Source organism: Ranitomeya imitator, chromosome 10, assembly GCF_032444005.1.
Source record: "Ranitomeya imitator isolate aRanImi1 chromosome 10, aRanImi1.pri, whole genome shotgun sequence".
Classification (NCBI taxonomy): domain Eukaryota; kingdom Metazoa; phylum Chordata; class Amphibia; order Anura; family Dendrobatidae; genus Ranitomeya; species Ranitomeya imitator.
This window is the reverse complement of record NC_091291.1, coordinates 73,325,042-73,397,130: the sequence shown is the minus strand read 5'-3', so window position 1 is coordinate 73,397,130 and position 72,089 is coordinate 73,325,042. Positions and strand designations below refer to the sequence as shown.

The window sequence follows — 72,089 nt, the reverse complement described above, 5'->3', positions numbered from 1 at the left end:
AGGAAGGTAATTTAGACAAGGGTACCAAATGGACCATCTTAGAGAAGCGATCACAGACCACCCAAATGACTGACATCTTTTGAGAGACGGGAAGATCTGAAATAAAATCCATAGAGATATGTGTCCAAGGCCTCTTCGGGACCGGCAAGGGCAAAAGCAACCCACTGGCACGAGAACAGCAGGGCTTAGCCCGAGCACAAATCCCACAGGACTGCACAAAAGAACGCACATCTCGCGACAGAGATGGCCACCAGAAGGATCTAGCCACCAACTCTCTGGTACCAAAGATTCCAGGATGACCAGCCAACACCGAACAATGAACCTCAGAGATAACTTTATTCGTCCACCTATCAGGGACAAACAGTTTCTCCGCTGGGCAACAATCAGGTTTATTAGCCTGAAATTTTTAAAGCACCCGCCGCAAATCAGGGGAGATGGCAGACACAATTACTCCCTCTTTGAGGATACCCGCCGGCTCAGATAAACCCGGAGAGTCGGGCACAAAACTCCTAGACAGAGCATCCGCCTTCACATTTTTAGAGCCCGGAAGGTACGAAATCACAAAGTCAAAACGGGCATAAAACAGCGACCAACGAGCCTGTCTGGGATTCAACCGCTTGGCAGACTCGAGATACAGTTAGGTCCATATATATTTGGACAGAGACAACATTTTTCTAATTTTGGTTATAGACATTACCACAATGAATTTTAAACAAAACAATTCAGATGCAGTTGAAGTTCAGACTTTCAGCTTTCATTTGAGGGTATCCACATTAAAATTGGATGAAGGGTTTAGGAGTTTCAGCTCCTTAACATGTGCCACCCTGTTTATAAAGGGACCAAAAGTAATTGGACAGATTCAATAATTTTAAATAAAATGTTCATTTTTAGTACTTGGGTTGAAAACCCTTTGTTGGCAATGACTGCCTGAAGTGTTGAACTCATGGACATCACCAGATGCTATGTTTCCTCCTTTTTGATGCTCTGCCAGGCCTTCACTGTGGTGGTTTTCAGTTGCTGTTTGTTTGTGGGTCTTTCTGTCTGAAGTTTAGTCTTTAACAAGTGAAATGCATGCTCAATTGGGTTGAGATCAGGTGATTGACTTGGCCATTCAAGAATATTCCACTTCTTTGCTTTAATAAACTCCTGAGATGGTTTGGCTTTATGTTTTGGGTCATTGTCCATCTGTAGTATGAAACGACGACCAATCAGTTTGGCTGCATTTGGCTGGATCTGAGCACACAGTATGGCTCTGAATACCTCAGAATTCATTCGGCTGCTTCTGACCTGTGTCACATCATCAATAAACACTAGTGACCCAGTGCCACTGGCAGCCATGCATGCCCAAGCCATCACACTGCCTCCGCCGTGTGTTACAGATGATGTGGTATGTTTTGGATCATGAGCTGTACCACACCTTCACCATACTTTTCTCTTTCCATCATTCTGGTAGAGGTTGATCTTGGTTTCATCTCTCCATAGAATGTTCTTCCAGAACTGTGCTGGCTTTTTTAGATGTTTTTTAGCAAAGTCCAGTCTAGCCTTTTTATTCTTGATGCTTATGAGTGGCTTGCACCGTGCAGTGAACCCTCTGTATTTACTTTCATGGAGTCTTCTCTTTATGGTAGATTCGGATATTGATATGTCGACCTCCTAGAGAGTGTTGATCACTTGGTTGGCTGTTGTGAAGGGGTTTCTCTTCACCATGGAGATTATTCTGCGATCATCCACCACTGTTATCTTCCGTGGGCGCCCAGGTCTTTTTGCATTGATGAGTTCACCAGTGCTTTCTTTCTTTCTTTCTCAGGATGTACCAAACTGTAGATTTTGCCACTCCTAATATTGCTGCAATTTCTCGGATGGGTTTTTTTCTGTTTTCGCAGCTTAAGGATGGCTTGTTTCAGTGCATGGAGAGCTCCTCTGGCCACATGTTTACTTCACAGCAAAACCTTCCAAATGCAAGCACCACACCTGAAATCAACCACCAGGCCTTTTATCTGCTTAATTGAGAATGACCTAACGAAGGGATTGCCCACACCTGTCCATGAAATAGCCTTGGAGTCAATTGTCCAATAACTTTTGGCCCCTTTAAACACAGGGTGGCACATGTTAAGGAGCTGGAACTCCTAAACCCTTCATCCAATTTTAATGTGGATACCCTCAAATGAAAGCTGAAAGTCTGAACTTCAACTGCATCTGAATTGTTTTGTTGAAAATTCATTGTGGTAATGTCTATAATCAAAATTAGAAAAATGTTGTCTCTGTCCAAATATATATGGACCTAACTGTAAGTCAAGTTCTTATGATCAGTCAAGACCACCACGCGATGCTTAGCTCCTTCAAGCCAATGACGCCACTCCTCGAATGCCCACTTCATGGCCAGCAACTCTCGATTGCCCACATCATAATTTCGCTCAGCAGGCGAAAACTTCCTGGAAAAGAAGGCGCATGGTTTCATCACCGAGCAATCAGAACTTCTCTGCGACAAAACAGCCCCTGCTCCAATCTCAGAAGCATCAACCTCGACCTGGAATGGAAGCGAAACATCTGGTTGACACAACACAGGGGCAGAAGAAAAACGACGCTTCAACTCTTGAAAAGCTTCCACAGCAGCAGAAGACCAATTGACCACATCAGCACCCTTCTTGGTCAAATCGGTCAATGGTTTAGCAATACTAGAAAAATTGCAGATGAAGCGACGATAAAAATTAGCAAAGCCCAGGGACTTTTGCAGACTTTTCAGAGATGTCGGCTGAGTCCAATCATGGATGGCTTGGACCTTAACAGGGTCGTCCATCTCGATAGTAGAAGGGGAAAAGATGAACCCCAAAAATGAAACCTTCTGAACACCAAAGAGACACTTTGATCCCTTCACAAACAAAGAATTAGCACGCAGGACCTGAAACACCGTTCTGACCTGCTTCACATGAGATTCCCAATCATCCGAGAAGATCAAAATGTCATCCAAGTACACAATCAGGAATTTATCCAGGTACTCTCGGAAGATGTCATGCATAAAGGACTGAAACACTGATGGAGCATTGGCAAGTCCGAATGGCATTACTAGATACTCAAAATGGCCCTCGGGCGTATTAAATGCAGTTTTCCATTCATCGCCTCGCTTAATACGCACAAGATTATACGCACCACGATGATCTATCTTGGTGAACCAACTAGCCCCCTTAATCCGAGCAAACAAATCAGATAACAACGGCAAGGGGTACTGAAATTTAACCGTGATCTTATTTAGAAGGCGGTAATCTATACAAGGTCTCAGCGAACCATCCTTCTTGGCTACAAAAAAGAACCCTGCTCCTAATGGCGACGATGATGGGCGAATATGCCCCTTCTCCAAGGAATCCTTCACATAACTCCGCATAGCGGCGTGCTCAGGCACAGACAAATTAAACAGTCGACCTTTTGGGAATTTACTACCAGGAATCAAATCGATAGCACAATCACAATCCCTATGCGGAGGTAGGGTATCGCACTTGGGCTCATCAAATACATCCCGGTAATCAGACAAAAACTCTGGAACCTCAGAAGGGGTGGATGACGAAATAGTCAGAAATGGGACATCACCATGTACCCCCTTACAACCCCAGCTGGACACAGACATGGATTTCCAATCTAATACTGGATTATGGACTTGTAGCCATGGCAACCCCAACACGACCACATCATGCAGATTATGCAACACCAGAAAGCGAATAACCTCCTGATGCGCAGGAGCCATGCACATGGTCAGCTAGGTCCAGTACTGAGGCTTATTCTTGGCCAAAGGCGTAGCATCAATTCCTCTCAATGGAATAGGACACTGCAAAGGCTCCAAGAAAAACCCACAACGCCTAGCATACTCCAAGTCCATCAAATTCAGGGCAGCGCCTGAATCCACAAATGCCATGACAGAATACGATGACAAAGAACAGATCAAGGTAACGGACAAAAGAAATTTTGACTGTACCGTACCAATGGTGGCAGACCTAGTGAACCGCTTAGTGCGCTTAGGACAATCAGAGATAGCATGAGTGGAATCACCACAGTAGAAACACAGCCCATTCAGACGTCTGTGTTCTTGCCGTTCAACTCTGGTCAAAGTCCTATCGCACTGCATAGGCTCAGGTTTATGCTCAGATAATACCGCCAAATGGTGCACAGATTTACGCTCACGCAAGCGTCGACCGATCTGAATAGCCAAAGACATAGACTCATTCAAACCAGCAGGCATAGGAAATCCCACCATGACATCCTTAAGGGCTTCAGAGAGACCCTTTCTGAAAATAGCTGCGAGCGCACCTTCATTCCATTGAGTGAGTACGGACCACTTTCTAAATTTCTGACAATATACCTCTATATCATCCTGAGCCTGACACAGAGCCAGCAAATTCTTCTCTGCCTGATCCACTGAATTAGGTTCATCGTACAGCAATCCGAGCGCCAGGAAAAACGCATCGATATTACTTAATGCAGGATCTCCTGGCGCAAGAGAAAATGCCCAGTCCTGAGGGTCGCCACGTAAAAAAGAAATAATGATCAAAACTTGTTGAACTGGGTCACCAGAGGAGCGAGGTTTCAAGGCCAGAAATAGTTTACAATTATTTTTGAAACTCAGAAATTTAGCTCTATCTCCAAAAAACAAATCAGGAATAGGAATTCTTGGTTCTAACATAGATTTCTGATCAATAGTGTCTTGAATCTTTTGTACTCTTGCCGTGAGTTGATCCACACATGAAGACAGACCTTTAATGTCCATCGCTACACCTGTGTCCTGAACCACCCAAATGTCTAGGGGAAAAAAAAGTCAAAACACAGTGCAGAGAAAAAAAAATGGTCTCAGAACTTCTTTTTTCCCTCTATTGAGAATCATTAGTACTTTGGGCCTCCAGTACTGTTATGCTCAGGTAATTCAGTACCACAATGGACATAGAAGTCAGAGCACATACAGTGATCTGACAATAACCCAAAAACATAGAACGAGCTCTGAGACGTGGGAACTCTGCTGACCGCAATCCCTAATCCTCTCCAACCACACTAAAGGCAGCCGTGGATTGCGCCTAACGCTCCCTATGCAACTCGGCACAGCCTGAGAAACTAGCTAGCCTGAAGATAGAAAATAAGCCTACCTTGCCTCAGAGAAATACCCCAAAGGAAAAGGCAGCCCCCACATATAATGACTGTGAGTTAAGATGAAAAGACAAACGTAGAGATGAAATAGATTTAGCAAAGTGAGGCCCGACTTACTAAACAGAGCGAGGATAGGAAAGGTAACTTTGCGGTCAACACAAAACCCTACAAACAACCACGCAAAGGGGGCAAAAAGACCCTCCGTACCGAACTAACGGCACGGAGGTACACCCTCTGCGTCCCAGAGCTTCCAGCAAGCAAGAAAAAACAAATAGACAAGCTGGACAGAAAAAAACAGCAAACAAAATAGCAAAGTGGAACTTAGCTATGCAGAGCAGCAGGCCACAGGAACGATCCAGGAGGAAACAGGTCCAATACTAGAACATTGACTGGAGGCCAGGATCAAAGCACTAGGTGGAGTTAAATAGAGCAGCACCTAACGACTTAACCACATCACCTGAGGAAGGAAACTCAGAAGCCGCAGTACCACTCTCCTCCACTAACGGAAGCTCACAGAGAGAATCAGCCGAAGTACCACTTGTGACCACAGGAGGGAGCTCTGCCACAGAATTCACAACAAACCTGCTTGCACGTTATTACTGAAACCTTTTCCGGTGTCTACCTCAACCACATCTGAATGAGTGAAACCCCTACAATTGGTGCTATAAGTATGGGCACTAATCTCAAGGGTCAGTGTGACTGCAGCTGAGATACTGCATGTCCTGGGTGAAAGCGACTGCAGGAACACAGGTAGTGCGAAAGACAGCATGGAGTAGCTTATCAAGCACCTGGTCCAGGTACAACAGCAGCAGCACGTACAACAGCAGGAAACAAACTTTGAGTGCAGCAGCGACAGCAACAGGAGGTGCTTGCACGCCACAAGGAACTCCTCCATCTGTGGGAGGCCGGCAGACCGTTCCCAAATCCAGGTGATGACTCACACATGAGGAGGACAGTAAGAAGAGCATTTCAAAAGATGACCCTAGGTGATGATGTAGAGGCATTCCTGACAGTTTCCGAAAGGGTGGCAACAGGGAGAAATTGCCTTTGGAGCAGTGGGCAGAGATTCTGATGCCATACTTAGCAGAAGAACCACAGAAGGCCTATTACAATCTGACCTTGCAAGAGACAAAAGAGTATGCCAAATTCAAAACTGAGATCTTGGTGTGCTTAGAAGAGTCTGGCTGTCAGGGTGCAATGGGTACACCAATGGGCCTATTGCAGTGACAGACCTCCTCGGTCCCAAACATTCAACCTCCTGCACCTGGTCCAAAAGTGGTTGTAACATGAATCTTCCTCCCCAGCACAGATGGTGGAGAGTGTCGTCATGGACAGGTTCATACACTCCCTACCGATGCCAAGGCAGTCCAGGGTTGCCCAGGGAGATTCCCGTAATGCGGATGACATGGTGAATCTGGTGGAAAGGAGGTTGAGAGGGGAGATGGAGCCACATCTGGGGGCTTCCAAGAGCACAGGACGCATCTGAGTTGTTGCCAAAGGCCCTATCCAATAATGTAATTTGTTGGAGATATCGCACCCTGGGTCACATAGCCGCCCATTGCCCCATGACCATCGAGACAATGGACTACAGAATAGGACAGCGCTACTCGTATTTTGCATGTCTTGCCTACAGTGCTGTCCCTCAACCACAGGGGGTATCAAGAAGACTAATGGGAGGGCACCATCACAATAGTATTTAAAGGGATCCACCCGCAGCATGTCGTGGAGACTGACCATAATACAAACAAGGCAAGAAGACATGCATAACAGCAGGGATCACCATAGAACATTCAAAACAATGTATTGGTATATACAAAAACCTCACATAAAGATTAAAAACATTTAAAAACCAGAGACTACAAAGTTGACGCCCATTTAGGGCAGGAGCACCGGCCCATTGACACCTATGAATTGAAAACATACAGATAGTATTGCCTGGTAAAAATGGTACACCAAACCAAGTAAAGTGACAAGCAGTGAATGGCACCCAATACAAGAGGTTATCTATTAGACAGTCATCGTCACATTATCCCAATGGTTACCTCACAAGGGCCATATCGCTATTCCTGCCTGACAAAATAGACCCACAGTATTTGGTGTTTATGGTCACATATAATTAGGTGCAGGGCTTAACAAAGCCTAGAATGTCTCTCACCACAAAACGTTGGCTAACATGTTTTCATAGATCATTGGCAATGATGGATATGCTCATAAAGCCTGTGAATCAAAGCAAAAAAGACCAGACACAAAAGGGCGTGCACACCTGTTTCAATACTCAGATCAAGATAACAATAATAAAATATATAGTTTTATTTGGACATTAGGACACACAAATCCACAAACAATTAAAAACATCATGGCGGCCAAACCGCACCCCTCAATATTAACCCCTCTCTGCCATCCGACGTACTATTCCATCAATGTGACCTGGGACTTACTTCCCATGGACGGGATAGTACGTCATCGCGATCGGCTGCACACATGTGGGGGGTGCCGCGGCCGGGTGTCAGCTGATTCTCACAGCTGACACGCGACATTAGGTGCCAGGAGCGGTCACAGACCGCTACCGGCACTTTAACCCCCAAAGTTTCGCAGGTCAGTGCAGTGCTGATAGCTTATATGACATGCAGATACTGCTTCATCTGCAAACTATAGAAGCAATCAGCCTTCAAAAAAAATTATTTTCCCATAGTGGGACAAAGTGTAAAAATCAGAATAAAGTTAAAAAATGTTTTAATAATTATAAAAATATAAAAAAAAATCAATATTTACTCTATCGCTAAATACATATTTGAATGAAAAAAAATCTAAATAATAAAAGTACACATATTTGGTATTGCAGCATCCGTAATGACCCGACCTATAAAACTGTCGCACTAGTTAACCCCTTTAGTGAATACCATAAAAAAACAAGGCAAAAAAACTATGCTTTATCATCATACCGCCGAACAAAAAGTGGAGTAACACACGATCAAAATGATGGATATAAATAACCATGGTACAGCTGAAAACGTCATCTTTTCCTGCAAAAGACAAGCCCCCATACAGCTCCATCAACAAAAAATAAAAAAGTTATAGCTCTTAGAATAAAGTGATGCAAAAATAACTATTTTTTATATAAAATAGTTTTTATTGTGTATGAGCGCCAAAACATAAAAAAAAAGATATAAATGAGGTATTGCTGAAATCGTACTGACCCGAAGAATATAACTGCTTTATCAATTTTACCACACACGGAGCGGTATAAACGCCCCCCCCACCCCCTAAAAGAAATTCAGGACTTGCTAGTTTTTGTTCATTCTGCCTCCCAAAAATCGGAATAAAAAGCGATTAAAAAAATGGCATGTGCCCGAAAATGGTACCAATAAAAACGTCAACTTGTCCCGCAAAAAACAAGACCTCACATGACTGTGGGCCAAAATATGGATAAACTATAGCTCTCAAAATGTGGAGATGCAAAAACTATTTTTTGCAATAAAAAGCATCTTTTAGTATGTGACGGCTGCCAATCATAAAAATCCGCTAAAAAAATGCTATAAAGGTAAATCAAACCCCCCTTCATCACCCCCTTAGTTAGGGAAAAATAATAAAATTAAAAAAAATGTATTTATTTCCATTTTCCCATTAGGGTTAGGGCTAAAGTTAGGGTTAGGGCTAAAGTTAGGGTTGTGGGTAAAGTTAGGGTTAGAGTTGGGGCTAAAGTTATGGTTGGGGCTAAAGATAGGGTTGGATTACATTTAAGGTTGGGATTAGGGTTGGGATTAGGGTTAGGGGTGTGGTTAGGGTTAGGGTTGGGATTAGGGTTAAGGGTGTGTTTGGGTTAGGGTTTCAGTTAGAATTGGGGGGTTTCCACTGTTTAGGCACATCAGGGGCTCTCCAAACGCGACATGGCGTCCGATCTCAATTCCAGCCAATTCTGCGTTGAAAAAGTAAAATAGTGCTCCTTCCCTTCCGAGCTCTCCTGTGCGCCCAAACGGGTTTACCCCAACATATGGGGTATCAGCGTACTCAGGACAAATTGGACAACATGTTTTGTGGTCCAATTTCTCCTGTTACCCTTGGTAAAACACAAAGGCGGGGGCTAAAAAATAATTTGTGTGGAAAAAAAAAGATTTTTTATTTTCACGGCTCTGTGTTATAAACTGTAGTGAAACACTTGGGGGTTCAAAGTTCTCACAACCATCTAGATAAGTTCCTTGGAAGACGCCCCCGGAAGAAGCAGAAGGCGAAACGCGCGTCAGGGTGAGGGGACGCCACTACCGCAAGGTTACCCTTTGGTTGCTTGGTATGATATGGGAATTCACGCTGGTTCACTGTGGATGAGTGGCTCTGGTCATCTGTATTCTCATTAGCATTGCTGCCTGCTATAAAGCCATTGTGCTGGATATTATTATTTTGTTATAGGCAGTGAATACATCAGGAGGGTTGTATTGGCTGGCCACTCTCAGGTTTTTGCTGTAGTACTATCCGTGGTTGCTGTACTTATCTATTCATCGGCATGGATATCTATCTGTTTTGTCAAGCTACTATTTAGTATAGATTGTTGAGTTATAGCCTTGCATGGTGGTGTCCCCTACAGTTTATTTTGCTTTTTTATTGTATTTTAATAAGTATTAATAAACATTGGTTTTAATTTACATGGGATCTCTTCTTCTTTTCACATGTAATGATGTAGGATTAGTTAGGTACAGTTCCTTGGGGGGTCTAGTTTCCAATATGGGGTCACTTGTGGGGGGTTTCTACTGTTTAGGTACGTCAAGGGCTCTGCAAATGCAACCTGACGCCTGCAGACCATTCCATCTAAGTCTGCATTCCAAACAGCGCTCCTTCCCTTCTGAGCTCTGCCGTGCGCCCAAACAGTGGTTTCCCCCCCACATATGGGGTATCAGCGTACTCAAGACAAATTGGATAACAACTTTTGGGGTCAAATTTCTCCTGTTACCCTTGGGAAAATAAAAAATTGTGGGCTAAAAGATCATTTTGTGGAAAAAAATATATTTTTTAATTTTCACAGTTCTACATTCTAAATTTTAGTGAAACAATTGGGGGTTCAAAGTGCTCAACACACATCTAGATAAGTTGCTTAGGGGGTCTTCTTTCCAAAATGGGGTCACTTGTGGGGGTTTCCACTGTTTCGGCACATCAGGGGCTCTCCAAACGCGACATGGTGTCCGATCTCAATTCCAGCCAATTTTGCATTGAAAAGTGAAACGGCGCTCCTTCCCTTCCGAGCTCTGCCATGCGGCCAAACAGTGTTTACCCCCACACACGGGGTATCGGCGTACTCAGGACAAATTGCACAACACCTTTTGGGGTCCAATTTTCCTGTTACCCTTGTGAAAATAAAAAATTTGGGGTGAAAAGATCATTTTTACGGCTCTACATTATAAACTTCTGTGAAGCACTTGGGGGTTCAAAGTGCTCACCACACATCTAGATTAGTTCCTTAGGGGGTCTACTTTCCAAAATGGTGTCACTTGTGGGGGGTTTCAATGTTTAGGCACATCAGGGGCTCTCCAAACGCGACATGTTGTCCGATCTCAATTCCAGCAAATTTTGCATTGAAAAGTCAAACGGCGCTCCTTCCCTTCCGAGCTCTGCCATGTGCGCAAACAGTGGTTTACCCCCCACATATGGGGTATCGGCGTACTCAGGACAAATTGTACGACTTTTGTGGTCCAATTTCTCCTGTTAGCCTTGGTAAAATAAAACTAATTGGATCTGAAGTAAAAATTTTGTGAAAAAAAGTTAAATGTTCAATTTTTTTTGAACATTTCAAAAATTCCTGTGAAGCACCTGAAGGGTTAATAAATGTTTTGAATGTGATTTTGAGTACCTTGAGGGGTGCAGTTTTTAGAATGGTGTCAGTTTTTGTCATTTTCTCTCATATAGACCCCTTAAAGTGATTTCAAGTGTGAGGTGGTCCCGAAAAAAAATGTTTTTGCAAATTTTGTTGTAAAAATGAGAAATCGCTTGGTCAACTTTTAACCCTAACAAAAACTCATGTTTCCAAAATTGTGCTAATGTAAAGCAGACATGTGGATAATGTTATTTATTAACTATTTTGTATGATATGACTCTCTAATTTGAGGCCATAAAAACTAAAAGTTAAAAAATTGCTAAATTTTCACAATTTTCACCAAATTTCCGTTTATTTTACCACTATCATAAAGTACAATATGTCACATATGAAACATTCTCAGAATCACCAGGATCCGTTGAAGCGTTTCAGAGTTATGACCTCATAAAGTGACAGTGGTCAGAATTGAAAAAAATGGCCTGGTCAGGAAGTTGAAAACAGGCTTCGGAGTGAAGGGGTTAAACTCTCAAAATGGCCAGAACAAAAGAACTTTCATGTGAAACTCAACAGTCTGTTCTTGTTCTTAAAAATGAAGGCTATTCCATGCGAGAAATTGCCAAGAAACTGAAGATTTCCTACAATGGTGTGTACTACTCCCTTCAGAGGAGAGCACAAACAGGCTCTAACCAGAGTAGAAAGAGAAGTGGGAGGCCCCGCTGCACAACTGAGCAACAAGACAAGTACATTATAGTCTAGTTTGAGAAATCGACGCTTCACACGTCCTCAACTGGCAGCATCAGTAAATAGTACACGCAAAACGCCAGTGTCAACGTCTACAGTGAAGAGGCGACTCCAGGATGCTGGCCTTCAGGGAAGAGTGGCAAAGAAAAAGTCATATCTGAAACTGGCTAATAAAAGGAAAAGATGAATATGGGCAAAAGAACACAGACAATGGACAGAGGAGGATTGGAAAAAAGTGTTATGGACAGACGAATCCAAGTTTGAGGTGTTTGGATCACACAGAGATGCAGAACAACTGAAAAGATGCTGGGAGAGTGCCTGGCGCCATATGTCAAGCATGGTGGAGGTAATGTGATGGTCTGGGGTTCCTCTGGTCCTGTAAAGTGGGAGATTTGTACAAGGTAAAAGGTGATTTTCAATAAGGAAGGTATCACTCCATTTTGCAACGCCATGCCATACCCTGTGGACAGCGCTTGATTGGAGCCAATTTCATCCTGCAACAGGACAATAACCCAAAGAACACCTCCAAATTATGCATGAACTATTTAGGGAAGAAGCAGGCCGCTGGTATTCTATCTGTAATGGAGTGGCCAGCGCAGTCACCAGATCTAAACCCCATTGAGCTGTTGTGGGAGCAGCTTGACCGTATGGTGCAAAAAGTGCCCATCAAGCCAAACCAACTTGTGGGATGGGCTTCTGGAAGCATGGGGTGAAATTTCTCCAGATTACCTCAGCAAATTAACTGCTAGAATGCCAAAGGTCTGCAATGCTGTAATTGCTGCAAAGGGAGCATTCTTTGACGAAAGCAAAGGTTGAAGGAGAAAATTATTATTTCAAATAAAAAATTTTTTTCGAACCTTGTCAATGTCTGGACTGGATTTTCAGTTCATTTAGCAACTCATTTGATTAGTACAAGTATGAGTTTTCATGGAAAACACAAAATTGTCTGGGTGACCCTAAACTTTTGAACGGTAGTGTATGTAGGTGTCTTACTCTTCATTTACAAGACTGGAAAAGTCTTTTTTTGGGTAGAAGACAGGAAATAAATCTCTGCAAAGCACACACTCCTTGTGCTTAAGGCTTTGCTGTACACTTTTTTCCCTGGCAAACAAATTACAAAAAGGGGAAAGGCTACATCGTCAAGTCAACTTTCACAAACATCATTTACCAGTCCGAGGCAATCAAATGGTACAGGATTTAGACGGGGACACATCTCAACCAAGAGACCATCCAGGGAGGCTGAAGACATCCAATTTGCTGGAACTCCTCTGACTGGATCTGCCACTGCCTGCAGAACTCCGGCTCTCACCGCCACGGCAGCTACAAATACTGCTACAGGGTCAACACTGTTCCATCAGCTTCTGGGGCTTCCCATCAGGCTGCTGTTGCTGCACATGCTGCTGCTCGGTGACTTCCATTATCCTGGAGGGGATGATGAGCAAGGAAGCGCTGATCCGTGCTCCAGCCGTCACTTACAGTGGTGAAAATAAGTATTTGATACATTGCCAATTTTGCATGTTTTCACAGATAAAAAGAATGGAGAGGTCTGTAATTTTTATCAACACCAACTGTGAGAGAGAGAATCATAAAAGTAAAAAAATCCAGAAAATCACATTGTATTACTTTTACATAGTTCATGCAATAAAATGCAAATTAAGTATTTGATACAATAAAAAACATAACTTAATATTTGGTACAGAAACCTTTGTTCGCAATTACAGAGGTCAGGTGTTTCCTGTTGTTCTTGAACAAGTGACTGCAGCAGGGATTTTGGCCCACTCCTCCATACAGATCTTCAGATCGTCCAGGTTTGGGGGCTGTCACTGTTCAATATTGAGTTTCAGCTCCCTCCAAAGATTCTCTATTGGGTTCAGGTCTGGAGCCTGGCTAGGCCACTCCAGGACTTTGAAATGCTTCTTCGGAGCCACTCTTTAGTTGCCCTGGCTGTGTGTTTGGCTCATTGTTATGTTGGAATACTCAGCCACGACTCATCTTCAAAGCTCTTAGTGAGGTAAGGATGTTATTGGCCACAATCTTGTGATACATAGCCCCATCCATCCTCCCTTCAATAGACATTCTGTACCCTTTGCAGAAAAGCACCCGCAATTTATGATGTTTTCCCCACCATGCTTCACAGTTGGGATGGTGTTCTTGGGGTTGTGCTCATCCTTTTTCTTCCTCTAAACACGGCGAGTGAAGTTGCTACTAAAAAGTTCTATTTTAGTCTTATCTGACCACATGACCTTCTCCTATGCCTCCTCTGTATCATCCAGATGGTCACTGGCAAGCTTCAAACAGGCCTGGACATGTTCTGGCGTGAGCAGGGGGACCTTGTTTGCCCTGCAGGATTTTAATCCACGACGGCGTAGTGTGTTACTAACAGTAATGCTTGAGACTGGTCCCAGTTCTCTTCAGGTCATTTACCAGGTCCGATAACATCTCTATCATCATCAAATCTACAGGACGTAGTGTTATCTCTAGCCTCTGAGGAGGATAAGATGCAAACTTGATTTTTGCTCCCACTGCCACTGTAGAATTTTTTGGTGTGTGGATATTTCTTGCCATTGTTGAAGAAATTGTGCAATTCTGGCTCCTACGTGCCTGGCGTCATTGCCTCTCGTTAGTTCTGGAAGATATTCTTTCCTTTTCTGCCTTTAGGATAACTACAGCGACCAGATTTACCTTTCCCTTTGAATTGTAGGCTTTGGGCCTATGATTGACGAAAGGATTTTTTCCCAAGGATTTTTGACTCTGGTTGTGATCTTGTTTTATCTGAAGCATTTTCTAAAAGATCATCCACAGCCAATCCAAATACATATTCTCTTTTAAAGGGAAGAGAGCAAAGCTTGAACTTCAAAACATTACCTCCGTTCCAAATCTTCAACCAGACAGCTGTTCTCACGCAGACAGAGGCTCTGGCTGCTGTGCTAATTGACTCTGCTAATGCATCGACTAGAAAACCTGCAGACTTTTTAAGTAGAGGCAAGTAGGTCTTCTGTAGGGGTACCCTTAGCGATATGCTCTTCCAGCTGATGCAACCAGCGGAACAAGGACTTTGCTACGCAAGTTGAAGCAACATTAGTCTTTAAAGAAGCACAGATGTTTCAAAGGACCTGCTTAATAAGTGGTCTATCAGTCCATCAGATCTTTGAGCTGCGACGAATCCTCAAATGGTAATGTGATCTTTACTACTTTTACCAGCTGTATATCCACTTTCGGAACTTTGGACCAGTATTTTAATATATCCTCATCCAGGGGGAACCTATCCTTCATCTCTCCTGGGATATTCAGTTTTTTTCAGGAAGCTCCCATTCATCTGTTAAGCTCTAAATATTATCGTGAATGGGGAATACTAATTTCTTTTGATTTTAATCCTCCAAACACTTCATCCTGAACTGATCACGTTTTTTTCTCCTCCTCTACTTCCATAGTATTCCTTATGGCTGCCAACTCTTCCATATCCTCAGATGAAAAATATTAAATACATAAATATCCTTCCTCTATATTCTGGTATGTGCTCAATTCTTCCAACCATTCGTCTGAGATGGAAGCATCTGCTTCTGAGTCAGTAAGTGTCTTTAGGGTCATATTTTCTCGTTTAGCTGATGGACCCATGTAATCAGGTTGAGAAAAGGTTTGTGAGAAGGAGGCTAGGGAGGATTGTATCTCCTGTCGCACCATTCCCCTGCTTCCATAAGGAAAGGTTTTTCCTCTTTTTTCATCTTCCCTGTACACTTCTGGCATAGCAGATTATAGGCAGACGTGAGCCTTCTAATACAGATAGAACATTTGCGGACCATAGCATTTTTTCTCCACCTCACTCGGTGCAGGATCCTTGTCTCCCTAAAAAAAAAAAAAAAAAAAAAGGGAGTGACTACATATGGATTCTGCTCAAAGAGTGGGAATATCCCCATACCAGAATTGTTAATGAGGCCTGGGTTCACGATGGACTCTTAAGGAACGCACATCTTCCATGGTCAAAGGTCTTTTGTCCTAACAAAGTGTCTTCCCATCAGGGTCTTCTTATAGCCCTCTGTGTCTGTACTGCTACATACTTAGGCAGTTAACTGGTTCATGCAGCTTTACATGAACACCCGAGCCTTACACTATAGCCGGTCCGAATAACTATAGCAATTGTTATCATCCACCTCTCGTGTCTCCCCTTTTCCTCATAGTTTGTAAGCTTGCAAGCAGGGCCCTCATTCCTCCTGGTATCTGTTTTGAACTGTATTTCTGTTATGCTGTAATGTCTATTGTCTGTACAAGTCCCCTCTATAATTTGTAAAGCGCTGCGGAATATGTTGGCGCTATATAAATAAAAATTATTATTATTATAGGCAGAGACAGTGATCCAATAGGATGAAAGATTCATCCTGATGAAAATCCAGTCCCCAAATCCTCATTTTCAAATTTCCCGTTTCAGACGCCATGCATCCAATGCTGGAATGCACGGGAAGTAACGTCAGCAGCGCACGATGCCGGGAACTTCCCGCATGCGTGTTACATGCGTGATGAGGACAGGAAGGAGACAGTGGCTGAGGAGCTACAGAAGGCCCCCAGCCCTCGACACCAACTCCACGTTATCCAAGGGCACAGGAGAGTGGTGAGGTCCAGCTCCTAAAAGGTGCGGCAGCTGCCAAAAGAAGGCAAAGCGATCAATCGCTGCAGCCCGGCTTCTCGGGTATCATTTAGGGAGGCTGTTTGCCAGCCACAGCACCCCACAGATAAAATTCTTCATCCCTTAGGGACAGGAAATACACTGAGGATAGATGATGGGGAGGGGCTATTTAACCTTTTATTTTTGGTCCCTAATTAGGTTAAAGAGGCAACCTCATGTGGTGGTGTCATGGAGGGGATGGGAGACAGTAAGTATTTAATAATAATTGATACATTGCAGATTTTGCAAGTTTTCCCACCTACAAAGAATGGAGAGGTGTGTAATTTTGTGTTGTAGGTACACTTAGACTGTCAGACAATCTAAAAATAAAACCCAGAAAAGAAACAGGATGCCCACCCAACCCCACCCCCAACATGAGACTAAACATTTACCTCATGGGAATTTTTCCAGAACAGTAATATGTTGTGTTATAGTATGAACTTAATATAGGTCTCCCTTCAACCATAACAATGAAAATGTCTGACTAGACAATATGCAGAATTGAGACTTTCGTTGTGAAACCAAAGAAATACCAGGCCTGTCCAAGCATAGTTGATCCAGAAAATGAGTCAAAGGAAGCTGGATCTAGGTCCAGAGACACACGAACTCTCTAACCGAACTTAGAGACACAAAGTACAAGACTGATTAAAAGCACAAGACATGAAGTCATAGGCCCACAGTCGCAAGGCCAAAAGCTAGAGGCACGAGGCCCCAAGCTAGGAAGTACAAGGCACCAAGCCAGAGGCTCTAAAGCTAGAGGCACAAAGCACAGAGGTACTATGAGGCACAGAAGAGCTACGAAGTGCCATGAAGCCCCACGAGGCTGGAAGGCTACGGCCACACTTGAAGGGGCGACACACGAGACCAGACTCACGCAAGAGGGTAATCCATCTGAATTCAAGATAAACCATCACATCACAATTGTCAAGACTAGCCCCACCCGAAGAAGCCAATTAATGAGGTGCAACTGGAGGGCAGCCTTCATAGAAATATGGTCTCATGGACAACAGTGGGTTATTTGTGTTATGTTGTGTTTGTATTATTTAATCTCATTTTCTAGTTTAATATGTTCGGCTTAAGTTAATCTTTGGAGCCAAAACATAAGCACATGAGTGCTTTGGCATAAAGGCATGAGGCTAGCATCAGTCCAGAGGCCTTGCCTTCCGAGACCATATATATTTACACTGTGTACTTACCTGTGCTGCTTCCCCTTCGCCTCCATATATAATTTTTTTTTTTTATCAGATAGATTTTTATTATCCGCAAAGAATAATAGAATATTTCTCATGGCAATGTTTCATTAAACATTTACAGATAACTTTTTCCCCCCGACCCAGAGCCCACCCACCCCGCCCCACCCCAGAGACCTCAGCCAGAGCCACTTCCCATCATCATACAAACATTTGAATAAACATCCGTTATATTTCCATTGAATACTAGGTTCCCTATATTCTCATTTATCATCCTAATTCAAGTCCATCCACGGTTGCCACAGCTTGTGGAAGATGTCCAGCTTATTCCTTTTGGTGTAGATACTTTTCTCCAAAGTAAGTATATGCTCCGCTTGCTTAAGAAAGTCTCTTCTTGTTGGAGGTTCCTCTCTAATCCAAAATTTGGCGATCAATTTCCTAGCAATGAATAACAATCGTGCAATAGCTATTTTAAACATGTTGTCCGTAACAATTTCCTCCACATATCCCAATATGCAAGTCAGTGGAACCCTAGGGACAGAACATCCATACACCAGTTCAATACGATTTAAAACAACTATCCAGAAGGAGGACAGTCTAGGGCACTGCCACATCATATGCAATATCCCCGCCTGGGATTGTGAGCACCGAGGGCATTCCGAGTTCTGCCTAAGCCCAGCCTTGAACAATCTGTCAGGAGTTCTATAGGCCCTATGGATTACGAATAACTGTGATAGCCTGCCAGGTTCACTCATTGATATCTTGGGCACATATTCTAGGACCGACTCCCATCTATCATTGTCAATTATTCCCAATTCAGCTTCCCATTTCCCTTTGGCTCGGATGGGATATTTTTCCAGGAAAGAAAAAAGTAGAAACCCATATATTTCTGAAATCGCCCCCTTCGTGCAGCTATTCTTAAGGATATAGTCGATCATGAGATCAATCTGTACCACTATGGCTCCCCTTTTATTCTGTGCCTGATAAGCATGAGAGATACGATTATACTGGAACAATTCAGGCCGTGGCAACTGAAATTCTTCCTGCAACTCCTCAAATGTTTTAAGTCTGCCCTGACTTATCAGCTGCCCCAGCCGTTTAATACCTGCTGCAGACCAAAAGTGAAAACCCTCCCTCTGCCTAAATTCCAGTAGATAAATGTTGTCCCAAATAGGCGAGAATCTGGTGAACCCACTCACTTCCCTAATGAGTTTGACTTTTTCCCATACTCTGTGAATTAATTTGATAGTGCACCCCTGTGAACCCATTTTTTTGAATTGTCCTCCCTCCAAACTGTCACTCAAAACGTCTGCCTGTAGTAAGAACGCCTCCATATATAATTAGGTGAACCCGGGAAGCTGGTAATACCGCAAGCCCACCATGGATGGAAGCAGCATCACAACCAGGAACACTGCATTGTTGAATGTGCACTGGTTGGCTGTTGGTTGAGTTACCTCTACCTAGAGGTGTGTCGGCCCCAGACCACTTGATAAAGGTGGGACCGCACTCTTGTCCCAGGGATTCAGTAGGGGTGTGATAACGGCCAGCGTTTTGTTCCTCCAATGATTGTTTTGCTGCACTGGTAACTCAGGCCCATTAGTACAATAGTTTTCCTCTCACTTGTCTTCCATATGCATCATCAGGCTCCTTTTTTCAATTGCCATAAGTGCATGGACCAAAAACGGAATGGACGAAAATGAGCAGAGAGTTTCCCTGAGTAGGAAGCGTCTTGGACCAGGAGCTCCAGCTCTACTGGCAGGCTTAGGGACCTCTTGGTCAGAGAATAGTCGGCCTTCGGGCCCTGTAGGAGGAAGGAGCTAGGTGCGTCGAGCAATCAGGAAGATTTCTTCTGTTCTTCCCACGGTCCTCTCATGCATTGTTATTGATGGGGCAGGAAAAACACTGGAGTGGAGGGGCTTTTTAACCTCTGTGACCCTGTCCAGTCATAGTCCAAAGAGAAAAGATGAACAGCGCTCCAATCGGGTGTAGTAGTATCAAAACGAAATCTTTATTGATCCATGTAGAAGCTTCTACATGGATCAATAAAGATTTCGTTTTGATACTACTACACCCGATTGGAGCGCTGTTCATCTTTTCTCTTTGGACTACTCGAATATCCAGGTTGGTTCCCTGGATTAAGGAACGAGCGCCCCTTTGTGCGAGTGCTGTCAGCCTCACTTTTTCTCTACTACCTGTCCAGTCATAGGTCAAGAAGGGGTAGTGCTGTCCATAATCATGGAGGCTAAAGTACTAGATGCAGTAGTTTTTCATGTGGGGTGTACTCATTTGTGTGTCAAATAATGAGTAAAACTGAAGATTTTGTAATGAATGTTATATTATCCTTACTCTTCAAATGGGGTGTACTCATCTAAGCCAAGCTTGAGCCTCGTTTTTGCAGCCCATTTACTTTTATGCAAACCATCACTGCTTGTTTTTAAAGTTAGAAACATGTTGGGAGTGGTGGGTCCCTGCTTCCCTCTTATTCTGAAGGTGTTTTTGGTAAACACTTTTGATAGATATAGCCGAGTTTATGCCCCATGTTCTCAAGTTCCACTCATTTTGCATTAGCTTTGCATAATGCAGGCTTAGGCTACTTTCATATTAGGGTCGGTACGGGGCCGTCGCGCTGCGTCGGCCCGACGCATACTGTGCAAGCGCCGCACAACGGGGGCAGCGGATGCATTTTTCCAGCGCATCCGCTGCCCCATTGTGAGTTGCGGGGAGGTGGGGGCAGAGTTCCGGCCACGCATGCACGGTTGGAAATGGCGGACACAACGCAGCAAAAAACGTTACATGTAACGTTTTTTGCTGCCGACGGTCCACCACAACACGACGCAACCGTCGCACGACGATTGCGACGTGTGGCAAAGCGTCGCTAATGTTAGTCAATGGAGAAACAACGCATCCTGCAAGCAATTTTGCAAGATGCGTTTTTTCTCCTAAACGATGCATTGCGACGTGCAGTGCACGACGCTAGTGTGAAAGTAGCCTTAGACACTTGCTCAAAACTTTTTTTTTGGTTTCTTGTAGTTAATTACTTTAGGGCAATATTTTCATCTCCACGTGTACTCCACCTTATCAGTCCGCTTTCCTATTTCTTTGACTCACTTTGGTTTTGGGATTCTGTTTTTCCTTGTGTTTTTGGTATATTTGCCTTGCATTTTGCAATTTCATAATTATTGGATTTTTTTCCTTTAAAAGTAAAGCTGTTTAAATAAAACCTTCACGGCTATGATTACATTAAAAGAAATGTGTCACTACTCAAAGAAAAAAAAAACAAAACAGCAAACAAGAATGAAATGATCCTTCACTTTATTTCATTAATTACCAAGACACAATAACCATCATATTTCTCACCAATTCATTACAGTTCTTCATGATCCCAAGTGGACAATTTTGGTTGTATTTTTTGGACATGGAAATAAATCAGTAACGGAGTGTACCGTTCTGCACAGATGGTAATCCTGACTGATCCATGTGATGAACATTACCACCAGGACGGACACGGAGCCTTACGGTATGACCGCATCTGTTACGGTCACCGGTGACATCACAAATTACGCATTTTACATGGGAGTTCTGTACATCGATAAATATAATAAATTATCACGTGTAGAAGATAACAGTACGTCTGTCTCACTACGCGATTGTAAACAGGATAAGCGATCTGTGGAGTTTTTGCATGCACGAGGAACGGCGGCTTCCTTCACGTGAGAAAAGACTCATTCACCACCTTCTGTTGCATAAGGACTGTTTTACACTCCAGCCAAAAGATACAGAATAAATACAGCAAATAAATAGGTGGTTTTTTTCTTTACATATTAAATACACAAGAAAACTTCATATTAAAAAGTCATACACATAATATTAGGCCCTGGCCAGCAGAGCAGAAGCAGGACAATATTCAGAATTTACTGACCAAGTCTGATGCAATATTTTCTCACCAATAGCAAGAGCCATCATTTGCATTCTGAGAGCTTTACCCGTTACATACGATCTGTCCACTCTCCTGACATGCGTCTTTAGTGAAGACTCGTATTCCCCAACAAATAACATTTTCTTAGCAGCCAGTGTGTTGCCGTTCCTCAGTTGCTGCATATAGACAGACAACTGGGTGCGGCCATTCCCGTGGTGATATGGTGTGCTCTTCCAGAGTCCTGCACGGCGAGCACCGACTGGACAGAGCGAGTGTATTGACTAAGTGTTAGCATTAGCTGGTAATGTGTACATACATTTCAAGTGGAGTTCAAGTTAAAAGCATAATGTCAGGCTTAAGGGTTAATTATCTAAAGCAACCATTAATGGGCTCAAGCACCATTAGGCAGAGGGGTAAGAAGGACACGCTACCGACACAGGTAAGATGAGCTGCTGGGAACTTTGCCTGCCCACCAGGAACTGATTGCCATACTCCACAAGTGCTGCACTTTAATTCCTTCTTGCAATACTGCTCACAGGTTTACTTGAAAATAAGCTAACTAAAGGTAGCCGGTGGTGTATATAAAAAAATATCAATAGTGGAACTGGTAGAAAGTCACCAAGCATACAGTAACAGGACATCTTTGCAATTCAGTATGAAGATTACAGAAAAGTCATTGCACCTGCATTGAATGTTGCAATAAAAGTTCATCTCATTAGGGTTCCTTATTAGAAGCAGCACTTTTCAATATTGCGCCGAGACACTGCAGCGGAATCCAGCAGTCAGTAGGAAGATGCCGCAGGATGCTCTTGCCTTTTATAAAATGCTAGCATCCCGGCGTAGCTTTGCAGGCATGCAGTAACAGGACAGAGGTGAAAAGCAGCCTCTCCTAACAGATCACTTCTCTCCGGCTGGGGCTCTCCCATTAGCACTGGGCTTTGATTTGGTCTTAAGAGAAAAACGTTTTAATAGGCGCCGTGGAAAGCTGCTTTTCTTACGGGAAGAGGTAGCAGAATTTGTCAAGTCATCGTGAGATTGGCTCAGACCTGCATCTCGATTATGTCGGCGGAAGAAAAGCTTAGTGCCACTTCGAAGGAATCCAACTGCAGCGAAACAAATCAATGTGAGTGTGTGGGGAATACTGCACAAGGTTCATTACAGTTTCATCACAAATCATATTATATAGCACTGTGCACTTACAATCGCTCATTCTGCCTTTCTACCCAGCTAATTCTGATCTTTTTATGTTCTGTAGGACAGCATGCCTTTTCCCTGCACCAGTCATCACCTCCCGGCCAATTTTAAAGTGTTAGTCCGATATGCCAGAGGCACCAAACACACTTTTAAAGCTTTATGATGGCACTCAGACAACAGCAACGTTTCGGCAATCAGGTCTTTATCAAGGTTGATTCTATAAAAGCATGTGTTCCGAAACAAGATATTGCATTTCAATAATCAGAAATAATCCTATAGGAGGCAGAAATTCCAGGCCAAGAGTCGGGTGCTGAAAGCTGCCATAAACACTATTGCATTGCTGCTGCTCTCATAGCTATGGCGGTGCAGAAAGTTACCTTACTACCACAACCAAACATGAGAAGACGACAACTCAGCTGCCGCCTGTGCCACAGGCCTTTTAGCGTGACTGAATGTTCATACAACCATTGGTCACAATCACTTTACAAATGCTTTTCTGTCTCCATCTTTGGGTCAAACTTTAAAATCAGCTTGTCATCTGCCCATAGTAGCAGCAGGGATGATCTGCCAATAATGAAGCTGAACGTGACCGAAAGATTACAGTAACCAACAACGGGTCATAAAATGCCAAGACTGCCATGTGTAAAAAGCTAAATACCTGGCAATCCATCTGCTATGTTGATTATTCACCTCTCGTGTCTCCCCTTTTCCTCATAGTTTGTAAGCTTGTGAGCAGGGCCCTCACTCCTCCTGGTATCTGTTTTGAACTGTGATTTCTGTTATGCTATAATGTCTATTATCTGTACAAGTCCCCTCTATAATTTGTAAAGCGCTGCGGAATATGTTGGCGCTATATAAATAAAAATTATTATTATTATTATTGATGCTGATTCTAGGGAAAAAAAATCTGCCAGTGTAAATGTGTAGTAAGCAGTGAGATCAGTCTGATCCTGCAGGCTGCTTTGGATGACGCTTCTTGTATAAGATCTAGTAGACAAGTCACATACAAGCACGATCGTCTTGCCAAGCGTGGGACTTGAGACTAGTTACCTTTGTGGTCTTTAAGGCTGCGTGTCTCCAAGGCTCCAGTAGAGCCAGTTTCTGATTCCACATCATCCAGGGATGGTCGATCTGAAATGTCCGATCTTGTGGTGTCATCAGTGTCCTGACCTTGGGAAGCTGCCACCTCCACAGGAAATTCAGTGGAGCCCTCCATTAATGACTCTTGAAAGCATGTGTTAGTCCCATGAAATGATGCATCCATGGAAGCTGCGTATCCTAAAGAAAGGGCCATCTCATCATCAACAATTGGTGCCTGCAGAAGAGCGTATTATTGTAAGTACTTGTCAATCCATAAAATATGGAGGCAAAAAAGGGGGAAAGCTACCTCCAGGGTCCCGTGGCTAACCTTTGATACGCCTGATATGATCAGCATGCTACGCTTGGTGGGTGTCCTCTTGGATGGCTTGTTGCAAGGTTCTGTTAACTGTCTAATAGCAGTTTCTGCCACAGGACCTAGCTTGATGGACGATGGAGAGCCACCTGACAAAAAAGGGCAAGTCTTAGCATCTAGTCAGGGTGTGTTTGCAGAGAACCTGCAATACTTAATCCTCACAAATAACATCATTTACACTTCTCTAAACTTCTATTTGGAAACCATTCTTACTTTGGAGCGTTTTTCCCCATACTGGTTCAAAAGCTTTGCACATTACCCTAGAAATATTACCTCTAATAAATTGCCACAATGTTTGACATGTAAAAAACAAAAACAGCAACAAGAAAAATGTCAGAACTTTTCCCACCTGTCACCCATAATCTGTACAATTCAATTGAGAAACAGACAAATCATTTTGAGGGGGAAAACAAAACAAAAATGATGTGGGTGCATAAGCGTGAACACCCTCTTATAATTGGAGATGTGGTTAGAGTACTTCAACAAGAGGTTGAAAAAGTTCTGAAATTATTCTTTTTGATATTTATTTACATGACGAAAAAAAAAAAAAAAAAGAAAATCTATTTTAACATCCTCAGTGTTACTCCAATATTTTACAGCCATGTAGCTGCGCAGTGTCAAGTGGCTGCACCTGCACCAGGAGGACTGTACACCACAAGACAGAGCTGTGAAGCTCAGCAGGGCTAACATTCAGGTACGTGACCATCTGCAATGGATCAGCCATGATGGGACACATCACATTGTGCTTTGCATAAAAGCAAATTCTGTGCTATTCACAGAAAACAAGGAACATGGCAGTATGGCGACACACATCACCCCCCAATAAGGCTGACTTGGACAGAATTGTGTAGGAAAGCAGCACTTTATAAATCAGGGATATATGGCAGCTTTATAGAGCAGCTGCTGCATTTGCATATAAAGTAAAACAAATAAAATAAAGGTGCCGCACACTGGTAGGATGAGATTATTATGCAGGGACACAAATACACTGTGCGCAATAAACATATACACATACACGGATTAATACACATACTATACATAAGTTGATTAATGCACGCACTACATCATAGCTATAAATGTAAAAAAAACAAACAAAAATCAGGAGGTACGTAGCTAACACTTTTGGTCATCCAACCATGAACAGCGACCTCCGATCAGGGTTGCACCGGCTTTCTTGATCTGAGGAGCGCATTGTCAGATAGAAGCAACCCCAAGAGAACTTGTGATTTAGGGAGCATCGCCGCCTGAGGCCATATTGAAAGGATCACTTTCTCCCCCCACAATCTAGAAAGGAAAAGACCACACACGCAGCTTTCTCTATTCGAGTTTGGTTGTCGGGTGAACACTAGTTGGCGCCTAACTACATGATGGGAGATAACTTGATGGTGGTGTCTGACTGCTGCGCTGATCAGTGGAATAGGGAACTTGTATCCCTGTTAGTGTGCAGTGCCGCGGTCGAGGATCAGCCTGCTGCTTTCTTTTGTAACCGAGATAGAAGTGCCCCATCAGGCACGGCCTGCCCATCAGTACAAGCATCAGCGATCGGACCAATCATTAACTGATCACCTATCCTGGGGGTAACTCCTTTAACGCAAGATGCTAAAACAGTGAAAGGTTTCTCTTCTCCCCTGAGGCGCAATGAATAGAGCAGCACTCACACGGTCATTTCTCCGCAAGTCCTTTCTGGGCTGTGGGTCTCCTCCAATATGCCAAAATACCTGTCCCTAGAGTGCCAACTCACACTCCTTGACATGCAAAATCCATGTGACCAGCCACCAGACCCGGTGTAGCACATCCGTACATAGAACAGTACTGCTGGCCACATGCGGCCCGCGCACCCCTGTCATGGATGGATCCCAGATCTGGTCAATCAGGCTGGGCTAGGTCCTCTCTCCCAGCGCTCATACTTGATGCTGAATAAATGGAGATCTGAGAATTGTGTGTATTTTTCACCATTTGTGTATCATTTACATGTCTGTCCAAGCTGTGATTTTCAGAATGCTACGACTTTCCTTCTCGATGTTGTAATTTCAATGTTGAGGAACGTGTACAGACTTTAGGCAATTTTAATAAACTAAAGACAGATAAAGCATAAAAAGGTATTGTGCTAAACATTCATATCAAAAAGGCAATGTGGAGCGGCATCTTACCACTGCCACTGGGAGAAGATCCGGGAGAGCCGCTGCGGGGGAACAACACCGGCGTATTCTCAGTCACTTCTACTTTGGATGGTGATCTGGCAGGAGACTCTGGTCAAGAAAGGAAAGAAGTTGAAGCAGAAACTACATGACAAAGTGTAGCTTAACTGCAATTTCTAATGTTAACCCCTTCACGACCACCTGATTTATCATTTCTGTTTCTTGCTCCCTTTTTCTTAGAGCCACAACTTTATATTTTTCTGTCAATCTAGCCATGTGAGGAATTGCTTTTTTGTGGGATGGTGAAATTGCAATTCTACAATTGTCCTTTGTTTTTTTATTTTTTTACCGTGTATGTTCACTAAATGGTAAAACTGTCCTGCCATTATGATTCTCCAGGTCATTATGTGTTTGCAGACATCAAACATGTCTAGGTTGTTTTTTCTTTACATGTTGAAAAAAAAAAATCCAAAGTTTGTGAGGGGGAAAAAAAAAAAAAAAAAGTCGCCATTTTACCAGACGACCCATAGCGTGTCCATTTTTCGTGACCTGGAGCTAGGTGACGGCTTATTTGTTGTGTGCCGAGCTGAGCTTTTATAGATACCATTTTGGGGCGGACACAGTATTTTGATCATGTGTTACTGCATTTTATTGAAAAGTTGTGGCGACCACGAAAAACGTAATTCTTTTGTTTTGATTTTCTGTCGTTACGCTGTTTACTGATCAGATTCTTGTCAGATTTTCATAGATCGGACATTTCAGAATGCAGCAATACCAATTACCAAATGTTTGTTTTTTTATTGTTTTATTTTGAATGTTTTTTCTGAAACCTTTCAACATTTTACCTGATTCAATAGTCCCTTTAGGAGACTTAAACCTGTGATCATCTGGCCAGGACATCTGCAATGACACGCACGGATACACCTGCGGCTGTCATGTCAACCTATCGGCGCTCTGCGACCATGTGACCGGCGGTGATGATGGGTGGGGTTGGTGACGCACATCTGGTTTGCATGAGTTAAATGCCGCTGTCAGATTGACAGCGGCATTTAAAGTGTTAACAGCCGTGGGCGGATCAGCACCAAAGGCCGCATCAAAGGGAGGGACACAACCTATGAGGCATCTATAAGTCATAGGTTGTGAAGGGGTGAAAAATGGACTGAACTTGTGGTGTTAACACTTAACCCCTTAGTGACAGAGCCAATTTGGTACTTAATGACCAGGCCAATTTTTACAATTCTGACCACTGTCACTTTATGAGGTTATAACTCTGGAACGCTTCAACGGATCCCGCTGATTCTGAGATTGTTTTTTCGTGACATATTGTACTTCATGTTAGTGGTAACATTTATTTGATATTACTTGCTTTTATTTATTAAAAAAACGGAAATATGGCGAAGATTTTGAAAATTTCGCAATTTTCAAAATTTGAATTTTTATTCCCTTACATCAAAGAGATATGTCACACAAAATGGTCAATAAATAACATTTCCGATATGTCTACTTTACATCAGCACAATTTTGGAAAAAAAAAAAAAAATTATTATGGAGTTATAAGGGTTAAAATTTGACCAGCAATTTCTTATTTTTACAGCAAAATTTACAAAACCATTTTTTTTAGGGACCACCTCACATTTGAAGTCAGTTTGAGGGGTCTATGTAGCAGAAAATGCCCAAAATTGACACCATTCTAAAAACTGCACCCCTCAAGGTGCGCAAAACCACATTCAAGAAGTTTATTAACCCTTCAGTTGCTGCACAGGAACTGAAGCAACGTGGAAGGAAAAAATGAACATTTTACTTTTTTTCACAAATATTTTACTTCAGAACCAATTTTTTTTATTTTCACATGTGTAAAAAAAGAAAATGAACCACATAATTTGTTGTGCAATTTGTCCGGAGAATGCCGATACCCCATATGTGGGGAGGGACCACTGTTTGGGTGCACAGTAGAGCTCAGAAGGGAAGGAGCGCCATTTGACTTTTTCAACATAGAATTCTCTGGAATTGAGATCGGACACCATGTCGCATTTGGAGAGCCCCTGATGTGCCTAAACAGTGGAAACCCCCCACAAGTGACACCATTTTGGAAACTAGACCCCCTAAGGAACTTATCTAGGTGTGTGGTCAACACTTTGAACCCCCAAGTGCTTCACACAAGTTTATAACGTAGAGCCGAAAAAATTAAAAATCATTTTTTTTTTCACAAAAATGATCTTTTCACCCCCAATTTTTTATTTTCCTAAGGGTAGCAAGACAAAATGGACCCCAAAAGTTGTTGTGCAATTTGTCCTGAGTATGTCGATACCCCGTATGTGGGGGTAAACCTCTGTTTGAGCGCACTGCGGAGCTTGGAAGGGAAGGCGCGCCGTTTGACTTTTTAATCTCTTAATTGTGAGAGCGGACGCCATTTTGGGTTTGTAGATGTGCCTAACAGCAGAAACCCCCCACAACTGACCCTGTTTTGGAAACTACACCCCTCAAAGATTTTAATCGGGGGTATATTGAGCAATTTGAACCCACATGTATGACACAGAGTTTGATAACATTAGGTCGTCATATTGAAAAAATTCATTTTTTTCCACGAGAATCTTGTTTTAGACCTGAATGTCTCACTTTTTCAGAAATAACATCAAAAAGTGGACCCCACAATTCGTTACCCACTTTATTATGAGTGCAGCGATATCCTATATGTAGTAAAAAAGTTCTGTTTGGACAAATGGCAGGGCTTGGACAGAAAGGGCTTTATTTGAAATTGAAGATCCAGGACCCATTCAAAGCTTCTAGAGACATTGAGCAAAAAAGAAAATCCTTCCAGGAATTATTACTCACAGAGGGAGGCATGCTCCTAAAACACAATGGCTGACTATAAAATTGATCTTGCTAACAAAACAGTTGTCCCGCATTTGCGTATATTGTAGCAGGAAGAATAAACTGTACTGGAATGAAGGGCAAAATGTGTAGGAAAATGCAGCCAACTATGTGGCAAAGCGGAGTTTGTTCCAAAGATGAAAGAACACCATCAGGGCTAGAATGGCAGACACTTTCAGAGACTGGTCGTACAACGTCCTTTTAGCTCCATCAATCCCTATATGAGAGACGAATGTGCCAATAGACGTGGTACACCATAGCAAGCTCCCACCCGCCAAGGTCAGAACCGCTATATGCACAAAACAACCAGTTCTCTATAGAAAGTATTGTCTGGTACCAGAGGTTCGGCAAGAACCATAAAGTAAAGCCCATAGTGTATAAGTACGGAACTTCCTCATTTTTTAGAAATCCTACAATAAAATGATCATGCCCGTATCATCAACATAAATATAAGTAATATAAATGGAAGCCAAAGTTTTGTGTAGCAAGACAGTTATAAAAACAGTCAAAGTTAGATAAATGGTCAAAAAGGTTTGTGAGTAATCAAGTCCTAGAATTCATTTTCAGATAATCTCACTTTTCAAGATCATTTCTGGGGTCCACATTCTAACGCTTATTGACATAGGTACGTGGACGAGAATTTGTTGGGATAGTAGATTGGTATGGGATTGATCGAGTCGTAGAATTTTCAGATGACCTGACTTTGCAAGAACATTTGTGGGGTCCACACTCTAGAGCGTACAGACGTGGGTACGTGGATGAGAATTTGTTGGGATAGTAGATTGGTATGGGATTGATCGAGTCGTAGAATTTTCAGATGACCTGACTTTGCAAGAACATTTGTGGGGTCCACACTCTAGAGCGTACAGACGTGGGTACGTGGATGAGAATTTGTTGGGATAGTAGATTGGTATGGGATTGATCGAGTCGTAGAATTTTCAGATGACCTGACTTTGCAAGAACATTTGTGGGGTCCACACTCTAGAGCGTACAGACGTGGGTACGTGGATGAGAATTTGTTGGGATAGTAGTTTGGTATGGGATTGATCAAGTTCTGGAATTAATTGTGAAATGGGGTAAAATGGGATCTACTAATTAAAATATTATTTATCAATTGTTCCAAATTGTACTACTGGGGCCACTAAGCAGAAAATAAAAATTATTGAAAAAAAAACAAACTAATAATTGTAGGTGGTGTGGTAGGTCTCAAAACAGGGGGAGATACAAAGGCCTGGTTGGGATGGGCATGTGGGGCAATAGAATCGGGAATCACTCCGCCTGCCATGCTTTCTGCAAACTCGGCACCTTTTTTGAGGATACCTTTGGGTGGGAGTGACAGGGACAGGGTGAGGAAAATGGCGTTCTGACAGTCTCCGGGAATCCTCAGAGTCGAAGGCTTCCCCCGGTGCCATGGACTCAAATATGAGGCTCTCTACTACTTTTTCCTGAAAGTGCAGGAACGTAAGTGGTCCTTGAGATTTTTTATATAGGACAAAGCTGTTGTAGGTGGCAGTCTGAATTAGATAGATTCCCACCTTTTTATACCACGCCCTGGTCTTCCTCTTGACCAGTTATGGTTGCAGAACCTGGTCTGACAGGTCTACGCCACCCATATGTCTGTTATAGTCTGTGACGCAGACAGGTTTTTCTTTGTCCCTGGTGGCACCCCTCTCTCTGACCATCACAGTGGTGTCCGTATGCAGTGTGGAAAGCATATAGACGTCCTTCCTGTCTTTCCACTTCACTGCAAGTAGTTGGTCGCTTGCAAGTGAAAATGACGCCCCCCTCTCCAAACGTCTGGACACCAACTGTGACGGAAACCCCACTCTGTTTTTCCTCACTGTCCCACAGGCCCCTGTATTTGCAGCATGGAGGGATTTGTATAGGGGGATGCTCGTGTAATAGTTGTCGGTATACACGTGGTACCCTTGATTGAGAAAGGGCGTCATTAGCTCCCAGACAATTTTGCCTGGGATACCAATTGTCTGGGGGCAGTTTGGGGGGTTTATTTGGCGGTCCCTACCTTCATAAATTAGGAAGGTGGACGTGTACCCTGATGAGCTCTCGCAAGCTTTATATAATTTTACGCCATATTTGGCTCTCTTGGAGGGAATAAATTGGCGGAATGACAGACGGCCCTTGTAGCTCATCAAGGACTCGTCGACTGCCACATTTTGCTCTGGGGTATAGGAATTTAGAAAGGAAGTTTTTAGGAGGGAAATTAGGGGTCTTAATTTATTTAGCTGATCGTAGTTGGGGTCAGTTCTTGGGAGAGCTTGGGAATTGTCACTGAAGTGGAGGAATCTCATCAGGGCTTCGTAACGGGCTCGGGACATGATGGCTGCAAATACAGGGGTGCAGTGGACAGCTTTTGTTGCCCAGTAAGAGCGGAGAGTGGGTTGTTTTACTATACCCATATTCAGGGTGAGGCCTAAGAATTTTTTAATTTCGGGGACATTTGTGGGGATCCAGGAACGGGAATGAAAGGCAGTGGGTTTTTGGGAAATATATTGCCGGGCATATAGGTTAGTTTGGTGGACGATTAATTGCAGGACTTCGGGGCTAATGAAAATTTAAAAAAAATCAATGGGGGTAAAATTGGCGACATCTACTTTTATTCCAGGGACTGCAGAAAAAGGGGGAATTTGAGGGGAAAATGAGGTGTCATTATACCACAGCGGTGGGGGGACTGCGGTACTTGGTCCTGCCTCTGAAGCTTCAGCAGTGATGACCGACTCCGCTACCACCGGGCTGGGGGATCCCGTGGAGGAAGAGTCGTCATCACTGTCTGAAAACTGCTCAACTTCAGGGGCAGAATCTGTTTAGCTGCCGGAGCAAAGCAGGCTGTAAGCTTGCTCCGCGCTAACAGTTCTGCGGGCCATTTTATCTAATTCCTCCCCTAACCCTAACCCTAAAAAATAAAAAAATAAAAATTATAATTTTTTTTTCTTTTTTTTATAATCCTCTGCTGATGATGCAGGGATTACGGAGAACGGGGGTGGGTAAATTGGATGCTGGCGGAGGCAGATGATATGTTATTTGTAACTGACAGGGCAGCACTTGAACTGTAGTCTCTCTCTCTTCTCTCCTAGAACAACTACAAGGAGAGAAGAGAGAGGTACAGCCCAAGTGCTGCCATGTTTATTAAATATTAGGGGTTTTGATCACTGTAATTGGACATATTACAGTAATCAAAACCCAGCAGCCAATGAGAAAATTCTCATAGGTTGCTGGGTCTCTGCTGGCAGATCATGGCAGGCGCACTGCGCCTGCGCCCGCCATTTTCTTCCAGCAGAGAAGAAGAAGGGGGGCCAGGAGCAGTGGGCTGGGGACCGGGGACCAAGGGCTGTGGACCGGGGACAGGGGGACATCAGGAGGAGGTATGGTGGGAGGCTCGGGGGCTCTATTTCTCTCCCCTCTGATGTGCGATCACATCAGAGGGGAGAGAAATGCAAAGCATTTTTTTTTTTTTTTACAAACTATTTGCAGCGATCGCAATCCCAGGAGTCTGTAAAGACCCCCGGGATTGCGATCGCTCCAGGGGGTCTGTAAAAACAGACCCCAATACACCGGGGGAAGCTAGGCTTTGGCGGGCGCATCTGCACATGCGCCCGCCATTTTGGAGCCCGGACAGGAAGGAGGAGGGTCGGGGACCCTATTTCTCTCCCCTCTAATGTCCGATCACATTAGAGGGGAGAGAAACACAATACTAATGCGTTTTTTTTTTTTTTTTTGCGATCGCCGGTAAACTGTTAATTACCGGCGATCGCAAAAGCGGGGTCGGTGAAAACCGACCCGAATCATGTTCTCTGGGGTCTCGGCTACCCCCGGCAGCCGAGACCCCGGAGAAAATCGGCCTCTGGGGGGCGCTATGTACTTTTTCCACAGCGCCGTTAATTAACGGCGCTGTGGCTTAAGTACCCTTAGGGGCCGCCGTTAAAAGGCGTGTCGGCGGTCGCTAAGGGGTTAAACCCCTAGGGGTTGCTCAGTAACAAATGTTTTGATTGTGGTTTGTGCTGGCCACCAAAGCACAGGTTACAAAAAAAAAAAAAAAAAAACAACACTTTTTGTTCTTTTAAATCAATTCTAAGCTTCCTCAGGCTGGCCAATCCTACAAACGCTACATGACGGCTCAGTTCTTAAAGTGAACCTGTCACCAGAAGTAATGCTGTTAACCTGCAGATATGGGATTAATCTGAAGATTAACAGTGTGATGATGCTGTCCGGCGCCTGCTCGCAGCCGAATGCAGCAGGGAGAAAATGATCACTATCCCCCGCCAGCATTCAGTTATGGAGGCGGCACCGGTTCAGTCACCGCTCTGAGTACACAGATCGGCCTTGGTACCCGCACCCCCGGCCGACACTGGCTCTACATGGAGGCCGGCTGTCAATCAGAGCTGGGGGAGCGGGTACAGCGCCGCTCTGTATACTCAGTGGTGAATGAACCAGCGCCGCCTCCAGGACTGAATATGGGCAGGGAGAATAAAGATAATTTTCTCCCCGCTGCATTCGGCTGTGTGCATGCGCGAGGCAGCATAACACTATTGACCTGCAGATTAACCCCATATCTGCAGGTTAACAGCATTATTTCTGGTGACAGGCTCCCTCTAAATGTCCCCTACCAATATATTGGACAGCTAGTAGAGCTTGGAAACTGTACAATGTAAAAAAAAAAATTACCTATTTTACCGTCAAGTTTTGGCCTTGACTGAATTGTTGTCACAGTAGTTACAATAGTACCATCTGCCATCACTGTACGATCCATCTCCACTTTCTTGGTAGGAGTAATGTTAATTCTCTGAGGTGGAGCCCCCAAAGTAGCACGTGGCAAATTCCCATCTGGTATATGAAACTATGAGTGGGTGGAAAGCACAAGCCATAGGTTACTACGAGGCCAACATACATTCACATAGATGCAAAACAGTCCTCGGATTTGTGCCCGTCTCATTCTAACAAAACAACAAAAAAAGAAAATCTATTTGCATTTCCAGTACTGCACATTTGCAACTTTTTTTTCTAACCTGTTTGAGAGGGAGTGAAAGAACTATTATTCTTAATGGAATCCACTGTGCGATTTAAATTGCGTAGCATTTTAAAGGGTTATTCCCAAAAATAAAGCAAGATATCGCCTATGCATTTGGGACGGCCTCATGAACAGGACTGCAGAGCCCTGATCTTTGGATTCACAGCAGTTGGACCCCCAGTGGTCAGCCCATTTAACCGCTTAGATGCTGCAGTCGTTATTGAACACAATCTAAGGGGTAAAAAAATAAATAAAAAAGGCCAAGTATCCACGTTCTCTCTAATTCTGGCAATTATAGAAGGTCATCTGTAATGAATATCCAGCAGCCAGTGCAGATAGTAAAGCCCATGCTCTGTGAGCACACCATCCCCATGATGTACATGCACAGCTAGGCGCCAATCACGAAGCATAGTCAGTATACAGGTCTGTGTGATTGGCAAGGAGCCCGGCAGTCAGACCTGCATCGCACCTTTATTACCAATAGTTTACCGTTCATAGTACCTGAGGGGGGGACCACACTGCCACGAGCCCCAACGCGCGTTTCGGCACGGTGCCTTCTTCCAGGGGTGTGGCGTGATACTAACATGGGATATTTAAAGATGGTGCGCAAACCGTCACCCAGGCAACGGTGCAAGCGTCAGAAGAGGAGGACGCACGGTACTAACCGGGTCACACCCACCGGTAAGGCACGAGCCGGGAAGTGAAAGCCCTGCATAAACAACTCCAATTTTCCTCTAGCGCCTGCGCGTTGGCACCTCGTTGCTGGACGGTGGTGGTAGCGTCTCCTTGAGTTGTGTATGCAGGGCTTTCACTTCCCGGCTCGCGCCTTACCGGTGGGCGTGACCCTGTTAGTACCCTGCGTCCTCCTCTTCTGACGCTTGCACCGTTGCCTGGGTGACGGTTTGCGCACGTGTGGCCAGGCTACATTCTCGCTGCTGCCCGGGTGTTATCCATTGCGCACGCGCGGTTGGGCTGCTTTTCGTTTTGTTACAGGGGACCTGATTGGTCTTTTCTTGGCCGCCGCGTCATATCGCGCTACTACATGCGCATGTGTGGGTCCTTATGCAGCAATGCGTCAATATACAAGGGGCTTTTTGATTGGTTGACACCATCTTTAAATATCCCATATGTTAGTATCACGCCACACCTCCGGAAGAAGGCACCGCGCCGAAACGTGCGTTGGGGCACATGGCAGTGTGGTCTCCCCTCAGGTACTATGACCGGTTAACTATTTGTTTACTCACCTCTCCTACTTTACTATCGGTCTTGCTGTGCATGTTCAGGTGATATATTTTTGCACGTATGCTTCTTAACCATTTATATACTTATGCACCATAAGAGGCTGATATGTTATGTGCAGTATTATACAGCGCATCTTATATTTTTGTGGTAAACATGAGGCTTTGACGTACCATCTACCTGTCAGTATCCACACTGCTACTGTTTGGTGATCATTGTCTTTTCTTGTATTCTCTTTTGATACTGTTAAGATGTCTTTTTAATAGTTATTTAATAAAGAGCTATATCATTCTTACTTGGTTCTTGTAGTGCTGTCTTTTTCGGTTTCTATGTTTACTTGTTGTTGCACTGAACCTTTTATATACATCTGCGCACCCTGGGCATGGTTAGTGGTGCATGTATGGTCTGGCATATATGATTTGTACCTTTATTACCAGTATGTCAGCATCCAACATTGCAACAGAACGACTTGTGATTTTCCATTATAACCCACCTCCACGGATATTAAAGGGGCTGCCATTTTAGGTAACATTGTGCATAGAGTCAGCGGGTATAGACGCTTCCCACACAGGTCTTTTTCTGGTGACATCAGCGCCACTGAGGTGTGTCCCAGGAGAACATCTACAGGAGATAAAGGAATACTTTTAGAAGTTAGCAGCAAATGTTTCAATCTAGGTGGAGAAAAGTTGTAAAAGTCACTTACTGTCTGCATTTCTTACTATCTGCCACACTTTCAAAGACAGCTCCTTGCTCTGAGGAGCGAGTTCACTGTATGTAAAGACAGAATCAAATACTAACCTGAAACCCTCCAAAAACCGTTCCAGCAGATAATAAACAGCCCTTTATAGCAAGCCGTCCCCAGTTACCCTTTACAGTTACCCTTTACGCCTGCTCACAATATCATCTCCTCACTCCATGAGACGTTCCAGGTCTCTCCATTTTTATGTATCCGGCCACAACAAGTTTTTCTCATTTGACAATCCAGTTCAGCTTCACATATCAGCTCAACATCTGAGAAACAAGCCACAGAAAATGAAGAAATACTAAAAGAAGAAATCACTGGCGGCAATTAACAGTATAAATGTTTGCAAGCAGCACAACCATCATGCGCTACTGGACAGACATCGTTTGGTACCATATACAGCTCTGGCAAAAATTAAGAGACCACTGCAAAATGTTCAGATTGTCGGATTTTTCTCTTTAAAGGTATATTTTTGAGTAAAATGTAAATTGTTATTTTATTCTATAAACTACTGACATGTCTCCGAATTTCCAAGCAATAAATTTAGTATTTTTTTCTGACAAGGACAAATGGTTAAAAAAAAAAAAAAAAAAACACAACAGTGCTTTCAGACATCAAATAATGCAAAGAAAACAAGTTCATAATCATTTAAAAACAACAATACTAATGATTTAACTCAGGAAGAGTTCAGAAATCAATATTTTGTGGAATAACCATGATTTTTAATCACAGCTTTCATGCGTCTTGGCATGCTTTCCACCAGTCTTTCACACTGCTTCTGGCACAAACTTTTGAGCAGTTCTTCTTTGTTTGATGGCTTGTGACTATCCATCATCCTCTTGATTACATTCCAGAGGTTTTCAATGGGGTTCAGATCTGGAGATTGGGCTGCCCATGACAGGGTTTTGATGTGGTGGTCTCTTAATTTTTGCCAGAGCTGTATATGGAGACATCTTCCCCTAGAGGCAGTAGCTTCCATATTCCTGGAGACAATGGAGGTATACTAGAGGTCTGCATTAGCTCTGACCAATGTGGACTGGTAAAACAACCTTACATCTGCACATTTATGAAGGAAAAATTAAAATAACCAACCTGGATCCTGCAGAACCATATCTCGAAGATGGAGCTGTCGAACAAGAAGTTTCAAGCAGTCTGTCCTAGTGGGGGATCCCTGGATCAGTCGGTCACAAATACCCTATGCGGTACAGATCAGTGTAGAAGGTGAGAACTAAGAGACCAGACCCTATACCGTAAAGCAGCAGCAAATGACTCACCATATGGCTATCATGAGCTTTTAGGTTGAACATCATGGCTGGCTCTGCTGTGAGTAACGCGCTTTGTACAAGATCTTGAACTGTACAGAGTTCAGCACCTCCTTCTCTGCTCTGCAAATACAAGTCTCCAAAAATTATTGGGACCTACAATAGATAACTTGAAAGTATAGAAGGAACCACACTTTTCTGCACCTACCTGATGTGAATGCTTGGGAACAACATGGAGTAACATATCGGGCCGCTCCTTAAAACTCCAGGACACCAGGAGGCCTGCCTGCTGCAGCTCTTGAAGCCGGACTTCTATCTGGAAATGATTGAAAAATACACAAGTCTATGGTGGATAACAAGGAGCCTTGAAAAAAGTTTACCCATTGTTTAAATGAAAGAAGAACTGGAATAAAGGTTTGTACGTACAGTTAAGTCCATATATGTTTGGACAAAGACAACATTTTTCTAATTTTGGTTATAGACATTACCACAATGAAATTTAAACAAAACAATTCAGATGCAGTTGAAGTTCAGACTTTCAGCTTTAATTTGAGGATATCCACATTAAAATTGGATAAAGGGTTTGGGAGTTTCAGCTCCTTAACATGTGCCACGCTGTTTTTAAAGGGACCAAAAGTAATTGAACAATTGACTCCAAGGCTATTTCATGGACAGGTGTGGGCAATCCCTTCGTTATATCATTCTCAATTAAGCTGATAAAAGGCCTGGAGTTGATCTGAGGTGTGGTTCTTGCATTTGGAAGGTTTTGCTGTGAAGTAAACATGCGGTCAAAGGAGCTCTCCATGCAGGTGAACAAGCCATCCTTAAAAGGACACTGTCACCTGAATTTGGAGGGAACAATCTTCAGCCATGGAGGCGGGGTTTGGGGGTGTTTGATTCACCCTTTCCTTACCCGCTGGTTGCATGCTGGCTGCAATATTGGAATGAAGTTCATTCTCTGTCCTCCGTAGTACACGCCTGCACAAGGCAATCTTCAAAAACCCCAAAACCCCGCCTCCAGACTTCAGGCAGTCTGTGTATAACAGCAGCGCTGACGTTACATTGACAGTGCTGCAGGCAATCAGTGAGCTCAGTTTCTCTACTCATCTGACAGCAACACAGCTGAGCTCAGCGCTACAGTGGTGGAAAGCTGGTTGTCACGCACGCGCCCAGACTGGTTGGCGCGGGCATACGGGGGTGTGGCCCCACTGGACCACAGACCAAACTTCCCTGGAAGGGGCGTAACTAAGTAGCTTCCTAGGTGTTCGCTGGAGCCTCTGATGGTGAGGTCAGACTTGTGCAATAGGAAGCTACCAGGTGCCACTCCAGGGTAATGTCTGGCTGTGGCTGCTGATCCCACTAAGGAACGGAGCAGGCATGGCTGGCACTCTGGCTGACAGGCGGGCACGGCTGGGACACAGGCAGGCAGACGGGTACAACAGAGACACTGGTGGGCAGGCGGACACGGCTGGCTCTCTGGTAGGCAGGCGGGTACGGCTGGAACATAGGAAGAACCGGTAGGGACCGGTCTGCAGGCAGGTATGTGAAACAGGTAGGAACCTATTCAGACAGGAGGACTAAGTAACAAGTAGAGAAAGACCGCAAGAGCGGATGCAGAGCGAAAGCACAAGAGCTAGAACCAAGAACAGAAACGCAGGAGGCTGAGTACGAGTAGAAGGTGGAACTAAAAAGAGAAGGAGAAGGCAGAGCCAAGAGCGGAGACGCTGGAGGCGGAGCCAAGAGCGGAGACGCTGGAGGCGGAGCCAAAAGCGGAGACGCTGGAAGTAACGCCAAGAGCGGAGACGCTGGAGGCGGAGCCAAGAGCAGAGACGGAGCCAAGTGCAGAAACACAGGAGGCGGAGCCAGATAGAACCGCAAAGAGCGGAGCCACAGAGCAAAGCCAGAGAGTGCGAAGCAAGGTCTGAGTGCAGAGCCGCAAGAGTGCGGAGTGTAAGCAGACAGAAAACACAAGGAAAGAAAGCAGGGAAGGAAGCCACAGACAAGGAGACCGAGAAAAGAAAGTACAGACAAGGCAATGGAACAAGACACAGGGACAAAGACACAGGGACCAGGATATTCTGCCTCCTGGAGGGCGGACTACAAGATCAAGGCAATAGCACATAGAAAAGCCTCCAGAGAGGGAGTAACTCAGAGCAAGGCCTGGCAAACTCAGCAGCTAAACACTAACTGAGCTAACACATTGCACAGGCCAAGACCACAGGGTGGAGCTGCACTATATACAGGAGGCCTCTTGATAATTGGTCAGGAACAGATTAGACAGATGCACCTGATTCCTATAAGAACCAGAGAGTTCAGGCGCCGGCCCCCTATACACATAGCCATGAGGCATGCAGAGAGCAGAGACACAGAACATGGAGCTGGCATTAAACAGAAACCACATCATGGCCTGGAGAGGTGGGTAAGATTGTGTGAGAGATGTGAGGCCATGCTGTGATGCCAGCAGAGTTGTTACACTGGTGCTGAGCCTGGGGAGGGCGAGTATTATGCTTTGTTTTTTTTTTTTCATAGCTAATGCAGCCTACGAAAAAGTTTTCTTAGAGGAGAGAAGGTACTTATTTTGTAACCATCAGAAACATTTACTTTTGCAGATAAGGCAATCTTAAGGCTGGTCAGCTTATATTACAGGTGTGTGGGGGCTACTATACGTCACATATGGGACTACTCACTAGGAACAGCACCATGCCACAGTCTGCTATGTGGCGGCTGTGGCTCAGGGGGACAGGACATGCTGTGCTGTGGTTACAGATATACAGGGCACAGTAGGCGGGGAACTCGACACCTTTTCAAGGATGTTTGTTAGAAATGCAAATCAAGAATGAGCCCCGACTCCAAAGATTGAGCCCCGACATCGGGACAGAGTGGTGACTGCAGGGTGCGGAGCGGAACACAGCGCTGCTGAGGGACAGAGGGAGCTATAGGGTGGCTACTAGCATCAGTATGGGATGGTGCCAGGGGAGATGCTTCTGCAGAGAGGTGCTGGAAACATGCTGCACATCTCAGGATCAGCAGCTTGAACTTTCATGTAGAGCACATTACCTTCACATTCTTTCATGCAGATGGAGTAATGTGAAGGTAATGTGCTCTACATGAAAGATCAAGCAGCTGCTAAGTCACAGAGAAAACTCAGCTGCAGCTACCATAGAGGCTCCTCCATGTATTACACATACACCATGACTGTCATATAGGATACCACACAGTATACAGGATATGTGAACAGTTTTGCACACAGGGTAATAGGTGACTGGAGTAATATCATGTTCTGGAATCAGGGTAACAGATCACATAACCGGTGTCTGTAGTAGCAGCATCATATTCCAGCCACATTATTACTGTATAATGCCATTGTAATCAAATTCACCTGACCCATGGCACAGGAAAGCAGATTGGGGCAGCCATCACTGGAAAATAGCAAAGTTCTGTACTTTGCTGCCTCCAGCACTGCTGTACATAAAGCAGAGGTATACATGATCTCCGCTCTTCAGATTACTGTTCTCTGGAATGACAATGGTCACAGCAGTGGCACTGCCAGAGATACAAGGGTAGGAAATAACTTTCCATTTTGGAAATTATTTTTTGATTGGACATACCCATTTAGTACAAGTTTGCATTACTGTAAATTTTGTACTTTAGCTAAAAATACTTCCCAAAATCCTAAGTAGCCTTTTACCCTGTAGTAGGATGTGAAATGCAACCACTGATGGTGCCCCATTACACACCCCATTTTGTGCCACTTATGAACTGACAAAAGTAGATGAGATATTTGGGGGGGCACCATTATTGTCAACGGCTGATCATACTTCGCCTCTGAAATAAAAGCAATGGGACCATCAGAAGACAACATGGCACACAGCTTTCCTAAGAGCCAAAAAGACCGAATAGGGAACTTTAAAAAAGGAGTCAGGAGATGTCACTGCGCTGTATGTGGCTTCACATTACATTAGAGGACTGTCAGACTCTATATTAAGTACTGAATATACATCTTACACGTCCCATTGACCTGACTGTTAAAAGCCTAATTTTGCCACAAAAAAACTGGGAAAACGTATTGACTCATGTATAAGACAGGAATGAATTGGCCGCCTATCCCCTGTCCTTGCCCGCATGGCCGCCCATCCCCTGTCCTTGCCCGCATGGCCGCCCATCCCGTCCTTGCCCGCATGGCCGCCCATCCCCATCCTTGCCCGCATGGCCGCCCATCCCCATCCTTGCCCGCATGGCCGCCCATCCCCATCCTTGCCCGCATGGCCGCCCATCCCCATCCTTGCCCGCATGGCCGCCCATCCCCATCCTTGCCCGCATGGCCGCCCATCCCCATCCTTGCCCGCATGGCCGCCCATCCCCATCCTTGCCTGCATGGCTGCCCATGATAAAAGCATGGATAAAAAACCCAAAAAAAAAACCATCATACTTCCCTTCCTTGCGTGCCCTCGCAGCATCTTGTTCCTGATTACAGCAGCTCCTGCGGCCGAGCGATCACTTGTCCCCGCTCATTAAAGGTAATGAATATTCACCTCGCTCCACTAACTGGGGACACGTGATCACTCGGCCGCAGGAGCTGCTGGAAGCTGGAACTAAATGCTGCGAGGGCAAAGAGAAAAGGAGGATGTGACTGATTGCCTTTAGTATTGTGCGGTGCCCACCCTTTTGTACAAGATGCTACGAGGGCATGCAAAAGCGGCAAGCAAGAGGTTTTGTTTGTTTGTTTTTTTTTACAGCTGCTGGAAACCGGCGGCTGCAACTGTGGGCACTAAGAGAAATGTATATTCATTGCCAGTGCAGTGAATATTTATTTCTCTTTAGCAGCAGGCACAGCCACCGGCTCCTGCCTCTGTGACCCACTGCTCTGCCGCTCCCCTGTTGGCTTCTGGGACAATGACTTGTGTATAAGCCGAGGTGGGTGTTTTCAGCACAAAAAATAAAAAGTGCTGAAAAACTGAGCTTATACACGGATATATACAGTAACGGTGCAGTTATCACAGTTGCACATTTATACTACTAAAAACAATGCAGAAAAATGATTCAGTTTTGCACTAAACCTAATTGTAGGACAATAGTTCTCACCTGTGCACTCTGTATGGTTAAGGAGACCTGGTAATTATCACAGGATACAGCAGCGGGGGACTCCTGAGTGACAGACACTGGAAATCGCACCGTGTCAGCAGAGAGATGACACAGGAACACCTGCAACAGGAAAGAAATACTGAAACAACAAGTCTGACTGACAATTCAATGGGGGGGGGGGTCAACCCAAAAAGACCTCAACCTTTGAGGACTACATACATTCATGTCCGATCTCTGCACATAACAGGATTTAGGTTTCCAGAGATTGTCTGGGGAAGGGGGGAGCGGGGGGGATGTAATTCTTCCCCTATAGGTGAATCAAACAGGAGGAGATATGCAGGTGGGAGACATCCCCTCAAACAAACAAAAAATATATATACATACATACATACATACATACACCTTAGGACCCGTTTTCTCTGTGTGGGACAGTTCACATTGTTGTGCTCTCCTCAATCGTCTCACTGGAGAGCTTGAGTGATTGTTAAAGTGCAGAGAGGAGTATGGTTACACCTTTCATCCCATAGCAGTCAGTGTGGGGGGAGGAGCAGTACAGCAGAGGTTGGCTGCTCTCCTCTGAGGCTATGTGCACACGTCAGGATTTCTTGCAGAAATTTTCCTGACAAAAACCGGACATTTACGCCAGAAATCCGCATGCTTTTTTTTTGCGTTTTTTCATGCGTTTGACGCGTTTTTTTCCTCAAATGCATAGAATAGCGGGAAAAACGCAGAAAATCCGCAAAATTAATGAACATGCTGCTTTTTTTACCGCAATGCGTTTTTTTCGCGGAATAAAACGCATCATATGCACAAAACATGCAGAATGCATTCTAAATGATAGGATGCATAATTATGCGTTTTTAATGAGTTTTTATAGCGTTTTACCGCAAAAAAAAACCTGAATGTGTGCACATAGCCTAAAGGTAACGTCACATTAAGCGACGCTGCAGCGATATAGGCAACGATGCCGATCGCTGCAGCGTTGCTGTTTCATCGTTGTGTGGTCGCTGGAGAGCTGTCACACAGACAGCTCTCCAGCGACCAACGATCCCAAGGTCCCCGGTAACCAGGGTAAACATCGGGTTACTAAGCGCAGGGCCGCGCTTAGTAACCCGATGTTTACCCTGGTTACCATTGTAAATGTAAAAAGACAAACACTACATACTTACATTCCGGTGTCTGTCGCGTCCCCCGGCGTCAGCTTCCCGCACTGTGTAAGCGCCGGCCGTAAAGCAGAGCACAGCGGAGACGTCACCGCTGTGCTCTGCTTTACGGCCGGCGCTGACACAGTGCGGGAAGCTGACGCCGGGGGACGCGACAGACACCGGAATGTAAGTATGTAGTGTTTGTCTTTTTACATTTACAATGGTAACCAGGGTAAACATCGGGTTACTAAGCGCGGCCCTGCGCTTAGTAACCCGATGTTTACCCTGGGTACAAGTGAAGACATCGCTGAATCGGCGTCACACACGCCGATTCAGCGATGTCAGTGGGTGATCCAGCGACGAAATAAAGTTCTGGCCTTCTAGCTCCGACCAACGATGTCACAGTAACAACCCTGCCGGCATCACTGCATGGCCTTCCATTCCCCACCTGCCTGTTACATCTACTCACTCACCCAGTGCCATGTTGTGAGATCTGTCTGCTGCTGGTTCCATGCCATGTGCTTCATGGCGGCCTGCTCTGTGTACACTTCCTGGCTGTGTGCATAGGGGGGCGGCGCCAGCCACTCCGGATTCTTATTGAGACTGTGTGCACCTCCCTAAGATGCTTCTGGCCAATAGCCTTGAGGCCTCTGATACTTAAGGCATGATCACCCATTGGAGGATGCCTGAGCAAAAAATTCTCCTCAGATAGCATTTGCTACTGAGCTGCCAGGGCGTGTGTTTCCTGTCTCTGAGGGCTGCACTATTGCAGGCCTTCATCTGTGTTCTGTTTGTGTATCCGTGTCCATTCCTGTCTGTACTCTGGTCTATGTCCGTCCCTGCTCCTTCTTTGTCATTAGTCATTTCCCACTCTACTGTGTGTACCTCTGCCTTATCTTTCTGCTCTGTTCGCCACTGTCTGTGGCTCTGCTTCTCTCTGCTCAGTTCTACCACAACCTGTGGTTCTGTGTCTCTCAGCTCTGCTCTCTGACCTTTCTCCGCACTCTGTGGCTTTGCTCTGCGGCTCCGCTCCTTGCGGTTCCACTTGGCACCGCTGCTTGCGGTTCTACGTGTTTAGCCAGCGTCTCCGCCTCCAGCGTCTCCGCCTCCAGCGTCTCAGCTTTGCTTCCACTCTTGCTCTATCTTTATTCTGCAACTTTCCCTACAGGTCTCTACCTGTTGCTTTATATTCTCCAGTCTGAATAGGTTCTTACCTGTTTCCACACATCCATCTGTATACCAGTTCCTACCAGAGTATCAGTCCTGTCTGCCAGTGCCAGCCGTGCCCGCCTGTCTGCCTGAGTGCCAGCCGCACCCGTCTGCCTGCCTGTATCTCCGTCAAGCAAGTCCGCCCGTCAGGGCCTCTGCCATACCCGTCTGTCAGCCAGTGTCACAGCCGTGCCTGCCTGCCCGTGTCTTGTCCCCGGTGGGATCAGCATCCACAGTCCGACTCCACCCTGGAGTGGTACCTGGTAGCTTCCTATTGCACAAGTCTGACCTCATCATCAGAGGCTCCAGCGAACACCTAGGAAGCTACTTAGTTACGCCCCTTCCAGGGAAGTTCGGTCTGTGGTCCAGTGGGGCCACACCCCCAGGCACCCGCGCCAACCAGTCAGGGCGCGTGCGTTACACACAGCAGGATCCAGATCGCTGCTGCGTGTCAAACACAAGGATATCGCTATCCAGGACGCTGCAACGTCACGGATCGCTAGCGATATCGTTGTGAAGTCGCTCAGTGTGAAGGTACCTTTACAGTGCAGCCAGCTCTGCCCCTCCCCCCACACCAACTGCTGGGAGCTGAAAATGGAGTAATCTCTGCTCTACTCTCAGCAGGACTGATTGTTATTACAGATGTCATTCATTACATGTCTAACACTAAGAAAACGGTTATAAGCGTGTGTTGGGCCGTATTTTTTTTCCCCTGGATGTTGGTGGCTGCTTACGATGTCGCCTCATACTAGGGAAGAAGTGCACAGACTTAGAAACAAGTCTTTGGGTTTACCATAAATAACTAAGTTACACAAGCCAATATCACAATGGAGAAGAAAAATAAAAGCTCCATTTTCCTCAGCTCTGCAGCCACCATGTCATGACGTCTGCCCAAACTATGAAACGCAGCATGGTGGCCACTGACAGAACATCCTTACCATGGTGCTGTCAGACCGCCTGGTACACGACACTTGGCTGATGTGCACATGGGGCTGGAGGGAGACATTCTCCTCAAACATCATCTGGACAGAACTCTGGGGCACAGAATAAAATACATTAAACGCTACAGACTGGTATGTGAACTAGAAAATACCAAAGAGGATTAGCACAAAGCAAAACAAAGAATTTCCACTAATGCAAGACTCAAGCCAAGTGCTCATGAGATTATGGCTGCAGATTTATTTGCAGAAATGCTAAAGGGTTATTACAAAATCCAGTTGTTCCCCTATCTAAAGAATAACTTGCTAGTCGCTGGGGGTCTGCCCACAACGATCCCAAGGTCCGGGGTCTTCAGGTCTGTCCTAAATGGTGATGAGGTGCTCATGGTTCCGCTCACCTCCTGTACCAGTTGTGACTTGTATTGTTCAAGATTATTGTACCCGTTTTTATTATGTATACCCCTCCTCACATGTAAAGCACCATGGAATAAATGGCGCTATAACAATAAATATTATTATTAATAATAAACTGCCTCCTCATTCATTGGTAATGTGGCTGCCAAATAAACCAAGTGGGCTCTGCCCTCACCCGCACGGCCCTCGCTCGCAGGGTGAGCACACACTCCACTACAGATGGGGCTGCTGGGCACAGGTTTCAGAGATCTACAGAACAGATCTCCGGATAGGTGGGGGTCCAAGCAGTCAGACCCACCGCAATCCACATGATCTTCCTCCTCTTAAGAATGGAGGAGACCTTATTTTGGGCATTAACCACAGGATAAATTAATGCAACAGCGATAATACGGAAATATAATTTTCTTTGTCTGGAAAATTCCATGTTTGTGCCCTCTGGAATTGTATCTACTACAGCAAAAAGGCAACATGTGCCTTCATACTCTTAGGGTACGAGCACACGGCCTCCTTCAGGCAGGTATGCTCTGTAGCCAGACAACTAAAGCGCTATATTGAAGGAATATACAGGTCCTTCTCAAAAAATTAGCATATAGTGTTAAATTTCATTATTTACCATAATGTAATGATTACAATTAAACTTTCATATATTATAGATTCATTATCCATCAACTGAAATTTGTCAGGTCTTTTATTGTTTTAATACTGATGATTTTGGCATACAACTCCTGATAACCCAAAAAAACTGTCTCAATAAATTAGCATATTTCACCCATCCAATCAAATAAAAGTGTTTTTTAATAACAAACAAAAAAACCAACAAATAATAATGTTCAGTTATGCACTCAATACTTGGTCGGGAATCCTTTGGCAGAAATGACTGCTTCAATGCGGCGTGGCATGGAGGCAATCAGCCTGTGACACTGCTGAGATGTTATGGAGGCCCAGGATGCTTCAATAGCGGCCTTAAGCTCATCCAGAGTGTTGGGTCTTGCGTCTCTCAACTTTCTCTTCACAATATCCCACAGATTCTCTATGGGGTTCAGGTCAGGAGAGTTGGCAGGCCAATTGAGCACAGTAATACCATGGTCAGTAAACCATTTACCAGTGGTTTTGGCACTGTGAGCAGGTGCCAGGTCGTGCTGAAAAATGAAATCTTCATCTCCATAAAGCATTTCAGCCGATGGAAGCATGAAGTGCTCCAAAATCTCCTGATAGCTAGCTGCATTGACCCTGCCCTTGATGAAACACAGTGGACCAACACCAGCAGCTGACATGGCACCCCACACCATCACTGACTGTGGGTACTTGACACTGGACTTCAGGCATTTTGGCATTTCCTTCTCCCCAGTCATCCTCCAGACTCTGGCACCTTGATTTCCGAATGACATGCAAAATTTGCTTTCATCAGAAAAAAGTACTTGGGACCACTTAGCAACAGTCCAGTGCTGCTTCTCTGTAGCCCAGGTCAGGTGCCTCTGCCGCTGTTTATGGTTCAAAAGTGGCTTTACCTGGGGAATGCGGCACCTGTAGCCCATTTCCTGCACACGCCTGTGCACGGTGGCTCTGGATGTTTCCACACCAGACTCAGTCCACTGCTTCCTCAGGTTCCCCAAGGTCTGGAATCGGTCCTTCTCCACAATCTTCCTCAGGGTCCGGTCTCCTCTTCTCGTTGTACAGCGTTTTCTGCCACATTGTTTCCTTCCAACAGACTTACCATTGAGGTGCCTTGATACAGCACTCTGGGAACAGCCTATTTGTTGAGAAATTTCTTTCTGGGTCTTACCCTCTTGCTTCAGGGTGTCAATGATGGCCTCCTTGACATCTGTCAGGTCGCTAGTCTTACCCATGATGGGGGTTTTGAGTAATGAACCAGGCAGGGAGTTTATAAAAGCCTCAGGTATCTTTTGCATGTGTTTAGAGTTAATTAGTTGATTCAGAAGATTAGGGTAATAGGTCGTTTAGAGAACCTTTTCTTGATATGCTAATTTATTGAGACAGGTTTTTTGGGTTATCAGGAGTTGTATGCCAAAATCATCAGTATTAAAACAATAAAAGACCTGACAAATTTCAGTTGGTGGATAATGAATCTATAATATATGAAAGTTTAATTGTAATCATTACATTATGGTAAATAATGAAATTTAACACTATATGCTAATTTTTTGAGAAGGACCTGTATGCACTGCAATGGAAAAGCCACTTGTTCATAGGTTCAGTTTTCTGAGCTCCTATGAACCTATTGAGGTCACTGTAAGAGTTTGTTTCCATGTTCCGTAAAGGCAGCATTCAGTATGGAGGAACAGGGGGCTGAAGATGCCCACCCTAGTAATCAGCGGGGAGCATTAACTACTTCTCCAATACATGTATCCATCATGGCACAACCTCTAGCAGTAGTAGTGGTGGACACTGAGGACTGAGTGGTCCTAGCAGTTGGACCCCCATCGAACAGGAAAAAAAATGTGATGACAGCATTTTACCTTAAGTAACCAGATGGCCATTTTCAGTAAGCCAGGAGGACGATTTATCAATAGGATGAACTTTTGAATTTATGCATTTGCTCTTCACTTGGTCAAGAACCATACACTTGTCACAGGAGTCTTAAAACGCTGACTTTTGATATTTTTTAATGGCTAATGTAAGCCTCTTATATCAGCTTCCACAATTTATTGTCTGCTATCTAGGCAAGACCATGATCCAGGATCATGGAACAATGGATGTTTGCTTAATATGTTGAGTGACCATTGGGTGGGCACTGTGGCTTGTTGACTTGCAAAACAAAGGAGTAAAAACTATGCAAATTGATTAAGTAGTTCAGATTTGACATCCTACAGGGATGACAGCTTAGGTGCCCACAGCCCCGAAAGAAAGAATACAGATCCGCTCCATTGGCCATCACCAAATGTACCCCATACATTTGGGGTAGTCAGGATTTGGACCCATCAGTCACCTGAGCCCCATTGATACGTTTGGGGAAAGCCAGGATTGGGATCCACCAGTCATCTGGCCTTGTACCTCAATAGACTCATCTAAGCTTGTCGTAACCTCCTCCCTGTGTCAGCGAGATTTTGTAGTCAAAGTGGGAAAAAAGTGGTGACAATTGTATTTGCTTAAAAACATATTCATCTGAATGAGTAAAAAAAACAAACAAAACACAGGTGATGTGGTGATGTTATAGCACTTGTGGCATGATAGATGACACGAGACAACGTAACATTCAGGATAAAAAAATAAATAAAAGTCACACACTTTAGACATTGTTAATTGTTAATAGTTAATTGTTAATACAATGTATAATATACAGCCCGCACCACCACCACCACCGGCAGAACCCCTCACACAGCCCGCACCACCGGCAGAACCCCTCACACAGCCCCCACCACCGGCAGCGCCCCTCACACAGCCCGCACCACCGCCCCTCACACAGCCCGCACCACCACCACTCACACCATTCACAGTACCGGCAGCGCCCCTCACACCATTCACAGTACCGGCAGCCCCCCTCACACCATTCACAGTACCGGCAGCCCCCCTCACACCATTCACAGAACCGGCAGCGCCCCTCACACCATTCACAGTACCGGCAGCCCCCCTCACACCATTCACAGTACCGGCAGCCCCCCTCACACCATTCACAGAACCGGCAGCGCCCCTCACACCATTCACAGTACAGGCAGCCCCCCTCACACCATTCACAGAACCGGCAGCCCCCCTCACACCATTCACAGAACCGGCAGCCCCCCTCACACCATTCACAGAACCGGCAGCGCCCCTCACACCATTCACAGAACCGGCAGCGCCCCTCACACCGATCACAGAACCGGCAGCGCCCCTCACACCGAACCGGCAGCCCCCCCTCACACCGAACACAGAACCGGCAGCCCCCCCTCACACCGTTCACAGTACCGGCAGCCCCCCTCACACCGATCACAGAACCGGCAGCGCCCCTCACACCGAACCGGCAGCCCCCCCTCACACCGAACACAGAACCGGCAGCCCCCCCTCACACCGTTCACAGTACCGGCAGCCCCCCTCACACCGATCACAGAACCGGCAGCGCCCCTCACACCGAACCGGCAGCCCCCCCTCACACCGAACCGGCAGCCCCCCCTCACACCGAACACAGAATCGGCAGCCCCCCCTCACACCGTTCACAGTACCGGCAGCCCCCCCCCCCTCACACCGTTCACAGTACCGGCAGCCCCCCCCCCTCACACCGTTCACAGTACCGGCAGCCCCCCTCACACCGTTCACAGAACCGGCAGCGCCCCTCACACCGTTCACAGTACCGGCAGCGCCCCTCACACCGATCACAGTACCGGCAGCCCCCCCCCCTCACACCGTTCACAGTACCGGCAGCCCCCCCCCTCACACCGTTCACAGTACCGGCAGCCCCCCCCCTCACACCGTTCACAGTACCGGCAGCCCCCCCCTCACACCGTTCACAGTACCGGCAGCCCCCCCCCCTCACACCGTTCACAGTACCGGCAGCCCCCCCCTCACACCGTTCACAGTACCGGCAGCCCCCCCCTCACACCGTTCACAGTACCGGCAGCCCCCCCCCTCACACCGTTCACAGTACCGGCAGCCCCCCCCCTCACACCGTTCACAGTACCGGCAGCCCCCCCCCTCACACCGTTCACAGTACCGGCAGCCCCCCCCCTCACACCGTTCACAGTACCGGCAGCCCCCCCCCTCACACCGTTCACAGTACCGGCAGCCCCCCCCCTCACACCGTTCACAGTACCGGCAGCCCCCCCCCTCACACCGTTCACAGTACCGGCAGCCCCCCCCTCACACCGTTCACAGTACCGGCAGCCCCCCCCCCCCCTCACACCGTTCACAGTACCGGCAGCCCCCCCCCTCACACCGTTCACAGTACCGGCAGCCCCCCCCCTCACAGTACCGGCAGCCCCCCCCCTCACACCGTTCACAGTACCGGCAGCCCCCCCCCTCAGACTGTTCACAGTACCGGCAGCCCCCCCCCCTCACACCGTTCACAGTACCGGCAGCCCCCCCCCTCACACCGTTCACAGTACCGGCAGCCCCCCCCCCTCACACCGTTCACAGTACCGGCAGCCCCCCCCCCTCACACCGTTCACAGTGCCGGCAGCCCCCCTCACACCGTTCACAGTACCGGCAGCCCCCCTCACACCATTTACAGTACCGGCAGCCCCCCTCACACCATTTACAGTACCGGCAGCCCCCCTCACACCGTTCACAGTACCGGCAGCCCCCCTCACACCGTTCACAGTACCGGCAGCCCCCCTCACACCATTTACAGTACCGGCAGCCCCCCTCACACCATTTACAGTACCGGCAGCCCCCCTCACACCGTTCACAGTACCGGCAGCCCCCCTCAAACCATTTACAGTACCGGCAGCCCCCCTCACACCATTTACAGTACCGGCAGCCCCCCTCACACCGTTCACAGTACCGGCAGCCCCCCTCACACCGTTCACAGTACCGGCAGCCCCCCTCACACCGTTCACAGTGCCCGTCTCCCCTCACACCGCTCTCAGGACGATCCGGCAGATGACGCCCCGGGAGAACCTGCCGGCCGTCAGTCAGTGAGCTCTGGCCGCCACTTACCCGGCTTCTCACCGCCTCTCGGTTGAGCGCCTGAGCCCAGGCCGTGCTCCAGCTGTCTCGTATGGAAGGGAAACCGCAGAGGGCCTGGAGGAGACCCCGGGCACCGGGCTGTGCGGGACGGGACCACCGCGTCACCTGCAGTAACCAGACCAACACTGTCAGCAAAGAAGCCGCGAACAGGAGCAGCAAAGCGGGGAACATCAGCCCTGCGCCCGCGGGCAGCGCAGCCTCCGAGCCCGGATCTCCTTCCATCCGGACCCGCCGCAGACACCGCACTGAGCTGCAGGAGAAACTCAGGAAACAGCGGCAGCGCCCAACATAACCGGTAGGCGGCAGCACAGCTGCACCTGTGCGCTCACTGTCACCACGCCCCCTCGGTGTACCACGTGACTAGCGGACGGAAGCCTGTGCAGCAATAGCGGAAAAAAGCAGTGATCAGGAGGAGTCCTCCCCCTGCAGCCAGTGTAGCAGCCTGTATTGTGCAGAGCAGGCTATTATACAGTGATTAGGAGGAGTCCTCCCCCTGCAGCCAGTGTAGCAGCCTGTATTGTGCAGAGCAGGCTATTATACAGTGATTAGGAGGAGTCCTCCCTCTGCAGCCAGTGTAGCAGCCTGTATTGTGCAGAGCAGGCTATTATACAGTGATTAGGAGGAGTCCTCCCTCTGCAGCCAGTGTAGCAGCCTGTATTGTGCAGAGCAGGCTATTATGTAGTGATTAGGAGGAGTCCTCCCTCTGTAGCCAGTGTAGCAGCCTGTATTGTGCAGAGCAGGCTATTATACAGTGATTAGGAGGAGTCCTCCCCCTGCAGCCAGTGTAGCAGCCTGTATTGTGCAGAGCAGGCTATTATACAGTGATTAGGAGGAGTCCTCCCTCTGCAGCCAGTGTAGCAGCCTGTATTGTGCAGAGCAGGCTATTATACAGTGATTAGATGGAGTCCTCCCCCTGCAGCCAGTGTAGCAGCCTGTATTGTGCAGAGCATGCTATTATACAGTGATTAGGAGGAGTTCTCCCTCTGCAGCCAGTGTAGCAGCCTTTATTGTGCAGAGCAGGCTATTATACAGTGATTAGGAGGAGTCCTCCCTCTGCAGCCAGTGTAGCAGCCTTTATTGTGCAGAGCAGGCTATTATACAGTGATTAGGAGGAGTCCTCCCCCTGCAGCCAGTGTAGCAGCCTGTATTGTGCAGAGCAGGCTATTATACAGTGATTAGGAGGAGTCCTCCCCCTGCAGCCAGTGTAGCAGCCTGTATTGTGCAGAGCAGGCTATTATACAGTGATTAGATGGAGTCCTCCCCCTGCAGCCAGTGTAGCAGCCTGTATTGTGCAGAGCATGCTATTATACAGTGATTAGGAGGAGTTCTCCCTCTGCAGCCAGTGTAGCAGCCTTTATTGTGCAGAGCAGGCTATTATACAGTGATTAGGAGGAGTCCTCCCTCTGCAGCCAGTGTAGCAGCCTGTATTGTGCAGAGCAGGCTATTATACAGTGATTAGGAGGAGTCCTCCCCCTGCAGCCAGTGTAGCAGCCTGTATTGTGCAGAGCAGGCTATTATACAGTGATTAGGAGGAGTCCTCCCTCTGCAGCCAGTGTAGCAGCCTGTATTGTGCAGAGCAGGCTATTACACAGTGATTAGGAGGAGTCCTCCCTCTGCAGCCAGTGTAGCAGCCTGTATTGTGCAGAGCAGACTATTATACAGTGATTAGGAGGAGTTCTCCCTCTGCAGCCAGTGTAGCAGCCTTTATTGTGCAGAGCAGGCTATTATACAGTGATTAGGAGGAGTCCTCCCTCTGCAGCCAGTGTAGCAGCCTGTATTGTGCAGAGCAGGCTATTATACAGTGATTAGGAGGAGTCCTCCCTCTGCAGCCAGTGTAGCAGCCTGTATTGTGCAGAGCAGGCTATTATACAGTGATTAGGAGGAGTCCTCCCTCTGCAGCCAGTGTAGCAGCCTGTATTGTGCAGAGCAGGCTATTATACAGTGATTAGGAGGAGTCCTCCCTCTGCAGCCAGTGTAGCAGCCTGTATTGTACAGAGCAGGCTATTATACAGTGATTAGGAGGAGTTCTCCCTCTGCAGCCAGTGTAGCAGCCTTTATTGTGCAGAGCAGGCTATTATACAGTGATTAGGAGGAGTCCTCCCCCTGCAGTCAGTGTAGCAGCCTGTATTGTGCAGAGCAGGCTATTATACAGTGATTAGGAGGAGTCCTCCCCCTGCAGCCAGTGTAGCAGCCTTTATTGTGCAGAGCAGGCTATTATACAGTGATTAGGAGGAGTCCTCCCTCTGCAGCCAGTGTAGCAGCCTGTATTGTGCAGAGCAGGCTATTATACAGTGATTAGGAGGAGTCCTCCCCCTGCAGCCAGTGTAGCAGCCTGTATTGTGCAGAGCAGGCTATTATACAGTGATTAGGAGGAGTCCTCCCCCTGCAGCCAGTGTAGCAGCCTGTATTGTGCAGAGCAGGCTATTATACAGTGATTAGGAGGAGTCCTCCCCCTGCAGCCAGTGTAGCAGCCTGTATTGTGCAGAGCAGGCTATTATACAGTGATTAGGAGGAGTCCTCCCTCTGCAGCCAGTGTAGCAGCCTGTATTGTACAGAGCAGGCTATTATACAGTGATTAGGAGGAGTCCTCCCCCTGCAGCCAGTGTAGCAGCCTGTATTGTGCAGAGCAGTCTATTATGTAGTGATTAGGAGGAGTCCTCCCCCTGCAGCCAGTGTAGCAGCCTGTATTGTGCAGAGCAGGCTATTATACAGTGATTAGGAGGAGTCCTCCCCCTGCAGCCAGTGTAGCAGCCTGTATTGTGCAGAGCAGGCTATTATACAGTGATTAGGAGGAGTCCCCCCCCTGCAGCCAGTGTAGCAGCCTGTATTGTGCAGAGCAGGCTATTATACAGTGATTAGGAGGAGTCCTCCCCCTGCAGCCAGTGTAGCAGCCTGTATTGTACAGAGCAGGCTATTATACAGTGATTAGGAGGAGTCCTCCCCCTGCAGCCAGTGTAACAGCCTGTATTGTGCAGAGCAGGCTATTATACAGTGATTAGGAGGAGTCCTCCCTCTGCAGCCAGTGTAGCAGCCTGTATTGTACAGAGCAGGCTATTATACAGTGATTAGGAGGAGTCCTCCCCTTGCAGCCAGTGTAGCAGCCTGTATTGTGCAGAGCAGTCTATTATGTAGTGATTAGGAGGAGTCCTCCCCCTGCAGCCAGTGTAGCAGCCTGTATTGTGCAGAGCAGGCTATTATACAGTGATTAGGAGGAGTCCTCCCCCTGCAGCCAGTGTAGCAGCCTGTATTGTGCAGAGCAGGCTATTATACAGTGAGTAGGAGGAGTCCTCCCCCTGCAGCCAGTGTAGCAGCCTGTATTGTACAGAGCAGGCTATTATACAGTGATTAGGAGGAGTCCTCCCTCTGCAGCCAGTGTAGCAGCCTGTATTGTGCAGAGCAGGCTATTATACAGTGATCAGGAGGAGTCCTCCCTCTGCAGCCAGTGTAGCAGCCTGTATTGTGCAGAGCAGGCTATTACACAGTGATTAGGAGGAGTCCTCCCCCTGCAGCCAGTGTAGCAGCCTGTATTGTGCAGAGCAGGCTATTATATGGTGATTAGGAGGAGTCCTCCCTCTGCAGCCAGTGTAGCAGCCTGTATTGTACAGAGCAGGCTATTATACAGTGATTAGGAGGATTCCTCCCTCTGCAGCCAGTGTAGCAGCCTGTATTGTGCAGAGCAGGCTATTATACAGTGATCAGGAGGAGTCCTCCCCCTGCAGCCAGTGTAGCAGCCTGTATTGTGCAGAGCAGGCTATTATACAGTGATTAGGAGGAGTCCTCCCTCTGCAGCCAGTGTAGCAGCCTGTATTGTGCAGAGCAGGCTATTACACAGTGATTAGGAGGAGTCCTCCCCCTGCAGCCAGTGTAGCAGCCTGTATTGTGCAGAGCAGGCTATTATATGGTGATTAGGAGGAGTCCTCCCTCTGCAGCCAGTGTAGCAGCCTGTATTGTGCAGAGCAGACTATTATACAGTGATTAGGAGGAGTCCTCCCCCTGCAGCCAGTGTAGCAGCCTGTATTGTGCACAGCAGGCTATTATACAGTGATTAGGAGGAGTTCTCCCTCTGCAGCCAGTGTAGCAGCCTTTATTGTGCAGAGCAGGCTATTATACAGTGATTAGGAGGAGTCCTCCCTCTGCAGCCAGTGTAGCAGCCTGTATTGTGCAGAGCAGGCTATTATACAGTGATTAGGAGGAGTCCTCCCCCTGCAGTCAGTGTAGCAGCCTGTATTGTACAGAGCAGGCTATTATACAGTGATTAGGAGGAGTCCTCCCCCTGCAGCCAGTGTAGCAGCCTGTATTGTGCAGAGCAGTCTATTATGTAGTGATTAGGAGGAGTCCTCCCCCTGCAGCCAGTGTAGCAGCCTGTATTGTGCAGAGCAGGCTATTATACAGTGATTAGGAGGAGTCCTCCCCCTGCAGCCAGTGTAGCAGCCCGTATTGTGCAGAGCAGGCTATTATGTAGTGATTAGGAGGAGTCCTCCCCTTGCAGCCAGTGTAGCAGCCTGTATTGTGCAGAGCAGGCTATTATACAGTGATTAGGAGGAGTCCTCCCCCTGCAGCCAGTGTAGCAGCCTGTATTGTGCAGAGCAGGCTATTATACAGTGATTAGGAGGAGTCCTCCCCCTGCAGCCAGTGTAGCAGCCTGTATTGTGCAGAGCAGGCTATTATACAGTGATTAGGAGGAGTCCTCCCCCTGCAGCCAGTGTAGCAGCCTGTATTGTACAGAGCAGGCTATTATACAGTGATTAGGAGGAGTCCTCCCCCTGCAGCCAGTGTAACAGCCTGTATTGTGCAGAGCAGGCTATTATACAGTGATTAGGAGGAGTCCTCCCTCTGCAGCCAGTGTAGCAGCCTGTATTGTACAGAGCAGGCTATTATACAGTGATTAGGAGGAGTCCTCCCCCTGCAGCCAGTGTAGCAGCCTGTATTGTGCAGAGCAGGCTATTATACAGTGATTAGGAGGAGTCCTCCCCCTGCAGCCAGTGTAGCAGCCTGTATTGTGCAGAGCAGTCTATTATGTAGTGATTAGGAGGAGTCCTCCCCCTGCAGCCAGTGTAGCAGCCTGTATTGTGCAGAGCAGGCTATTATACAGTGATTAGGAGGAGTCCTCCCCCTGCAGCCAGTGTAGCAGCCTGTATTGTGCAGAGCAGGCTATTATACAGTGATTAGGAGGAGTTCTCCCCCTGCAGCCAGTGTAGCAGCCTGTATTGTGCAGAGCAGGCTATTATACAGTGATTAGGAGGAGTCCTCCCTCTGCAGCCAGTGTAGTAGCCTGTATTGTGCAGAGCAGGCTATTATACAGTGATTAGGAGGAGTCCTCCCTCTGCAGCCAGTGTAGCAGCCTGTATTGTGCAGAGCAGGCTATTATACAGTGATTAGGAGGAGTCCTCCCTCTGCAGCCAGTGTAGCAGCCTGTATTGTGCAGAGCAGGCTATTATACAGTGATTAGGAGGAGTCCTCCCTCTGCAGCCAGTGTAGCAGCCTGTATTGTGCAGAGCAGGCTATTATACAGTGATTAGGAGGAGTCCTCCCTCTGCAGTCAGTGTAGCAGCCTGTATTGTGCAGAGCAGACTATTATACAGTGATTAGGAGGAGTCCTCCCCCTGCAGCCAGTGTAGCAGCCTGTATTGTGCAGAGCAGGCTATTATACAGTGATTAGGAGGAGTCCTCCCCCTGCAGCCAGTGTAGCAGCCTGTATTGTGCAGAGCAGACTATTATACAGTGATCAGGAGGAGTCCTCCCCCTGCAGCCAGTGTAGCAGCCTGTATTGTGCAGAGCAGGCTATTATACAGTGATTAGGAGGAGTCCTCCCCCTGCAGCCAGTGTAGCAGCCTGTATTGTGCAGAGCAGGCTATTATACAGTGATTAGGAGGAGTCCTCCCCCTGCAGCCAGTGTAGCAGCCTGTATTGTGCAGAGCAGACTATTATACAGTGATCAGGAGGAGTCCTCCCCCTGCAGCCAGTGTAGCAGCCTGTATTGTGCAGAGCAGGCTATTATACAGTGATTAGTAGGTCTCCTCCCCCTGCAGCCAGTGTAGCAGCCTGTATTGTGCAGAGCAGGCTATTATACAGTGATTAGGAGGAGTCCTCCCCCTGCAGCCAGTGTAGCAGCCTGTATTGTGCAGAGCAGGCTATTATACAGTGATTAGTAGGTCTCCTCCCCCTGCAGCCAGTGTAGCAGCCTGTATTGTGCAGAGCAGGCTATTATACAGTGATTAGTAGGTGTCCTCCCCCTGCAGCCAGTGTAGCAGCCTGTATTGTGCAGAGCAGGCTATTATCCAGTGATTAGGAGGAGTCCTCCCCCTGCAGCCAGTGTAGCAGCCTGTATTGTGCAGAGCAGGCTATTATACAGTGATTAGGAGGAGTCCTCCCCCTGCAGCCAGTGTAGCAGCCTGTATTGTGCAGAGCAGGCTATTATACAGTGATTAGGAGGAGTCCTCCCCCTGCAGCCAGTGTAGCAGCCTGTATTGTGCAGAGCAGGCTATTATACAGTGATTAGGAGGAGTCCTCCCCCTGCAGCCAGTGTAGCAGCCTGTATTGTACAGAGCAGGCTATTATACAGTGATTAGGAGGAGTCCTCCCTCTGCAGTCAGTATAGCAGCCTGTATTGTACAGAGCAGGCTATTATACAGTGATTAGGAGGAGTCCTCCCTCTGCAGCCAGTGTAGCAGCCTGTATTGTGCAGAGCAGGCTATTATACAGTGATTAGGAGGAGTCCTCCCTCTGCAGTCAGTGTAGCAGCCTGTATTGTACAGAGCAGGCTATTATACAGTGATTAGGAGGAGTCCTCCCTCTGCAGCCAGTGTAGCAGCCTGTATTGTGCAGAGCAGGCTATTATACAGTGATTAGGAGGAGTCCTCCCCCTGCAGTCAGTGTATCAGCCTGTATTGTGCAGAGCAGGCTATTATACAGTGATTAGTAGGTGTCCTCCCCCTGCAGCCAGTATAGCAGCCTGTATTGTGCAGAGCAGGCTATTATACAGTGATTAGGAGTCCTCCCTCTGCAGCCAATGTAGCAGCCTGTATTGTGCAGAGCAGGCTATTATACAGTGATTAGGAGGAGTCCTCCCCCTGCAGCCAGTATAGCAGCCTGTATTGTGCAGAGCAGGCTATTATACAGTGATTAGGAGTCCTCCCCCTGCAGTCAGTGTAGCAGCCTGTATTGTGCAGAGCATGCTATTATACAGTGATTAGGAGGAGTCCTCCCTCTGCAGTCAGTGTAGCAGCCTGTATTGTGCAGAGCAGACTATTATACAGTGATTAGGAGGAGTCCTCCCCCTGCAGCCAGTGTAGCAGCCTGTATTGTGCAGAGCAGGCTATTATACAGTGATTAGTAGGTGTCCTCCCCCTGCAGCCAGTATAGCAGCCTGTATTGTGCAGAGCAGGCTATTATACAGTGATTAGGAGGAGTCCTCCCCCTGCAGTCAGTGTAGCAGCCTGTATTGTACAGAGCAGGCTATTATACAGTGATTAGGAGGAGTCCTCCCTCTGCAGCCAGTGTAGCAGCCTGTATTGTGCAGAGGAGGCTATTATACAGTGATTAGGAGGAGTCCTCCCTCTGCAGCCAGTGTAGCAGCCTGTATTGTACAGAGCAGGCTATTATACAGTGATTAGGAGGAGTCCTCCCCCTGCAGCCAGTGTAGCAGCCTGTATTGTGCAGAGCAGGCTATTATACAGTGATTAGTAGGTGTCCTCCCCCTGCAGCCAGTGTAGCAGCCTGTATTGTACAGAGCAGGCTATTATACAGTGATTAGGAGGAGTCCTCCCTCTGCAGCCAGTGTAGCAGCCTGTATTGTGCAGAGCAGGCTATTATACAGTGATCAGGAGGAGTCCTCCCCCTGCAGTCAGTGTAGCAGCCTGTATTGTGCAGAGCAGGCTACTATACAGTGATTAGGAGGAGTCCTCCCCCTGCAGCCAGTGTAGCAGCCTGTATTGTGCAGAGCAGGCTATTATACAGTGATTAGGAGGAGTCCTCCCCCTGCAGCCAGTGTAGCAGCCTGTATTGTGCAGAGCAGGCTATTATACAGTGATTAGGAGGAGTCCTCCCCCTGCAGCCAGTGTAGCAGCCTGTATTTTGCAGAGCAGGCTATTATACAGTGATCAGGAGGAGTCCTCCCCCTGCAGTCAGTGTAGCAGCCTGTATTGTACAGAGCAGGCTATTATACAGTGATTAGGAGGAGTCCTCCCCCTGCAGCCAGTGTAGCAGCCTGTATTTTGCAGAGCAGGCTATTATACAGTGATCAGGAGGAGTCCTCCCCCTGCAGCCAGTGTAGCAGCCTATATTGTGCAGAGCAGGCTATTATACAGTGATCAGGAGGAGTCCTCCCCCTGCAGCCAGTGTAGCAGCCTGTATTGTACAGAGCAGGCTATTATACAGTGATTAGGAGGAGTCCTCCCCCTGCAGCCAGTGTAGCAGCCTGTATTGTGCAGAGCAGGCTATTATACAGTGATTAGGAGGAGTCCTCCCCCTGCAGCCAGTGTAGCAGCCTGTATTGTACAGAGCAGACTATTATACAGTGATTAGGAGGAGTCCTCCCCCTGCAGCCAGTGTAGCAGCCTGTATTGTACAGAGCAGACTATTATACAGTGATTAGTAGGTGTCCTCCCCCTGCAGCCAGTGTAGCAGCCTGTATTGTGCAGAGCAGGCTATTATACAGTGATTAGTAGGTGTCCTCCCCCTGCAGCCAGTGTAGCAGCCTGTATTGTGCAGAGCAGGCTATTATACAGTGATTAGGAGGAGTACTCCCCCTGCAGCCAGTGTAGCAGCCTGTATTGTGCAGAGCAGGCTATTATACAGTGATCAGGAGGAGTCCTCCCTCTGCAGCCAGTGTAGCAGCCTTTATTGTGCAGAGCAGGCTATTATACAGTGATTAGGAGGAGACCTCCCCCTGCAGCCAGTGTAGCAGCCTGTATTGTGCAGAGCAGGCTATTATACAGTGATTAGGAGGAGACCTCCCCCTGCAGCCAGTGTAGCAGCCTGTATTGTGCAGAGCAGGCTATTATACAGTGATTAGTAGGTGTCCTCCCCCTGCAGCCAGTGTAGCAGCCTGTATTGTGCAGAGCAGGCTATTATACAGTGATTAGGAGGAGTACTCCCCCTGCAGCCAGTGTAGCAGCCTTTATTGTGCAGAGCAGGCTATTATACAGTGATTAGGAGGAGTCCTCCCTCGGCAGCCAGTGTAGCAGCCTGTATTTTGCAGAGCAGGCTATTATACAGTGATCAGGAGGAGTCCTCCCCCTGCAGCCAGTGTAGCAGCCTGTATTGTGCAGAGCAGGCTATTATACAGTGATTAGGAGGAGTCCTCCCTCTACAGCCAGTGTAGCAGCCTGTATTGTGCAGAGCAGGCTATTATACAGTGATTAGGAGGGGTCCTCCCCCTGGAGCCAGTGTAGCAGCCTGTATTGTGCAGAGCAGGCTATTATACAGTGATTAGGAGGAGTCCTCCCTCTACAGCCAGTGTAGCAGCCTGTATTGTGCAGAGCAGGCTATTATACAGTGATTAGGAGGAGTCCACCCCCTGCAGCCAGTGTAGCAGCCTGTATTGTGCAGAGCAGGCTATTATACAGTGATTAGGAGGGGTCCTCCCCCTGGAGCCAGTGTAGCAGCCTGTATTGTGCAGAGCAGGCTATTATACAGTGATTAGGAGGAGTCCTCCCTCTACAGCCAGTGTAGCAGCCTGTATTGTGCAGAGCAGGCTATTATACAGTGATTAGGAGGAGTCCTCCCTCTACAGCCAGTGTAGCAGCCTTTATTGTGCAGAGCAGGCTATTATACAGTGATTAGGAGGAGTCCTCCCTCTGCAGCCAGTGTAGCAGCCTGTATTGTGCAGAGCAGTCTATTATACAGTGATTAGGAGGAGTCCTCCCTCTGCAGCCAGTGTAGCAGCCTTTATTGTGCAGAGCAGGCTATTATGTAGTGATTAGGAGGAGTCCTCCCCCTGCAGCCAGTGTAGCAGCCTGTATTGTGCAGAGCAGGCTATTATACAGTGATTAGGAGGAGTCCTCCCCCTGCAGCCAGTGTAGCAGCCTGTATTGTGCAGAGCAGGCTATTATACAGTGATTAGGAGGAGTCCTCCCCCTGCAGCCAGTGTAGCAGCCTGTATTGTACAGAGCAGGCTATTATACAGTGATTAGGAGGAGTCCTCCCCCTGCAGCCAGTGTAGCAGCCTGTATTGTACAGAGCAGGCTATTATACAGTGATTAGGAGGAGTCCTCCCTCTGCAGCCAGTATAGCAGCCTGTATTGTGCAGAGCAGGTTATTATACAGTGATTAGGAGGAGTCCTCCCTCTGCAGCCAGTGTAGCAGCCTGTATTGTGCAGAGCAGGCTGTTATACAGTGATTAGGAGGAGTCCTCCCCCTGCAGCCAGTGTAGCAGCCTGTATTGTGCAGAGCAGGCTATTATACAGTGATTAGGAGGAGTCCTCCCTCTGCAGCCAGTGTAACAGCCTGTATTGTGCAGAGCAGGCTATTATACAGTGATTAGGAGGAGTCCTCCCCCTGCAGCCAGTGTAGCAGCCTGTATTGTGCAGAGCAGGCTATTATACAGTGATTAGGAGGAGTCCTCCCCCTGCAGCCAGTGTAGCAGCCTGTATTGTACAGAGCAGGCTATTATACAGTGTCACGATTCCCCCTGACCGCTGTCACCAATGGGTCAGGATTCACACCGTGACCGTCACCCCTACGTCACGGATTGAGGTGACTTTAGGCCAACAGACGGCTATCACATGTGCAGGGGGGCTTATCTTAGTTATCCCTCCACTGCTAACAATGTGATGAAAAAACCACACACAAGGCTATTGACCTCTTGCTTACAGCAGGGGCTTATTCTAGGTATCCCACTGCTTTTCTATATACCACGAACTGCAGGGATTTATGTATATCCCGCTTACAGTTCCACTTAACACTTGCAGCTCTCTGGCGCCCCCCTTACTCTCAGGTCAGATTAGGTACTGCACCCTGGGTAATTAATCGCCAGACAGACTGCCTGCTATGTACTGGCTATTGGGCACGCTGCAGCGACGCGATAACTACTCCCACTCAGGCAGGAACAATAATTATTAACGTCGCAGCCGCTACAACATAACCCAAAGTCTGCACACTTCTCGCTGCCACCAGCTTCGATTAAACGGGTCCGAAGCTAACCCAACACAACAGTAACAGTAGCGTATTTCACTTCAGAAGACAGGGTAAGTTTAGAGCATGGATGAACGAACTAATATATAATAGTATATTCCATTGAAATTAATTAGGCAGTGCTTTATGAAAAATATTTTATAAAGAAGTTACAAAGGAGACAATTGCCAATATGTACAAGGGTAATTATAACATAAAGGGAATAAATGAGAAAAAGCAACACTTACAAGTTCAAAGCATGACAGGCATCCAGGCTAGTGGAGTTTCCATATATCCCAGTCCATGGGATGCTGCTGGCTTCAGGAGAGGACAAGAAGTCAGGAAGAAATCTAGCAGAGACACAGCTGGGGATGTGTGCAGCCAGTTATACTTTCAAGGCTGTGACATCACAGAAAGGCTGGCTTATCCAGACCCTCCTCTCTCTACATTCTGCCTAAACTTTAAACTATTCTCTCTGATTTCTATAACTTCACTACAAAACATGTCAGAGTCAGACCAAACTTCTCATTCATCTCAGATTAACGTGGGCATTCTAATGAGATCAAATATGTCCTATCTGGGATACATATTTCCAGAGAAATCCCTACTTCTTTACCAGATGGAGTTAGAAGCTCGTGTTTCGCGGGTTGTGTAGATACACCGAGTGAGAATAAAAATATATATTTTCGTATTTCTAGCTTAAATCGTTTGCCTAATATCTAACAAAAACTAAACAAAGAATCTTTCCTGAATCTTGGAGCCACTTTTCCAGTTTGAACTAGAGAATGTGGGAGGGGTGAGGGACTTTCCTCTGAGCCTGGAATTTACGACCCCAGAGCAATAAAACCTCTCTTCCCCCATACTCTCAGAGAAGGAAAGCCAGGAAGTTGCAGCTACAAACTGTTGCTCCAAGAAGGGGGGCTTAGCCCACACAGGCTAGAGAACTACTTATGATATTTCATACCATATCGTGACACCTCCCCCTTTTGGTGTGCGCTAGGGAGGCAGTACCCCACGGTATGCCTCCATGGGCACCTCAGTAGGTTCACCCTGGCGGGAGAGTCCATCTGCATTCCCATGCTCTTTGCCCGTTTTATGTTCAATGGTGAAGTCAAACTGCTGAAGGGCAAGGCTCCAGCGTAGCAACCTGCCGTTGGTTCCACACATGGCGTTTAGCCAGCGAAGAGGGTTGTGGTCGGTCACCACAGTGAAAGTGTGACCATACAAGTAGGGCTGCAAGCGCTGCAGGGCCCAGACTATGGCCAGGCACTCCTTCTCAATTGTGGAGTAGGCCACTTCCCTCGGCAAAAGTTTCCGGCTCAGGTATAACACGGGGTGCTCTTGGTCCTCCGAGTCAACCTGGCTGAGCACAGCAGCAAGGCCAAACTCGCTGGCGTCGGTCTGCACCAAGAACGGTCGACTGCTGTCGACTGCTTTCAACACAGGGGCGTTGCACAGTGCGGTTTTCAACGCCTGGAAGGCCCCCTCACAGCCATCTGTCCAGTTGACAATGTGAGGTAGCTTCTTCCTGGTGAGGTCCGTCAAAGGTTTTGCCAGGCTACTATAGTGCTTTACGAAGCGCCTATAGTACCCCGCAGTGCCCAAGAAGGACATCACCTGTTTCTTGGTCACGGGAGTGGGCCAGTTCACGATCACTCCCACTTTGTCAGGCTCTGGCTTCAGGGTGTTCCCGCCTACCCGGTGCCCCAGGTAGTGAACCTCCCTCATGCCCATCTGACACTTTCCCGGCTTGATGGTCAGTCCTGCTTGGTGAATTCGCCTGAGCACCTCCTCGAGATGCTGCAGGTGTTCCTTCCAGGAGGGACTGAAGATGGCAATGTCATCCAAGTACGCCACGGCGTACGTCTCCAGTCCCTGAAGCAGGAGGTTGACCATCCGCTGGAAAGTGGCAGGGTCATTCTTCATGCCGAAGGGCATGACCGTGGACTCGTACAGTCCAAAGGGTGTGATAAAGGCGGACTTTTCCTGCGCCTCGGGGCTCAGGGGAATCTGCCAGTATCCTCGACTCAGATCCATTATTGTTAGGTAATCTGCGCCAGCTAACTTCTCAAGCAGCTCCTCCATGCGCGGCATTGGGTGCGCATCCGAGGCTGTGATGGCGTTGAGCCCCCTGTAGTCCACGCAGAACCGGGTGGTCTGGTCCTTCTTTGGCACGAGAACTACAGGTGATGCCCACGCGCTCTTTGACCGCCGAATCACTCCCAGCTGTAACATCTCATCGATCTCTTGGCGCATAGTCTGCTGCACCTGGTCAGAGATTCGATAGGGTGTTCGCCGTAGTGGGGCGTGATTCCCGGTGTCCACCTCGTGGACTGCTAACTCAGTCCTCCCAGGTCGGTTGGAGAACACGACCCGGAAAGGTTCCAGGGTGGTTTGCAACTGCACCCGCTGGGGTTCAGTTAACGAGGCGCTTACCTCCACATCCTCGATGGACCCATTGGCCTTGGCTTGGGCCAGCAAGTCCAGGAGGGTGTCTTCCTCACCGTCTTCGGGCAAGCTGCAGACCGGTAGGACGAAAGGTTCACGTTCGTGATGAGCCTTCATCATGTTGACGTGAAAGGCCTTTCGCCTACCCCGAGCGTGGTCAAGCGTGACCACGTACGTGACCGGGTTGAGCTGTTGGTGGACGACGTACGGGCCCTCCCAGGCTGCCTGAAGCTTATCCGTTGGTACGGGGACCAGCACCCACACCTTTTGACCCACGTGGTAGGTCCGCTCCCGGGCGTTCTGGTCGTACCAGTGCTTCTGATCAGCCTGAGCCTGCGTCATGTTGTCATGCACCAACTGCGTCAAGGTCTGCATCTTGTCACGGAAGCGCATGACATACTCCACTATGGACACTTCAGAAGGGTTCGGCTCCTCTTCCCAGGATTCTCTTACCAACCCAAGGGGTCCCCGGACTCGCCTGCCGTACAGGAGCTCGAAGGGGGAGAACCCCGTCGAGGCCTGCGGAACCTCTCGGTAAGCGAATAGCAGGTGTGGGAGGTACCGCTCCCAGTCACGCCATTGGGTCTCAACCAGCATGCGTAGCATCTGTTTGAGGGTACCATTGAAGCGTTCACACAAGCCATTGGTCTGTGGGTGATACGCACTCGATACCAGGTGCTTCACCTGCATTCTCTTACAGAGAGCCTCCATTAGGCGAGACATAAATTGGGTCCCTTGATCAGTAAGCATTTCCCTGGGAAATCCTACACGTGAAAAGATGGCCAACAGGGCATCCGCCACCTTATCTGCCCTAGTTGAGGACAGAGCTACTGCCTCTGGGTACCGGGTAGCGTAGTCTACCACAGTAAGGATGTATTGCTTTCCAGAGCTGCTGGGGACGGCCAGCGGGCCCACAATGTCCACCGCGATCCTCTGGAAAGGCTCCTCTATCACTGGCAAAGGGATCAGGGGAGCCTTAATAGCAGGCCCCGCTTTCCCCACCCTTTGACAGGTGACACAGGAGCGGCAGTAGTTTGACACATCTGTCCCCATCTTAGGCCAATAGAAGTGTTGAGACAGCCGGGCCTTAGTTTTGCTGATCCCCAAGTGTCCAGCTAGCGGGATCTCATGGGCAATTCGCAACAACTCACCCCAGCTGTCTTTCCCTCAACCACTCCTTTTGTGATTCTCCGGGTACTGTCTCCCGGTACAACCTTCCTTGTTCCCAGAACACCTTCTCCTTATCAGTCTCGGAGAAGGGCGTCCCGACAAGTTGTCTCAAACTCTCTAGGCTCGCATCTGTGTGCAGAGCGGCCTGAAACTCCTGGCTAGGGGAAGCCAGAAGCAACGTCAGGGTCCCTTCCCCACGGGAACCCTCTTGGACCTGCTCTGGGTCCACCTCTGGTTCAGTCACCGTGATGACTGAGGAGGGTCCGGAAGGCTGACAGTTATCTGCGTTCCGGGCACTCTGACTGCGGGTGACAGCAGCTACGTAGGCTGTCTCCCCGGGGATTTCTACAGGCCCATCAGCCGGCGCTGCTATGGGCTCTACCTCCCCATCCACTCCCAACACTCCAAGGGCAGTGCTACTTATGGGCCAGTTACCTTCCTCGGTGGCACTGGTCACTTTCATGGCGTCACCTTCCTCACAGTTCCCATGCATCTCCCCATTTCCTGTAGCACCGACATTTGCCCCTGTTAGGGGTTCCTCAGCCGTCTCACTCCGCAGAGCGACGTGGCTGGGCACGCCTGTACCTATGGACACATTAACCTTCACAGAAAAATCATTATCAGGTTCAGCTGGCACAGGCACAACATTTTCACCATCAATCCTAGGAAAAAAATGGTTATTAGATGCATCATTACAAGATAAAGCATGGTCAGGTAACACATGCGATCTCCTATCATCATCATCATCAGGGTTGACTTTACCCTCATTAGTAGATTGGGAAGGGGTGTCAGGAACGTAGTATGCAACCAGTCTCCCCAAATCAGTCCCCAACAACACATCAGTGGGCAAATTATCAGACAGCCCCACTTCCTTCACCCCGCTCCCAGCACCCCAATCAATAAAAACCCGGGCCATTGGTAAGGGACAGCTGATGCCCCCAATCCCAGTGACAGTTAGGGTTTTCCCCGGAATGATTTCTTCAGGGGCCGCCAGTTCGGGTCGGATGAGGGTTCGCTCAGCCCCGGTGTCCTTGAGGCCTGTAGCAACATGGCCTCCCACCGTGACGTGCTGTACGTTGTCACACACCCTCCCAACCACACCCCCCACCAAAAGAACTGCTGCATTAGGCCCTGGGGCCTTGGCTGGGGTGTTCTTCTGCTTGGTTGGGCAGGAGGGACTGATATGACCAGTCTGATGGCAGGTGTAACACTTGCGAGGTTCGGTGGTAGGTCTGGTGCTGTTGGCCACGGGGACAGGACCTCTGGTGTGTTGGCTGGCAGGGGTACTGGCGTTGGTTGCAGGCTTACCCCCTCTCCAGCTGGTGGTGACTGGCTTCCGCACTTCCGATCTACGGTTGGCCTCATAGGCATCGGCAATCTGTGCTGCTTTCGTCACGTCTTTGGGTTCTCTGTCCATCACGAACTGTCGTACCTCAGCTGGGCAAAGATGAAAGAACTGGTCTTTGATCATCAGGTCTCGCAGCTGTGCAAAGGTGGTCACTGACAGTCCTTGGGTCCACTGGTCAAAGTGGGTCCCCAGTCCATGCACCACATCACTGTAACTGTCGTGTGGGCCACGTTGGAGGGTCCGGAACTTTCTACGGTACACCTCGGGTGTAAGCTGGTACTTGGCTATCAGAGCCTTTTTGATGGCCTCATAGTCATCATCTTGTTCTTGAGGGAGGGCAGCAAACGCCTCCAGAGCTTTACCTCTCAGCCCTGGTGTCAGGTATCGGGCCCATTCATCTGTAGGCAGCCGGTACTGTCTGCAGGCTTTCTCAAAGGCCCGCAGAAAAGTGTCCAAGTCTCCGTCCTTCTCCATAACAGGGAAGTGATCGGGCCGGGGTTTAGGCATCTGAGCGCTGCTGGGCTCACGGCTGGACTGGGACGACCCCTGCATTTGCAGTCGGGCCATCTGCAGCTGGTACTCCCGCTCCGCTTGCTGGGCCTGGGCCTCTCGCTCAGCTCGGGCCTCTCGCTCAGCTCGGGCCTCTTGCCGGTATTGCTGAATCAGCTGCCGACGTCCCTCATGGTCGTCAGTGGGGAATTCTTTCAAGGCCGCCTGCAGGTGGGGGTCCAATTTGCCCGGATTGCTAACAGGGCCAGCATTCAGTGGTTGGACCTCTGCTGCAGCACCATGTTCGCTGGTGCTGGCTTCTGCGGCCTCTGAGCTCTGAGATTGGTCTCGAGCGGCTTCCCATTGCACCAGATCTGCGACCAGTTGGGCTTTGTTTTTGCTTGCAAAGTCAATGTGCTGTGACTTGCATAAGGCGACAAGGGTGTCTCTGGTCTGCTGCTCATAGAAGGTTTCTCCCAGCACAACCATGGTTGCCAAATAAAAGATAGGATAGAAAAACGAAGAGAAAGGGAGGGGATAATTACCAGTACGCAATTGTCTCACAACTAAAAAGCACTGAGTTCGTTCTCCAAACTTATTTGCGCAGAGTCCTCGCAAGAACTTTCTGCAAGTTTTTAGTGAGAGGAATGATTACTCAAACCAAATCACTAATGCTCTAAGATATCCCACCGCCTTGCCACCAATTGTCACGATTCCCCCTGACCGCTGTCACCAATGGGTCAGGATTCACACCGTGACCGTCACCCCTACGTCACGGATTGAGGTGACTTTAGGCCAACAGACGGCTATCACATGTGCAGGGGGGCTTAACTTAGTTATCCCTCCACTGCTAACAATGTGATGAAAAAACCACACACAAGGCTATTGACCTCTTGCTTACAGCAGGGGCTTATTCTAGGTATCCCACTGCTTTTCTATATACCACGAACTGCAGGGATTTATGTATATCCCGCTTACAGTTCCACTTAACACTTGCAGCTCTCTGGCGCCCCCCTTACTCTCAGGTCAGATTAGGTACTGCACCCTGGGTGATTAGTCGCCAGACAGACTGCCTGCTATGTACTGGCTATTGGGCACGCTGCAGCGACGCGATAACTACTCCTACTCAGGCAGGAACAATAATTATTAACGTCGCAGCCGCTACAACATAACCCAAAAGTCTGCACACTTCTCGCTGCCACCAGCTTCGATTAAACGGGTCCGAAGCTAACCCAACACAACAGTAACAGTAGCGTATTTCACTTCAGAAGACAGGGTAAGTTTAGAGCATGGATGAACAAACTAATATATAATAGTATATTCCATTGAAATTAATTAGGCAGTGCTTTATGAAAAATATTTTATAAAGAAGTTACAAAGGAGACAATTGCCAATATGTACAAGGGTAATTATAACATAAAGGGAATAAATGAGAAAAAGCAACACTTACAAGTTCAAAGCATGACAGGCATCCAGGCTAGTGGAGTTTCCATATATCCCAGTCCATGGGATGCTGCTGGCTTCAGGAGAGGACAAGAAGTCAGGAAGAAATCTAGCAGAGACACAGCTGGGGATGTGTGCAGCCAGTTATACTTTCAAGGCTGTGACATCACAGAAAGGCTGGCTTATCCAGACCCTCCTCTCTCTACATTCTGCCTAAACTTTAAACTATTCTCTCTGATTTCTATAACTTCACTACAAAACATGTCAGAGTCAGACCAAACTCCTCATTCATCTCAGATTAACGTGGGCATTCTAATGAGATCAAATATGTCCTATCTGGGATACATATTTCCAGAGAAATCCCTACTTCTTTACCAGATGGAGTTAGAAGCTCGTGTTTCGCGGGTTGTGTAGATACACCGAGTGAGAATAAAAATATATATTTTCGTATTTCTAGCTTAAATGGTTTGCCTAATATCTAACAAAAACTAAACAAAGAATCTTTCCTGAATCTTGGAGCCACTTTTCCAGTTTGAACTAGAGAATGTGGGAGGGGTGAGGGACTTTCCTCTGAGCCTGGAATTTACGACCCCAGAGCAATAAAACCTCTCTTCCCCCATACTCTCAGAGAAGGAAAGCCAGGAATTTGCAGCTACAAACTGTTGCTCCAAAAAGGGGGGCTTAGCCCACACAGGCTAGAGAACTACTTATGATATTTCATACCATATCGTGACATACAGTGATTAGGAGGAGTCCTCCCCCTGCAGCCAGTGTAGCAGCCTGTATTGTACAGAGCAGGCTATTATACAGTGATTAGGAGGAGTCCTCCCCCTGCAGCCAGTGTAGCAGCCTGTATTGTGCAGAGCAGGCTATTATACAGTGATTAGGAGGAGTCCTTCCCCTGCAGCCAGTGTAGCAGCCTGTATTGTACAGAGCAGGCTATTATACAGTGATCAGGAGGAGTCCTCCCCCTGCAGCCAGTGTAGCAGCCTGTAGTGTACAGAGCAGGCTATTATACAGTGATTAGGAGGAGTCCTCCCCCTGCAGCCAGTGTAGCAGCCTGTAGTGTACAGAGCAGGCTATTATACAGTGATTAGGAGGAGTCCTTCCCCTGCAGCCAGTGTAGCAGCCTGTATTGTGTAGAGCAGGCTTTTATACAGTGATTAGGAGGAGTCCTCCCCCTGCAGCCAGTGTAGCAGCCTGTAGTGTACAGAGCAGGCTATTATACAGTGATTAGGAGGAGTTCTCCCTCTGCAGCCAGTGTAGCAGCCTGTATTGTGCAGAGCAGACTATTATACAGTGATTAGGAGGAGTCCTTCCCCTGCAGCCAGTGTAGCAGCCTGTATTGTGCAGAGCAGGCTATTATACAGTGATTAGGAGGAGTCCTCCCCCTGCAGCCAGTGTAGCAGCCTGTATTGTGCAGAGCAGGCTATTATACAGTGATTAGGAGGAGTCCTCCCTCTGCAGCCAGTGTAGCAGCCTGTATTGTGCAGAGCAGGCTATTATACAGTGATTAGCAGGAGTCCTCCCTCTGCAGCCAGTGTAGCAGCCTGTATTGTGCAGAGCAGGCTATTATACAGTGATTAGGAGGAGTTCTCCCTCTGCAGCCAGTGTAGCAGCCTGTAGTGTACAGAGCAGGCTATTATACAGTGATTAGGAGGAGTCCTCCTCCTGCAGCCAGTGTAGCAGCCTGTATTGTGCAGAGCAGGCTATTATACAGTGATTAGGAGGAGTCCTCCCCCTGCAGCCAGTGTAGCAGCCTGTATTGTACAGAGCAGGCTATTATACAGTGATTAGGAGGAGTCCTCCCTCTGCAGCCAGTGTAGCAGCCTGTATTGTGCAGAGCAGGCTATTATACAGTGATTAGGAGGAGTCCTCCCCCTGCAGCCAGTGTAGCAGCCTGTATTGTGCAGAGCAGGCTATTATACAGTGATTAGGAGGAGTCCTCCCTCTGCAGCCAGTGGAGCAGCCTGTATTGTGCAGAGCAGGCTGTTATACAGTGATTAGCAGGAGTCCTCCCTCTGCAGCCAGTGTAGCAGCCTGTATTGTGCAGAGCAGGCTATTATACAGTGATTAGGAGGAGTCCTCCCCCTGCAGCCAGTGTAGCAGCCTGTATTGTGCAGAGCAGGCTATTATACAGTGATTAGGAGGAGTCCTCCCCCTGCAGCCAGTGTAACAGCCTGTATTGTGCAGAGCAGGCTATTATACAGTGATTAGGAGGAGTCCTCCCTCTGCAGCCAGTGTAGCAGTCTGTATTGTGCAGAGCAGGCTATTATACAGTGATTAGGAGGAGTCCTCCCCCTGCAGCTAGTGTAGCAGCCT

At 47.2% G+C, this 72,089-nt stretch overlaps 1 protein-coding gene across 1 annotated transcript; it reads right to left on the bottom strand.

The window, feature by feature from the left end:
• Positions 1–20,807: 20,807 nt before the first annotated feature.
• Positions 20,808–52,075, bottom strand: C2CD2L (C2CD2 like). The gene is made up of 14 exons (XM_069741765.1): positions 51,728–52,075; positions 45,725–45,820; positions 42,433–42,552; positions 37,559–37,666; positions 37,363–37,473; positions 37,181–37,283; positions 36,243–36,357; positions 36,050–36,114; positions 35,840–35,967; positions 33,765–33,936; positions 26,226–26,324; positions 24,031–24,164; positions 23,673–23,937; positions 20,808–22,531 (listed from the first exon to the last, which is right to left on the bottom strand). The coding sequence occupies exons 1-14, from the start codon at positions 51,977–51,979 to the stop codon at positions 22,326–22,328; spliced, it is 1,974 nt and encodes a 657-aa protein (XP_069597866.1). The 5' UTR covers positions 51,980–52,075; the 3' UTR covers positions 20,808–22,325.
• Positions 52,076–72,089: the final 20,014 nt, after the last annotated feature.

What these genes read in the sequence shown, in the direction of transcription:
- C2CD2L (XM_069741765.1), bottom strand. Translation starts at nt 51,979, where the DNA reads ATGGAAGGAGATCCGGGCTCGGAGGCTGCGCTGCCCGCGGGCGCAGGG. An exon ending in TGGAGTGAGGAGATGATATT is followed by an intron (nt 36,115 to 36,242) that starts GTGAGCAGGCGT and finishes CTTTACATACAG; the next exon opens with TGAACTCGCTCCTCAGAGCA. An exon ending in ATCTTCTCCCAGTGGCAGTG is followed by an intron (nt 24,165 to 26,225) that starts GTAAGATGCCGC and finishes CTTTTTTGTCAG; the next exon opens with GTGGCTCTCCATCGTCCATC.